The 72089-nt window shown below is 40.3% G+C and overlaps 1 protein-coding gene across 1 annotated transcript; it reads left to right on the forward strand.

Annotated features, from left to right (window-relative positions):
* The first annotated feature begins 29879 nt into the window (after nt 1–29879).
* Nucleotides 29880–50535, forward strand: CLCN5 (chloride voltage-gated channel 5). Its single transcript, XM_082681234.1, is given in 12 exon segments — nt 29880–29999; nt 32613–32712; nt 36111–36298; nt 39023–39145; nt 40346–40552; nt 43384–43402; nt 43405–43463; nt 43694–44236; nt 46593–46779; nt 47994–48392; nt 48838–49054; nt 50401–50535. Coding segments are annotated over 12 exon segments (2241 nt in total). The 5' UTR covers nt 29880–29891; the 3' UTR covers nt 50492–50535.
* The last annotated feature ends 21554 nt before the right edge of the window (nt 50536–72089 follow it).

The raw sequence follows: 72089 nt of genomic DNA on the forward strand, positions 1-72089 counted from the left end.
CAATACTTCATATTTTTCACTCTTCTCTCTTCTTGATTGCATGGTTTCTGAAGAGAAGTCTGGTGTATTTCTTATCTTTGCTCTTCTATAGGTAAGGTGTTTATTCCTCCGGCTACTTTCAAGACTTTGATTTTCTGCAGTTTGGGTATTATATGCCTAGTTGTAGTATGTATGTATGTATATATTTATCCTCCTTCATGTTCTCTGAGCTTTCTGGACCTGTGGTTTTTATTGCTTCATTATTGCTTCATTATTATTGCTTCAAATATTTCTTTTGCAGCATTTCTTCTTGTTATTGCCGTTATGTGTATGTTACACCTTTTGTAATTGTCCCACAGCTCTTGATATTCTTTTCATTCTTCTTTTCTCTTGGCATTTCAGTTTTAGAAGTTTCTATTGACATTTCTTCAAACTTGCTGATCCTTTTCCTCTGCTGTGTTCAGTCTGTTGATGCATCTATCAAAGACATTCTTCACCTTTTTTTTTACAGCATTTTTCATTTCTAGTATTTCCTTTTGATTTTTTCTTTTAGTTTCCATCTCTCTGTTTACATTACCCATCTGTTCTTGCATGTTGTCCACCTTTTCCAAGGCCCTTAGAATATTAATCATAGTTACTTTAAATTGCTGTTCTGAAAATTCCAACATTCCTTCCACATCTGACTCTGGTTCTGATGCTTGCTCTGTCTCTACATGCTGTTTTTGTTTTTTTTTCCTGGTCTTTTAGTATGCCTTGGAATTTTTTTTGAAAGCTGGACAATGATATACTGGGTAAAAATAACTAAAGTAAATAGGCCTTTAGTGTGAGATTTTATGTTTATCTGGATGGGGGTTAGGATATGTTTACTGTTTGCTGTATCTGTATGTGTCAGAGGCTAAAATTTTCTCTAATGTCTTTGTTTTTGTCCCTCATATGTATTTGGGTTTTGCAGTTCTTATAGTTATATTCTCCTATTGTTATTCATGAGCCCTGTTGATGTGTTAGTAAGGCATGGAGGAAGGGATGTGTTCTATAGTCCTATGATTAGGTTTCAGTCTTTTAGCAAGCCTGTGCCCCCTTGACTGTGAACTTCACAGGTGCTTCTCAGTTTTATTTTCTTTTGTTTTTTCTCCTTTATGTGAGACAGGAAGGCTGGAGGGAGCTAGACTTCAGTTTTCCTTTCCGCTAAGTTGGTTAGGCGTTGGTAAAATAGTTTCTCCTGAGGACCAGCCTTGTAAAAAGAAGAGAATGCCCTGTTCATTTTCCTGCCCCTACTGGAAGCACGAGGGGATTTTTCTCTGGTCTTCACTGGGCCTTTTCGAGTTCTTAACTCTCAAATTTGTCCACACTAAGCCTCTAGCTATTCTTCAATTACAGTTTAGGTTCTCCTACCCTGGCACTGGTTCTCAAAGAGGGTTCCGCTAGTGTAAGCTATGATTCTCTGTATCCGCCTGTCTGTCTCCCTAAGTTTGGAGACAGTAGTTTGTCCTGTAATCTGAGTTCTCTGATGGATCTAAGGAGAGTTGTTGATTTTCAGTTTGTTCAGTTTTTTCTCATTGTGAGGATGAGAATGAGAACTTCCAAGCTCCTTATTACATTCTTGACCAGAAATCCTCCTTTAATCTTTACTTAAATATGTGCATCCACCTTTTTTATTACCTTTATCAATGATGACACAGATTTGTTCCTCTGTTATTTTCACTTCATTTTATTACATACATTCCCTGATGCAAAATGTTATTTATTTTACTACATATTAATTAATCCATTTTGTATGTGTCCATGGTCAGAAATAACTTTGCCTGTCCACCACATCTGGAATGAATATACTATTCTGTGTTATTTTAAAAATCAACCCTAAAAAAACCCATTTGGAATTTATCACAATGTGGTATATGTTGTAATTGTACATTGTTTTCCATTTTGATATCTAGCAATCCCTCAACTATTTACTAAAAAGTGGTTGATCCTTTCCTTATAGTTGTGTTGCTTCTGGTTTATCAGCTATTAAGTTCGTAAAATAGTGCGTGTCCACTGCTAGAATCTCTATTCTTAATCCAGTGCCATAAGGTTTTGATGATTGTTTCTTTGTAGAAGATTAAAATCTGACAGGTTATGTTTGCCATATTTACTTAAGAAAATATATACACTAGTATCCTTGCCTACTTATTCTTCCAGGTAAAGTTCACTATCAATCTTTCAAGTTATCTAAAGGATGCCATAGGGACTCTAGATTAATATATAGTTGTAATACAATTCAGATTGGTGTCTGTTTTGTTCTTACTATATTTAGACTTTCTATCCATGAGCATGATACTTCTTTGTTGATTTATGTCATTCTTTTTTTCCTCCTACTTGGATTTTATAAATTTTACAGTAATATTGTGTTTCAAGTGTATGTCTCTATCATAAATAAATTATTGTATTTTCTAGTTCTGTGATAGTACATGGGAATGCAGTTGTTTTTTTGTCTATTTGCCTTATAATTTCTGAATTCATTTATTACCTTTAGTTATTTTTAGTTAATATTTTTAGAGCTGTATAGATATGTATTCATGCAATCCAAACATCAAAATATATTTCTTCCTTTCCTATATGCATTCCTCACTTTTTTCCTCTTAAAGTTTTCTTTTACCATGTTAAATATAATAGGCAACAGGAGGCATCATTATCTTCCTGTATTAAGGGGAATGAGATTTTGCTTCTTGGTTTTAATTTAAATTTTCTGTATCATGTCAAGAAACAAATTTTCCACCTGGAATATTTTTAAAATATTTTAATCTGGAATAAATATAAACTTTTAAAATCTGTTCTTGACATCTGTTGAGATAATTATGGCTTTTAAAATTTTATCTGTTAGTCTGATAAATGATGTCGACAATTTCCCTTGTGATATCAGTCTTGTGTTCTTGGAATAAACTCTCCTTATTTATAGTAGGCAAATCTTTCAATGTAATGCTATATTTCAGTTTCTTAAAGTTTATTTTGGTGTTTTACTCATATATTCCAAAGTGAAAGTGATCTATAAAATATGAGTGGTGTCTTTGTCAGGCCTGGCAGGCTCTTGTCCTTGAACTTCAGGGTGCTTCTCTAGCCATCTTATTTGTCACTCTTGAAAGCCTTTCTATCAGAGTGTTACCATATTTGAAGAATCTCTGAGGGAATTCCCTGGTGGTCTAGTGGTTAGGACTTGGCACTTTCACTGCAGGGGCCTGGGTTCGATCCCTGGTTGGGGAACTAAGATCCCACAATCTATGTGGCACAGCCAAAAAAAAAAAAAGAAAGAAAGAAAGAAAGAATTTCTGAGATAAAACCAAAGAAATGCTAAGGGACAATAGCATATTATTGTTTCAATTTTAATTTCTCTGAATTTTTAAAACCCCTTTCCCCGTTTTCTTTAATAAATTATCTACTTACCAATATCTTTTGCCCTTTCATCTGTTGGGATTCAGTTTTAATGATTTGAACAATCTCTTTATATATCAAGGCTATTTCTCCTTTGGAAAAATATTTATAGGAAATATTAGTTTGCTTCACTTCCACTTCCTTCATCTGTCAACACGGTCTCATCTGACTGGTTTGTCCTCTTCCTCCTTCTTACCAGTCATGAGTGTTGCCCAAGTATGGTTTCTCCATTCTGTGTTCTTTCTCTCCTTTAACAATTCTCAAAGAGTGGTCTGTGCTTCCTGAGACCCTGTCATGGGGTCTGCAAAATCAAAACTATTTTCATATTAATATTAAGATTTTCTTTGCCTTTTTCATTCTCATTTTCTCATGAATATGCAGTGGAGTTTTCTAGAGGCTGTATGACAGGTGCTGATGTCATTGCTCTGATGGCTAATGGAATATGTGTCCTCTTAAGGCAGACATTAAAAAGATTTGTGGGAATTCTCTGGTGGTCCAGTGGTTAGGACTCTGAGCTTCCACTGCAGGGGGCCCAGGTTCGAACCCTGGTCAGGTAACTAAGATCTTGCAAGCAGCGTGGTGAGGCCAATAAATAAATAAAAGTAAGAATAAAAAATTTAAGAATCTAAAAAATTAAAAAATAAAAAGATTTGCAAAATGCCTCTCACTAATTTTTTTTGGAAAATATAGATTTTTTTTCCAAAAGTTAACATAAACATATAATGGGATGAGTATTATTATATTTAAATACATTAATAAATATTTATTTTGAACATTTCTGGGGTTTGATTTCTAATTCAGTAAATATCTATAGATAGAACCCCTATAAATACAAGCTCTTTAGGTCCCTCAATAATTTTGAGGACTAAAGGGATCCTGAGACCAAAAAATTTGAGAACTGCTGTTCTCGTACTGCCTGCTCTGAGTTCTGTTTTTTCTCATAACCCCTACTTGTCTGTGAGGATGACTCCCAGATGAAGACCACACTGTGAGAAGAAGCATTGTTATTTCCTCCTGGAACTTTTTACTTGAAATTTTGACAGGTAGAGAAGGTGACTTGGGTTAAGATTGGCCCAAACCTCTGAAATAAGGCACCTCAGAGACTACTGTCCAAGATTTGCATTTCATTTCTGCCTCTCAAAATAAAGTACCTAAAACTGGAATCGGAGTATAATCTAGATTATTTACTGAGCTCTCTTTGTGTCAGGCACTTAGGAATACAGATTTAAGGTACCCTGTCCTCAAGTAGCTCAAAGTATAGTGGGTAGAAAAAGGGTGATTTTATGTATGTGCCAGTTCTTGTCACCTTCAATGTTATACTTAGGATTGACTTAATGTTCTTTCTTTTAAATGATAAGACAATACTTGTATCTTGGTAGGTTGTATAATGCCTCTCTTACCCTTTTTTCCTTTTGCATCCTCCCTTTTCCACATTTGTGGTATCTGGCATATTACGTACATGGAATGCCATGTGCAGGTCAACAGTTATCGTTCTTGAACCAAAATAAGAAATAGAAAAGTTTATTGCTTCTTTGTGTTTGTTAGCATTGGAATATGTGACATACTTTATATTTTTATTTGAAGGGTTGTGTGTATCAGCCTGCCCATTGGTTTATACATTTGCTTTTGCCAAATGGGCTAGTTGAGATGGAGGTATTAATTTGTTTGTACCAACATGTGTTGCTGTCACTAGTTAAACAAGATGCTAGTATGCCATACCACAAATTAGCACCATCCCACCCCATCCCCACCTGGCTCTTTCAGTACAGCTGTTGGGAATATGCACTCCTCCTCCCCTTTTCCCCCTTCTTCCTCCATCCTAAATGACCTACGTTGAAACTGGAAGTGGTGAACTGCCTTCCTAGCCTTTTCATCCTCTCTCTTCCAGTCCACTGCTGCCACACTTACCTCCTAAAGTTATGTTTTTATCATGTTGCTCCTCAAAAACTACAGCGACTCCATTGGCTTCCCAACCATTTGCTCACATACAGCTACCCTGTCCTCTAGTCAAGCACAGATGCCAGCCTCATTCTCATCTCAAGCCTTTGGCCATTTTGTTTCCTGGTCCTCGAATACCTTCTTTCCTCCATGAAGGCTTCTCTAGCTTACAATCTCCCTTCCATTTTCTAAATGCCAGTTTCACTTTTATTCTAGCAGTTTAACACTTAGCTGTTGTATAATTACATTATGTGGAAGTTTCCTCCCCAACTAGATAATAAATTCTTGAGAGCAGTGACAGGGTAACAGATGTTTTTTGTATCCTTAATCCTCTACCCTCATAGTGCAAGGCATAGATTTATTGAGTATTGGCTATGTAAATATGTTGACTGGCTATTAACCATTCCTCCCCAACTAGAATCCTCCTCAATAAGCATTTATTGAATACCTTCTCTGGAACAACACTAGAGTTGTTAAGACCACAAAAATGAGAAGGATACGGTGTAGTCACAAGACTCAAGTGGAAGAGATTATGCAATCAGCATAGTTGTCTGAACAAAGGGGGTGTTGAGGAAAAGCTTGTGTGAGCTGGCCCGAGATGGATTGAAGGGGATTTCACCAGGCTAAAAAGAGGATGGGGGCTGGGTGGGATTTCAGATAGAATATATGGCCTGAGCAAAGGTATGGAGGTGTTAAAGTACATGGCCTATGTGGAGTATAACAAATCTATGGCAGGAGATAAGTCTGTCTGGGTAGATGGGATCTAGATTTGATAGGGCTCTGAATACCATACAAAGAAATGTAAACTTGACCCAAAAGGCTATGGGGAACCAGCTTATGATTTTAAGCAAGAAGGTGACAAAAGGCACTGAAAGTGTCAGCTATGTAATGCAGATATCAACCAAACATTTTTCCCTGTTTGCCCTCCCCCCATAACCCTTCCTTGTATGACGAGCCCTATAGTAATCCACTAGTTGGGATAATAAATCCTGTTACTTTGTTCCTGGTCTACCCTAAATTCCGGCTGACCTCAGGCTTGTGACCATCTAGAGGTTTGATTTATTCCAGATGTGCCATTCTGTGGACTGACATGTCATAGGGAAGCCCCAGAGTGTTATGGAAAGAGGAATAGCCTTGGAGTTCAACTAAATGCAGGATCAAATCTCAACTTGGAGGAACTTTAAATTATTTCCTCATTATTCTGCTGCTTTAACTTTTTGTCTGGAACTTTTTTATATCTGCAAAATAAAACCAACTACTACCAGAATGGATTATCGACGGGCAAAATATCACTTTGAGTTTTACTGATTATGTTCTTTTTCTTTGTTGAACTCCAGTTTGTTGCATCTGTTTTGCTTGATCTGCTTGCTGCTTCTAATTTTCTTTTGTTGACCCTTTATTTCTATGTACTTATTAAGGAAGCACTTTATAACCCAAACACTGAACCAGATAACTGTTCCATGAAATGTTTGAAATGAGGCAGCTCAATTTAGCTGGGTTGTTCTGTGTCAGTGGGTTACAGGAAGGAGTTTGTAAGGTCCTAATGGGGAAACGGAAGAGTTTTCCAGCTTCTCCTTTGTTGAGTCTTCATCTTGTAGCGTCATTATTTTGTTTTAATGAATTCCCAGAACAATAGGTACACCTTCTGAAAATATGACTACAGGACATATTCCAAAGCCAAATATAAATTATTTTTGGACTCCCCATACTTTTTCTTCCTATGACTTGTGTGGCTAATGTAGAGTTGCTGAAACTGTGTATTTTAAATCATTTCCTGAATGAAGCACATAACCAGTGAAGAGAGAGGGAAAGGATTCTGCATCATTTTGCAAATTTTCTTGCCTACTTTCAGTGCTAGTCACTGGAATTCACAGGCGTTGGATGAATTTAAACAGAAAGAAAATCTCTCAAGTTCTTCTCATCAGCTAAAATGGTGCTCGTTTTCCGTTAAGATTTCTAGAAACCTGGAATACCTACTTTTGAGATTGCTTTTATAGGTTCGTTGAACGTAGTAAATCCCAGAGTTAGACAAATATTAAGTGCAACTATTGACTCTGATGCCACCTACATTTAAAAGGGAAAGTTGATGTGAGGGGTGAGGGCAGGAAACATGCTTTGTTTGGATTTTGTTATTTGTGTTTAGGCTAATGTTATTTCTGCTTGTTTTTCATTTTCATCCTGTTGAGTTTGAAGCAGCAACGGAAGTGTCAAATGGAATTCTTGGGAATTAAGGACTGGAGCTTGAGATAGAGATGAGGGCTAGAGATAGTAGGTTTCCTTAAAGGATAAGATAAAGTAACTCAGAGTAAGGCAGGTAAGGATCTGCTATCTCAGTCAGATCAAGAACAAAATAGAGAGACTAATTTTTTTCTTAAATAAAGATTAAAGACACTTCTTCCTGGATGACAGGAGGGAAGACTGAGAGATTCAGAATTTCCTGTGTGTCGTTGGTAATAGGAAAAACCTGCTAAGGATCCGTGGTAGTCAGGTTAGACTTGGAAGCAGCGGCAGAGTCCGCTTTTTCACCCTCTTGCTTAGAATCATAATTCAGAGGAATTCGTGTAAGTGCATTTTTGCAGGTGTGCTCAGAGAAGGGGCGTGAAGGAAGCAGGATAGAGCAGGAGGAAGAGTCTAGCGAGGATGAAGGATTGGCTGGCAGCGAGGGAGCTGGGCTGAAGATGCAAAGCATGGATTCTTAGTATCCTAGGAAACATTTGATCCACATAGGAAGGTTAGAGGTTTTGTAGCTGAGGGAATGGTTTTATGATAGATAATTTTCTAAATTATTAGTACCTCTGGGTAAATGACCCTACCGTCTCCACCTGACCATATGTCACCATGGAAGCATGGTAATGTTCCTGGAGAACCTGTTGTTTAGATTCATGTCTGCACAGAGTTCAAGCTATTGGTGTATACTAAAGAATGTTGTTGAGAATGTGTTTCTTTTATTTATATTCATCCTTATCCATAAGTGAATGGCAGATTTCCCTTAGAATATCTGTTCTCTTGATTTCAGTCATCACCTTGATGTTGATAACTCCCAAGTCTTTGCCTCTCAATCTTCATCTCATCTGGCCTACCCAGCATCATTTCTGTATCTGTCCCACTATCCCACAATGCTTCATACATAATAGGTGGTTCATAAATGTCACTCATGCTGACCTCCTCCTTCAGGCTGACCTCTTTATCATAAGTGAGATGTTGTGAAATTGAACACATGATTTGGAGCTTACCGTCTTTTAAAAACACTAACTGGGCAAGTTACTTAGTCTCTCTGAGCTTTGGTTTCCTCATCTGCACTAGGAGTGCTAATGCCACAGCTTAGGAACGCTGGAAAAATTAAGTGAAAGCGTTCACTTTAAGCGCATGGCCCAGGGCCTGAAAATTAATTGAAGTCCTGGTAAATGTTGCTTATTTCTCCTTTATGCTCAATGTTTAAAATATTTAATTTAACTGCTGTGATTCCAATTTTTTTAGGCCTAACATTTAATTAATTAATTTTAAATTAATTAATTAATTAACTATGGCTGCTCAGGGTCATCATTGCAGTGCACGGGCTTCTCTAGTTGTGGCGTACGGGCTCTCCAGTTGCAGTATGTGGGATCTTAGTTCCCTGACCAGGGATCAAACCCGGGCTCCCTGCATTGGGAGCACAGAGTCTTAACCACTGGACCACCAGGGAAGTCCCCCTAAAGTTTAATTTAACGTATTTGGTATTTACCACATTCTTGCACATAATTCTGATAACCCAGAGTAAGAAGTTTCTTAAAAGAGTATTATTTAGGGCTTCCCTGGTGGTGCAGTGGTTAAGAATCCGCCTGCCAATGCAGGGGACACGGGTTCGAGCCCTGGTCCGGGAAGATCCCACGTGCCATAGAGCAGCTAAGCCTGTGCACCACAACTACTGAGCCTGTGTCTGGAGCCCGTGAGCCACAACTACCGAGCCCGCTTGCCACAACTTCTGAAGCCCGCGCGCCTGAAGCCCGTGCTCCAGAACAAGAGAAGCCACCACAATGAGAAGCCCACACACCACGACGAAGAGGCACCCCCGCTCACTGCAACTAGAGAAAGCCTGCACACAGCAACAAAGACCCAATGCAGCCAAAAATAAAATGAATGAATGAATGAATGAAATTTTAAAAAATAGTATTATTTGCCTAATCGAATAGAACTTTGCTGGCTATGAAACTTGATCAAGATTTCATCAAAAACTGGGGTGATGGTGGTGCAGGGCTAGATAAAGTTGGCTGTAATGCTGTTTTGTTTTTTTTTTAAATGATCAATATACTAAGATTTTTTTGAATAAAATTTTATGATCTGAAGATTCCCACTTGGGATGTGGAAAGTGTTTCATCTTTAATATTAAATTCTTGAGCAGAGAACAACATTGAACAGCACAGTATGCCTCTTTTTCCCAGTATTTCTGTGCATCTATATTGTGTTAAGAACTCTGGGAGAGCCGGAGGCATAAAATAATATTTTTCCACTCCCAGATGGCTAGCACATTTCTGAATACTGCTGTCTAGTTTTTATTTCAGATTTTTATTGTGAACTCCCATGAGTTTTGTATGCATGTCCTCATTTGATTTGCTTATTTGCAGTGGTTCTCAAAAAACCAATATCAACTACATTGTAAGGGTAGTGGTATGTTATATCTGGAGGGTAACTGACTATGCTAAGTAGTTTGTGTGTCTATACTGTCAAAATAAGAGCACGAAAGAGGACATACGAATAAGTGGTAACCCAAAAGGTGAAAACTACCCAAATGTCCATCAACTGATAAATGAATAAATAAAATGTGGTATATCCATACAATGGGTGTTATTCAGTTCTAAAAAGGAATGTCATACTGATACATGCTACAGCATGGATGAGCCTTGAGAAAATTATGAGAAGTGAAAGAAGCCAGACACAAAAGCCCACATCTTATATGATTACATTTATATGAAATATCCAGAATCAGCAAATCACAGACACAGAAAGAGAATAGAGGTTATAAGGGGCTGGGGTGGGAGGGAGATGGGGAGGTATGTTTACTGGGTAGCAAGTTTCTGTTTGAGATAATGAAAAATTTCTGGAAATGGATAGTGATGATTGCACATCATTGTAAATGTGCTAAATGCTACTGAATTGCCAGTTTAAAATGGTTTAAATGGTAAATTTTATGTTATGTGTATTTACCACAATAAAAAAAGAATAAGTGGTAAGGGGCTTGGAAATCATTGTAATAAGCCTCCTGTTTTTTTTTTCTGTACAGGAGCCATGGATAACAGAGGCTTTCAGCAGGGGAGTTTCAATAGCTTCCAGAGCAGCTCCAGCGATGAGGACTTGATGGACATACCAGGGACAGCTATGGATTTCTCCATGAGAGATGATGTTCCTCCCTTAGATGGAGAAATAGAAGGTATCATTACTGCTGATGACAATTTATCTTTTTAAAAATTATTTCCAATGTACATACAATAACATTTATTTATCTCCTGGCACACAGTCCTATGAATTTTAACACATGTGTAGATACTTGTAATCACCACCACTGACAGGATAAGAACAGTTCAACACCCCCAAAGCATTCCTTCTTATTACCCTTTGCAGTCAGTCCTCCCTGACCCCCAAGCCCTGGTAACCACTGATTTGTTCTCTGTCCCATAGTTTTTCCTTTCTGAGAATGTCATATACATGGAGTCACATAGTTTCAACTTTTGAGACTGACTTCATTCACTCAGCTTAATGCCTTGGAGATTCATTTAAGTTGTTCATTCCTTTCTCTTGCTGAGTAGTATACCCCAGAGTGGGATCACTGGATTGTGTGATAAATGTATGCTGAACTTTGTAAGTAACTGCCAAACCATTTTTCAGAGTGGCTGTACCATTTTGCATCTGAACTAGCCATGTATGGTAGTTCTTCCACTTGTTCTGCTCTTAGTATTTTCAATAATTTTAATTTTAACCGTTCTAACAGCTATGTAGTGTTATCTCATCATGGTTTTAATTTCATTTCCCTAACGGTTTATGATGTTGAACATCATTTCATGTGCTCATCTGCCAACCTTATATCCTCTTTGATGAAGTGTCTGTTCAAATCCTTTCCCCTTTTTATAATTGTTTTCTTATTATCTGGAATATATTTATAAAATGAGAATTCCCCTTATCTATTATTTGGTTATGCAGTAACATCATTCTCTTCATTGGCTGCATACAATTTCATGGTATAGCTGTACCATAGTTTACTTAACCAAGCTTCTATTGTTGCACATTTCAGTTGCTTCCAATCTCTTGCTATTACAAACAATGCCACAATGGACAACCATGTGCGTGTGTGTGTGTGTGTGTGTGTGTGTATCTTTTAAGTGTATGAGAGCATTTCTGTAGCATGAGTGTGTAAGAGTGCTTATTTTCCCTTTCACCAGCCTTGCTGGTGCTAAATATTATAATTCTTTTTTCATCTTTACAATATGATAAATAAATAAATACATCCCTATTATTGTTTTAATTTTCAATTTTTAAAATTAATGAGCTTGAGCATATTTTCATGTTTATTAACCATTTAAATTTCTTTTTCTGGGGAATTCCCTGGTGGTCCAGTGGTTAGGACTTTGCACTGTCACTGCCGAGGGCTTGAGTTCAATCCCTGGTCAGGGAACTAAAACCCCACAAGCTGTGCGGTCTGGCCAAAAAAAATTCTTTTTCTGGAAGTTTCCTGTTCATATGATGTTCCTATTTTTCTAATGGGCTGATTATCTTTTCTTATTTTCTCTCACACTTTTTTTTTGTTGTTGCGGTATGCAGGCGTCTCACTGTTGTGGCCTCTACCATTGCAGAGCACAGGCTCCGGACGTGCAGGCTCAGCGGCCATGGCTCACGGGCCCAGCCGCTCCACGGCATGTGGGATCTTCCCGGACCGGGGCACGAACCCGTGTCCCCTGCATCGGCAGGCGGACGCTCAACCACTGTGCCACCAGGGAAGCCCTTTTCTTATTTTTTTATAAGAGCCCTTTATATTATTATTATTAATCTTTTGTCTAATGTAGGTTGAATATGTATATTTTCTATTTCTGGTTTGCTTTTGTTAACTTTGTTTTTTTTAATCTACAAATATTTTAAAATTTTTGTATAGCTAGGTATATAACCCTTTTATGACTTCTGAGTTTCTTGTTGTAATTAGAAAGGACTGTATCACTTTAAGATTAAATTTATATACTTTATTGTCTGGTTCTTTAAGTGATTGGGATTGCCATTCTCAAAGTGAAATCAGGGGACAAGAAACTACTGTCAGAATTCATTATTTAGCAAATTTGTATTAAGGGCCTATGACATTACAGATATTTTGCTAGGTTCTGGGAATTAGCAAGGCTTTAAGGCACCATCCCTGCCTTCATGAAGTTGATTCTAGCTAGCCTAACAGACACATAAGTACTTATGATAGTACCTACCTACCTACCTACCTCTTAAGAGTTGTTTTCAGGATTAAATGAGATAATAACATATAAAGTGCTTATGTACCCAGCATAGAGTTAATGCTCAATAAAATGTTAGCTATCATAATCATCAGCATTATTATGTCTATTATAACCCTATATTACAAGGACTTAGCAGAGGACGCATTCTCTCTCTCTCTCTCTCTCTCTCTCTCTCTCTCTGTGTGTGTGTGTGTGTGTGTGTGTGTGTGTGTGTGTGTGTGTGTGTGTAGGATTGGAAAAAATTTCACAGAAAAGGTGTGTTTGAGAAGGGCCTTGAAAGGTAAATTATTTGGTAGGAGGAAGAGCATTTGAGGCAGAAAGCAAGCTTTTACAGAGATAGCAACAGGCATAATATACAGAGGTATAAAAAGACAGAATATAAGCCCAAATAAGTAAATTGGGGCCTGAATGTCATGCTGAGAAGTTTGAATTAACCTTATTGTCACTGTGAGGACAAAACTCCTTCACATACTCATTCAACAAATACTTTTCGAGCACCTGGTATGAACCAGGTACTGCTATAGGCACTGGGAATACAGTGGCAGGATTAACATAGATAAGATGCAAGCTGATCTGGAATTTAGATCTAGTTGGGTAAATAAACAGATTCTCTAGTTAATTACACATTGTGATAAGTTTGAGGATGGAAATAAACTGAATGATAATAGATGATAACTGGGGAATACCACAATAGTTGGAAAGGTCAGGGAAGGCTCCTCTGAGGGGAGGTGCCCAACTTGGGATGAATATACAGGTAAGAAAACCACAGGTTCAAAAGGATAACAAGAAATTTGCCTGGTAAAGGTACCTCAGGGCAGTGACAGTAGAAGAGAGCCCCTGAATTTAAAGTTCATAAAAGAAAGGTACTCATGGTTTGGTATTTAGTGGGTTTTCCTATTTGCCTACTAATATAAAAGGGACATGTGTGTGTCATGTCCATTTATGAGTACTTACAACCACAGTGAGTCAGTCATACCAATTACTGGCTCTAGTGAAGTGGTCAGTTAGGGTATCCATTAGCTTAAACTGGCTACCTCTACTTAAGCCTTCTGGCTAAACCAGAGTGGTTTAGCATAGTTACCATCATTGCTTCTAATGAAAAATGATTTCATATGGCATCTGTATGACCAAAGTAGTTTTTCTGTGTTCACGTTGCTCTGGGTAGGTGATTGGGGCAAGTATCCATTATTCCTATTTAATAAACTAGAAAACTGAGGCAGACAAGATTTTGACATTGCTTATGATTGTGGAATATAGTTTTAGGTGAGTAGTCCTTCATCACTTATCACTAGCCTTTACAGGAGAATTACTACTTGTGGCTTCCAACGTCTGACCGTATAATAATGAGGCTGTTTTCCATGAGCCACACACAAAAATCAGTCCACTTACAATACTCCGTAGTGTTATAATTTTCTTGCTTTGCTTTTTAATTGTTCTTATTTTATTTAATGTTTTCACATGGGATTTCCTAGTGAACACAACAACAGAAAAAAAAGGTCATAAAGTCCTTGGTATTTGGTGGTGAAACTGTGCATAAAATATTACACTTTGTACCAGGCACAATGGCACGTACTAAAAAGATTAGTTAAAAGGAGCTTGAAAGGCAGTAGAAGTGGTCCTTTTTTTCCAGATGGCTGGAGGGATTGATTTATGAGTAATGAATAAATAAATTATGCATGTCATGGTTAAATGCATCTGAGGTAGTGTTATAGTAGTCTGTAAATTAGAAGAAACATAAACACAGAGATCTGAAAGAAGGGGAGGAGGAGGCAAATAGAAAAAGGGTTTGAGTAACAGGAAGAAATTCAGAGCTATTCTCATAGTCCATCTGTTCTCACTTGCCTGCCTCTGCAGCCTGGAACTCCTGGTCAGCAATTCAGCGATTCATTCATTTATGGAACACCCAGATACGAACTGTGTTGTTTTGGTAACGTTCTTCGATTCTCTTTTCCCCCTCGCTTCCTTGTCTTTCTACCTAGCATGCCTTGCTGCTACTCCCTAACTGTAGAATGAGGAGACATTCCTGGCAGAAAGAGCAGCACAGGTAAAGGCACATAGCAGCATGAGAGAGCGTCCTCTGCTCAAGAAACAGAGTCTGTATGTCTGAGGCCTGAGACTCCAAGGGTGGGGATGGTGAGAGTTGGAGCAGGATATAGGCTGGGTGATCTAGTTAGAAATCTAGGTGGGGTCCAGATTGTCTGTGCTTTTGGACCTCATCTTGTAACCAAGGAGTCACCAAATGATTTAAAAGCAGAGGAATGATGTGATCAGATTGGTGTTTTAGAGAATTATGGCAGTGTGGAAGATAGGTTCAGGGGAAGAGTATGCTGGAGACTGGAAGACCAGTTAAACTGTTAGTTTTGAACAATCTAGGCAAAAGAGCAAAGGCCTGAATTAGGACAGCAGGAAATGGAGAGGGGGAAAGAATAAGTTCTGGAGAAATTTCAGAGTGGGGATCAATAGGACCAATTAGACATGGAGAATAAACCAGAAGAGACACAGATGACTTCAAAGCCCAGGTGGAGTATGAGCAGGCCATTTCCCTCTCACGTGTGAGAACATGCCCAGACCACCCCTGCCAGCCTCAGCATAACCTCCCGATGTCCCAGGGAAGGGAAAAATCTTTTAAAATGAAAAACATGACGGTGCATGAAATCCACCATGGAAGCTGTGAAACAGTTCTGTTTGTTCTGCCCCGCTGTAAAGAAAGATCATAGTATTCCTTCAGAGAGAAACAGAAAACATCTTAGGCTTCAGCTCATGGAGAATCCTCCCTTCATCATCTCAGTTAGGCTCTCCCAAACTGACTCATTTGTGTGGATGGTGCCAGGAGGAGAAGGAAAGGGAATTTGGGAACCGTCACCCTCATAATATTCAAACTTCCCTAAACGCTTAGCCTAGGAGAATGGCAATTGTTATCGCTGCTTTTTGAGCTTGAAAAAAAGAAAAAGTAGCCCTTATCAAAAGCTCCGTGGGGCCATAAACCTCACCTGTTTTAATATGCTGACCCCATAAAATGAGGCCTATGGTTATGGTCCATTGGCTTTAAAGGCTTCCTTTAGGTTCTTTAATGGGAAAATACCCGGTCAGATTTCAGAATGTATGCCCTCTAATCTCTCCCCCATTTATATATTTATATTTTTGTCTTAAGTATATGTTTTATTCAGGTCTACTGAGTTTTTACCGAATGTCCCATCCAGGACACCGCATTACATTTAGTTGTCTAGTCTCCTCGGGCTCCTCTTGGCTGTGTTGGTTTCTTAGACTTTCTTTGTATTTGGTGACCTTTGACAGTTTTGAGGATTACTGGCCAGGTATTTGTAGAATGTTGCTAAGTTGGGATTTGTTTGATGTTTTTCTCATAATTGGACTGGGGCTTGGGGGAAGACTAGAGGTAAAGTGTCATTCTTACCACATCATATCAAAGGTATATACCATCAATATGACTCATCACTGCTGATGTTCACCTTGATCACGTGGCTGAGGTAGTGTTTGTCAGTTTTCTCCCCTGTGAAGTTACTCTTTTTTCATCCTTTCCATAATGTGTTCTTTGATTAAGGAAGTCACTGCGTAGCTGACACTTAAGAATAAGGAAGTTATTCTCTACCTCCTTGAGGGTGAAGTATCTACAAACACTATTTGGAATTGTTCTTCATCGGAGATTTCTCTATTCTCAGTTATTTATTCATTCACTTATTTATATCAGTAGGGACTCATCTGTTTAATACTTTGGGCTATAATCCATTATTACTTTATTTTATTCAAATTTTTCTAACTTTGCATTTGGAGCTCTTTCAATTGGCTCTGTCTCCCTTTGATGTATCCCTGTCACTGTGCAGGTTTCTTAAGCACTTATTTACTTTCTGGTACTACAATATGCTCCAGGCCCATGTTATATACTTCCTGCCTCAGTCCTAGAATCAGCCATTTCTCCAAGGAACCCTAGTTCCTTTCAGCGGAGATTGGTATTAGAAAGCAAGATCTGGGCAGGAGGTGTGCTTTTTTCTGTTGGGGCGTTGTTGCTTCTAGGTCCTCTCAGTAAGGAAATATAAATATATGTGTATTCTGACCCATGTATTTACACATACCTGTAAATAGATTATCTGTATGTAACTATCTGCATCTATATTAAGCTAAACATGAGATCATACTGGTGTCTCTAACTGTAATCCGTTACCACATGGATCATTCTTGCCTCCTCCCCTTGCTTGTCTGTAACCTTCCCCTCCAGGTAGTGAGAAACGTGGCTCCCACCATCCACCATCCAATATTTAACTGTTCATTTCCAGTGTATGTGCATGGTTTCAAATTGTTAACCCATACCCTCTGTGGGAAACTACTTTATCAACTACAGTAAAGTGCTTATACAAAATTCTTTTACCTTTAGTCTTACAAACTCCACTCATTTCCAGTTACTTGGGTCAGCATCTTTTTCCTTTAGTGAGGCTGTTTCACAAATTTGTGATATAATTGGATTCTTTTGCCACATTCTGCATTCCATCCTGAGATTTTCTTTTTAATTGCATACATTAAGGTTCACTCTTTGTGCTGTAAAACTCTATAGATTTTGGCAAATGCATAGTGACATGTATCCACTATTACAGTATCATGCAGAATAGTTTCACTGCCCTAAAAAATCTCCTGTGTCTTACCTATTCAGCATCCTTTCTTCTGAGTCCCTGGCAACCATTGATCCGTTTTCATCTTTATAAATTTGTCTTTTCCAGAATGTCTTTATAAATGGAATCGTACAGTACATAGACTTTTCAGATTGGCTTCCTTCACTTAGCAGTATGCATTTAAGGTTCTTTCATGTCTTTGTGTGGATTGATAGCTCGTTCCTTTTCATCCCTAAATAATATTCCATTGTCTGGATATACCACAGTTTGTCTATTCATTCACCTACCTACTATAGGACATCTTGGTTTCTTCCAACTTTTGGCAATTATGACTAAAGATGCTACAAACATCTGTGTGTAGTTTTTCCTGTGGGCGTTAAGTTTTCAAGTCAGTTGGGTAAATATATAAATGCAATTTCTGGATTATATGGTAAGACTATGTTTGGTTTTATAAGAAATTGCCTAACTGTCTTCTAAAGTGGCTGTACCATCTTGTATTCCCAGCAGCAATGAATGAGAGTTCCTGTAATTCCACATCCTTGTGAGCAATTGGTATTGTCAGTGTTTTAGGTTTTAGCCATTCTAATAGGTGTGTAGTGGGAACTTGTTGTTAATTTGCATTACCCTAATGACAAATGATGTTGAGCATCTTTTCATTTGCTATTTGCCATCTGTATGTTTTCTCTGGTGATGTTCAGATCTTTTGATTTTAGCTCTTCTTTTCTAATATACACATTTAATATTATAAATTTCTAAGTACTGCTTTTTGCTGTATCCCACAAATTTTGTTATGTTGTATTTTCATTTTCATTTACTTCAAAATGTTTTAAAATTTGTCTTCAGACTTCTTTGACCCATGGGTTATTTGGAAGTATGTTGCTTAATTTCCAGGTATTTAGTCATTTTCCAGCTATTTTTCTGTTACTGGTTTCTAGTTTAATTCCCTTGTGTTAAGATTTATGTTAAACTGGCTAGGAGTTGGGCTTTGTTTAATGTTTGGTGTAATTATTAGTGCCAGGGGTTAAATTCCTGTAGTGTCCTTGTTTTTGTCTTCTCTCTTGATTTTGAGTTTCCTTAAGTACAATTCCTTGAAAGAGATTCTGTGTCTTGCAGCTGTAATCCACTGTTATTAAGATATGGGAGCCCCATTGGTGTGGTTGTATGGTATGGGGGAGCAGGTTATTTTATAATCTTCTGATTAAATTGCATTGTCTGTTGGACCTGTGTCTTGTGTCTTTAACCTTCACAAAGTGTAATCCGGTGTTATAGCTTTTTGTTCTCCCTGCCCCCTACTCCTGTCTCTGACCTCAGCATTCCCAGCCCATTTCCAGGAAGCCCAGACCCCTACTGACTTTGCTTTTTTTCCCTTAAGTGAGACGGGTTAGGGCTGGAGAGGGAAGAATGCCCTTCCCCCAACTGGGATAAGGCTCAGGCAAAGTATTTTCCCCTGGAGCATAGGCCTTTGTTACAGAGACAGGTCTGGCCTATTTCACAATGATATCTCTTCACTTCTCCTCTGAGCTAGGAGGACATGTTTCTTAGCTCTTCATTTTGAGAACTTGGTAGGGTTCCTGGAGATAAAAGCCACCGAAGTATAGGCTCAGGAGATCCTTACTCTCACACAAGTCCACACACAGCCTTCAGCAATTCATCAAAGTTGCCTTTAAGTAGCCCTACCAGTTATGGTTCTAGCAGTTTCTACTCCAGGTAAGCAGATCTCTCTGTGTCTTTTTGGATAAGCCTGTCTCTTCAGATTTGGGGGTAAGAGTTTCCCTTGCAGCAATTCTCCGGTGGGTCTAAGAAAAGTTATTGATTTTTTAGTTTGTCTAGCTTTTTCTTGCTGTACGAATGGGAGCAACAACTTTTTTGTTTTTTTAATTGAAGTATAGTTAATTTATAATGTTGTATTAGTTTCAAGTATACAGCAAGACAATTTCTGAGCTTTTTACTTGCCAGAGCTGAATCTGGAAGCTCCCCGTTTATTTTCTAATTAGTGAGACCACTTTGGTCCCCTCTCAAAGGGAGAAAAAAATTAGAGAGCGTTTGGCCTCTAATAAATCCTGAGTGGATTATTATGAACCTCACCTTGTTCCAATTTATGGCATTATGTGGTAGATGAGAGGGTTGCTGTGATGTTTCAGGAGTGTGTGCTGGGTGTTTCCGGGGTCTGTGGCTAGCAGGTACTCCAGAGGTACCGTGGCCATGTTGGTATAGTTCTAGTTAGGCACAGACTGGAAGTGTTGGGTCCCAGGTTGTGCTCTACTTCATCTCTCAGCTGAATCTTACTTTCCTAAGGATTGGTAGTACCATTTATTGATCTTGCCAGAAGGGTATTCTGTGATAACTCTGCAATCAAAATACCATTTGGAATTCCTCAAAGCTAATGTCTTCTCAGAAGTCATTCAACACAATGTACGAATAACCCACAAATAATCATTGCTAAAATTATAGAGTACGAGAGTTGGAAAGGACCGTAAAAATCATACATGCTGATATGCCCTCATTTTTACGATGGGGAACCTGAAACCCACAGAGATCAAGACAGTTGCCCAGGGTGACACAGTTAGTGAGTTATGGAGCTAGGGTTGGAATCTGTATCTTCTCACTGCTGGACAATGAATCTGATCACAAAGACTTCCTTCCTTCCTTCCTTCCCTTCCCTTCCCTCCCCTCCCCTCCCCTCTTTCTTTCCTTTCTGCATTGGGTCTTCATTGCTGTGCGTGGGCTTTCTCTAGTTACGGCAAGTGGGGGCTACTCTTCGTTGCAGTGTGCGGGCTTCTCATTGCGGTGGCTTCTCTTGTTGCGGAGCACAGGCTCTAGGTGTGTGGGCTTAAGCAGTTGTGGCACGTGGGCTCAGGAGTGGTGGCTCACAGGCTCTAGAGCACAGGCTCAGTAGTTGCGGCGCACGGGCTTAGTTGCTCCATGGCATGTGGGATTTTCCCAGACCAGGGATGGAACCTGTGTCCCTTGCATTGGCAGGAGGATTCTTAACCGCACTGTGTCACCAGGGAAGTCCTCCCATTGACTTCCATGTAAAAATTTAGTTAAGTCATCTTCCTCTTGGTGCTTTCCTCCTAGTGTTCTACAGAAACTGTCACCTGCTTTGTTTCTAAATACCCCAGTGGTCTGCCTCTCAGAATGGAAGTCTTCCCTTTGCAATGTCTTGTCTCTACTCTTCTAGCTGCATTATCATTATTTTTATTTTTAGAAACACTTATATAACACATAAATACACGTCACTGTTAAAGATTCAAACAATGCACATGTATATAAAATGTGAAAGTTCCCTCACTACTTCCCACTCCAGAGATAACCCTTCAAAATAACTCAGTTGTGACCCTTTCAATTCTTTTTCTATCAAGTTAACACAGAGACACACACTTTAATTTTTTTAAAAAATCTACTTATTATTTTATAACTTGCTTTTATCACATAGTAAGTTTGGGAGATTTTTCTATTTCAGTACACATCAGTCTACTTCTATCCTTATGCTATTCCCCCATTACTGGACTCTTTCATTGTTTCCAGTGCTGCAGTGAATAGCATACATACATTGGTGTGCACAGGTACAAGTGTTTCCTTAAGAGCAATTCCTAGGTTGTGTGTGTGTGTGTGTGTGTGTGTGTGTGTGTGTGTTTAACTGTTTTGTTTTTTTTTTTTTTGTCCATGACATCACACTATTCCCATGAATCCAAGAAGAATCTCCTACTTGGTATTTCCTCTCTTGAAGTTTTTTCTCCTGCTAAAGAATAGTTGCTAATCTTTTTTCCCCAACTTCCTTTTGGAGATTAATAGAGAGAAACCAATGCAGACTCAATATAGAAGAACTGGAGAAATGCTGCTTCTAAAATAATAAGCACAAGTAGTCACACAGGATCGTGCTAGCCAAAAGCTTTCTCAATACTCTGGTATGGAATGTGCATTTTAGAGCAGGGTTTCCCTACCCATTACATTTACCAGTCTTCTTGTCAGTCCCTTTTATGTATAAATTTGAGAAGGAAGGAATGAAAAACAAGTAATGGAGCAGAGGGCTATTTTCTTTATGTGGACAACCCTCTCAGCAACATTGTCAAACCTATCCCCTCTACTTCTATTTCTACATTGATTTTGTACAGTGGGGGTCTGCAGATATCAAGCCATACTCCTCAAGCTATTTTTCCTAACACTGGTAACTCTGGCAATTAGCACCCTGGCTCCACTGGTAATGAAAGTGATTTGGGTGGGGAACTTCCGCGTTAGAGTAGATGCTGGGAATAGAAGGCACAAAAGGTACACTGTCAAGCAAATGTCTACAACCCAGTGGGGGCAGAGCTGTATCCAATGGGAACCAAGGAGTCTGAAGGTGCTATAAGAATCTAGATTCACGCATATCTCGAAAGCCTTTTCCCTATCCCTTTCTCCCATGCCCCACCTTCCTATATACTTCTCACGGCCCTCACACTTCATTTTAATAGTACATATCATAGATTCATTATTGTTTTTGCAGTCCCGTTCCCCACCTCTCTCACCACCTCTCTGATTGTCTAGCTCAGCAGAGCTGGGATAGAGAGTTTCCTCTTTGTTGTCCTTCCTGCCTCTTAGCTTCACATTTTAACGTGCTGTGAGCAGGAACCAAGCAGTCAGTCCTTAAATGAAATGGGTGCAGGGTGACAGTCAAAACAACACAGGCACTGACCCGTCAGATTGGATGTCAGATATAGCTGCGGGTAGTGTTCTGGAGCCTCCTAGTGTTCCAGCTGCTGCATCATGGGAAAGTTCAGGAGCCTTGGGGGGGATGGTTGTGGGGGAGGAGAGTCCTTGGGAAAGAGTAGTTATTTATCTACAGCCACAGGTATTTCACTGTTTAACAACCAGTATGGCTGTACAGATGTGTATCAATGGAATAGTCACCCTGAATAAGTGTCCTGGGGCCGAACTAAGGTAGTATATTAAAACATAACATGGTCCTGTGACATTCTCCAGGACTTACATAGGAAGACATTTGCTTTTCAGGGCAATCCCCTGGCGGTCCAGTGGTCAGGACTCTGTTATTTCATTGCTGTGGTCCTGGGTTCAATACCGTAAGCCGCAGGGCGGTGTGGCCGGGGCGGGGGGAGGAGGGGGAAAGCATTTGCTTTTCAGCCACTGGGTTTCGGTAAGTGGGGAAGCAAAATGGAGGCACAAGTTGATATATAGAAAGGTCCTAAAAATGTTGACTAATTATTGGGGCTTCAACTGTAATGTATTCTCAAACGTAGAGATGAATGGAATGTGAAAGGGTTCATGGCTTATTGGGAGATCTGGAATGGATGAACCAGTACAAGAAGGGAAAAGGGTGCAGGTATGGAAGTGAGAAGTGGCTCATAATAGACCCTTAGTACTTGCTGTTGAATGAAGTTACAGTTTAAAAGATTGCAGGATGAATATCTGCTGATGTGTGCTAGGTCGAGTGTTGACTTTTTTGTACACGTGCTTTTAGCCTTGCAAAAATACAATATATCCCTGTAAAAACTGAAATACATTCTAAAAATGGAACTATTTTCAAGTCCTGTGATACGTACCAATAGCCCTGCTCCATTTCTTTGAGTGCTTATTTCTTTCTTTAGGCTGCTGCCAATAAGTGAGCCCTCATGCAGCTGTGGTTATCGCTAAAGCAGTACTTCAGGGTGCACGAGGTTTCCTTCTATCCTCTTTCCCCTTGTGTCTTTGTTAGTGTTTAACTAATTCACTTAATCAGTTACTGTTCAGCTCCCCAGGGAAATGTCTAATGGCATATTGGTTAGGGATTGAAATAAACATTATTCTCAAATTGGAGTTTCTTTTCTTGTATTTTAAGGGGTTTTCCAGTTTTAAGCATCATGTGATTTTTAGAAAAAAATTAGAAAGTGGTTTCCATAAAGGAAAATGAGCTAAATACATTCATTTATATGCCTCCTCATTCAAGCAGTGTGCTTTTAAACACCCATTAATTAAGTTTTTAGACCTAAGTGTAACTTACCGGGAAAGCTGTTTCAAGGTTGACTTATTTTTCTGACTTGTTTTTTGTACGTTTTTTCCCAGACTCAAGCAATCCAGGTTAGCTCTTGGGTGACTTTTATCATTTAAGAGCTAGATGTACTTTAACCTGAATCATTTTCCTGCTAGAGCATTAAATCATTTTAAATATAACTTACTTTGAAGGGCACACTATGCCTTCAAAAACCTAAGTTTTACTTTTTTTTTTTTTTTTGTATAGAGGCAAGAATCTAGAGTTGCCTAATAAGCACCCCAATCTGATATTTAGGGTCGTTGTTTAATTTTACTCTTCTTCCCTTGGTAGAGTATTTACACACCAGAAGCTTAAATCTTTTAATTCCTTTTTTTTTTTTTTTTTGGTACGCGGGCCTCTCACTGTTGTGGCCTCTCCCGTTGCGGAGCGCAGGCTCAGCGGCCATGGCCCACGGGTCCAGCCGCTCCGTGGCATGTGGGATCTTCCCGGACAGGGGCACAAACCCGTGTCCCCTGCATCGGCAGGCGGACTCTCAACCACTGCGCCACCAGGGAAGCCCGCCTTTTGTGTTTTACTACTCTCTTTGTACCTCAGTAGTTGGTCCTGAATGGAATAATCTCTACTGCCATTCTTGACAACTTAGTTTTATGACATTAATATTTCTTTCTGCTAAGTAATAAAAATGCTAAGAAAAGAAACCAATTGGATGTGGAATAAGACCCACAGCTTAAGCTGTTTGTCATCAAGTCAGATATAGATACCTCTGTGAAAGAGTGCAAACAGTTTCATCCCTCTCATTGGTAAAACCTTAAAAAATTAGCAGTGTCATTGTCATCATCCTTATTATACATTTAAAAATATTTTTTTCCAAAGTGGTTGGAAAAATATTTCAAAATCTTTTTTTTAAACAACACTGCTCTCTTTTGTAAAAATGTACTTATTTAAAAAAATAAAATAATTTTTTCCTATTCTAAAAATTATAATGAATATCTTACAATTCCTAGTCCACACTTGTGCCAAATGCTCATTAAGTGGTCTTCCTATGTTGAAAGTTTTAAAAACATTGTTGTACGAGCCACTAACGTGTTAGAAACAGAAAATGATCTGATCAGATCTGTGTTCCACAAAGATAACTCTGTTTGTCCCCAAATATTAACTTTATCATTGTGGTTTTATCATAGGATGCATTAAAAATTGGTAAGCATTTCTTTCTCTTATTTCCATAATAATATGTTGACCTGGCAGTCTGTATAAAGAAACATGTGCTAGAGATTACAAATTTGGCAGAGAAGGGAATAGAGGGGTAGAAAAGAGTAAAAGAAATATGTCAAATTCTGAATACCAGTGCCTCATTTCTTTTTTTTTAAATTGAAGTATAGTTGATTTACGATGTTGTGTTAGTTTCTAGTGTACAGCAAAGTGATTCATATATATTTTGGGGGGGATGGGAGAGAATTTTACTACATTCACCAAGTTAAAGGACAAGAACATACTGTAAACACAACTTAAAACAATTTAGAATCATAAGCAAAAAGTGAGGTAGACTGACTACTAAAATTCACCAAATTTTGGTTAAGAAAATTTTACAATAATGAAGTAACACAGGTGCCTCCTTTTCTAAAAAATCACAAAAAGCAATTGCATAAATTACAGCCAAAAAAATACAACAATTCTCATTGTAATTTTAGTGTGTGTGTGTGTATTCCTTTTCAGATTCTTTTCCCTTATAGGTTATTACAAAATATTGAGTATAGTTCCCTGTGCTACACAGTAAGTCCGTGTTGGTTATCAATTTTATATATAGTAATGTGTATCTGCTAATCCCAAACTCCTAATTTATCCCCCTCTCCTTCCCCTTTAGTAACCATAAGTTTGTTTTCTATGTCTGTGAGTCTGTTTTAATTTTGTAAATAAATTCATTTGTATCATTTTTTAGATTCCACATATAAGTGATATCATATGCTATTTGTCTTTCTCTGAGTTACTTCACTTAGTCTGATAATCTCTAGGTCCACCCACGTTGCTACAAATCCAGTGCCTCATTTCTTAATCTGAATTGTAATTAAATCTCATTTTAGTATGAGGACTGTGTCATGGCTATCAGCCCTCTAATTTTCAAAAGAGGTAAATTTACATGGAATAAAAAAGTTCCTCCCCTAGAAGCGCTGATGGAGTATTTGAAAAACACATGAACTTTCATCAGAAGTTATTGACATGGTACTGGTTATGCAATCCAATCACTGTACATTGAAGAACTACACACTTTTTAAGTACCAAAAAGATAGTATCTTAAAGTATAAAATAATCTAAAAAGATAATGTAAATCTTATTAAAGTAAGTTAATTCTGTAGTGGTCTTCAGATACTATAGGCAGAATCCTATTGAGTAAAGAATAACTTTGAAGGAGGCTTGTGAGGTTGGCCCTGTCATCCTCTCTAAGTAAGATATACATACTTTTCTAAAAGTGTAATTGTATAAGACAGTCACACTTGGGCCATAGGTTTTGCTTTTTAAGCGTTTTAGTTCTTTGCCACAATACTTTCCATTGCCACTTCATTTTACTTCTCATTAGTGCTAGGTTAGTTCATCAAGAGACTGAGATATCATCATATATGGTGATATATGATGGACGGACCAAAAGCATACAGGTTCCATGAAGCGCCTCACATTTCCTAAGGTTTTGTTGTACTGACATTTCAGGATGCATTGGGCCTTAAGAACTGATGAGAGTAATCACAACATTTGAAAGCCCTACATTCAGGTCTGATTATTGGAGCACACTGACTAGATTAATGTTCAACAGTGGCTGTTCTGTGGATTCACGTAAGGAGTTCGGAGATGGCAGGTTTTTTCTTTTCTTTTTTCCAGTTCTATTGAGAAATAATTGACATACATCACTGTATAAGTTTAAGGCATACAGCAGGATGCTTTGATTTACATATATTGTGAAATGATTACCACAGTAGGTTCGGCTAACATCCATCTTCTCATATAGATACAATAAAAGGAAAAGAAAGAAAAGAAAAAAGGAAAAAGTTTTCTCCTTGTGATGAGAACTCTTAGGATTTACTCTCTTAACAACTTTCCTATATATCATACAGCAGTGGTAGGTATAGTGAGAGATGGCAATTTCATTCTTCTTTACTGGACTAGCCTTACTGCACAGTTTATTAAAACCTGCTTAAAAATAGCCTTTGGAATAAGACAAGAGAAGGGAAAGCCTTTGAAACAATGCAACTGTAGTAGTGAATTAATTTTCATGGCTGAAATAGCTACTTTTACTCAGGTTGGATTAATGAGATCAGACTTGATGTTGCTTTCTAGGTAGAGCACTACCACTAACACGCCTCATTTTCTCGACTGCTTTCTGAGTTTTCAAAGTTACTAGGTGGTATTAAAGAACTGACTTTGTATAGTAAGTTCATATGTGGTTCAGTTTTTCATAATTTTCTCTATGATGTGTGCAGAGAAAGACATAAAACATGTGTGTACAGTTTAAAGAATAATTATAATGTGAATACTCAGGTAACCCCTGCCCAGATTAAGAAAAATTGCCAGCCTTCCAGAAGCCCCACCCTCATCATGTGCTCCATCCAGATGGCGACCCCCTCTCTCCTCTGGTTTTACTTCTGGCTTTATTGTCTTTACTTCTGTCATTTTCTTGCTTCTCTTTGGAATGTAGTCACTTACATTTGTGTCCTAAAATGATATAATTTAGGTTTGGCTGACTTTGAACTTACATGAATAGAATCATATTATGTGCTCTCTTGTGTCCAGCATCTGTCACTCATTTCACTTATTTAGCTTGTTACATTTGTGAGATTTTATCTGTTATTGGTATCCAGTGCCCTTTTTTAAAAAGCCTTTCTATATTTGCCTGTCTCCCCTGCCTCGTTTTTTTTTTTTTTAAACTTAGGGTCTCTGTAACTCTAAATGCTTTCCGATATTTCTACTTTGCCTTCATAGATTTCCTGCTAAATGAGGTCTGAAAACTAAAACTTCTGGATCCCAGTTTTCTGAACTGACCTGACTGCCCCAAGTTTGATGACATTTGTTTAGATGAGACTACATCTTTAAGGCTTCTGTGCTCGGTTAAAAATCTTCCTTTCTCCAAGGCTGGTCCAAGGGTCTGGTCACGTGATTCCAACGGTGACATCACATTCTGACCGCCAGGGAACACTGGTGGTTCTTTAGGTGGCGTTTGTTCCTGTGAAAGGCAGAGAATGCAGCAAGTGCCCTTCTAAAGCAGTTCAGACAGGGGCTCCTTCTGTAAAAGCTCCTCAACCTAAATGAGCAAATGCGGGCTGCCAAGGTTATTTCTTCCTTGAGGCAGAAAAAAAGAAAGCTGTGATTGAAGGTAAGCAGACTTGAGCCTGGCCAAGGACCGAAGCGTGACCCCAGGGAGAAGGGGATCTGGAGAATCACAAGCAGTCTGTTGTCGGATTCTAATCACTGCCTGCTCTTTTAGAGCTGCCTGACAATTTGCATTTATAATAGGAGACTATCTACAAAGAAGGATGATGCAGTGCTCATGTTACCTAGTGATGTAATAGGATTTTTTCTTTCCTGTTAGGAAGCTTGTTGCAGATCTTCATTTTGTCTTAATATTCTTCCAGCTGGGGGCCTCATTTGATATACAGCGTAACGTTAGGTAACTATTGGGTGCTTTTAAAAATCAGTTTCACAAAATCCTTTGAAAATTTCTCCTGAAAGGAGCACACTTAAACCAGACCAAATTCAATTGAAGCATTAACCTGCTTTAAAAAGTCAGTTTCTGGTTGGTTGGTGTCCTGTGTTCATGTCAGCGTTTGTCTTGAGAATTGAAACAGCTTGGTTCCCCCCTGCCCCACATACTTTAGTCTCTTTCTGCCCTCATTTCCCGGTTGGCTGTTTCCCTCCAAGCTCTCAAACAACGCACCAGCATTAATCTTTATCAGTATGCCACTGACATGATAGGAAATGCTGGGCTGGTGATTAAGCAGCCAACCATTTTATGGCCAGGTATGCTTGAAGATATGGAAAGGACTTTGGTTAGGGGTTTTAAGATTAACTTGTTCATCTCCTCCACTCCACCCTCACCCCACCCCCACCCTTATTATGATTTGGATTCTGCAGAGCTTTTCCTTTCATGTGTGTGTGTTGCTTGGGAAAGGTATGCTGAACTAGGTATTCAGGAGACTTAGACTTTGTAAACCAGGTGCAACTTGGGTGTTAATTCAAACTTACCCTTTGAGGGTGCTCAAGTTGTCTATTAGGAGTTTAGAGTGAAGGTGGGGGTATGGATGGGGGAAGAGGGGGTCAGCTCAGGCCCACTTTGGCCTTCTTCACAGAGGGATTCATCACCAAACAGTCTCGATAGAACTTTGTCCCTGCCAAGGTTGATGCTGCAAATGTGAGCTGTGGCTGGTTGAGTTCATTGATGGCATTACTCTGCATTTTTCCTCATTGTGCATTTGCATGCATTCCTGAATACGGTTTTACATTTTGTGTTTAATAGTGAAATCTTGTTTCACCAGAGGATTGTGGAAATATTTCGAAGAAGTTTGTTAAGCAATACTAAGGAACCTTGTGTAAGTGCAACTTCTGAGTTTGAACACTCCTCCCTCATCCCAACTGTTCATCAAACAAACATGGGTTCAGCTGATATTTATTGGGTCGTAGCCATGTGCTAGACACTGGAGAAGGCAATGGTAAATCAGATAATAGGGCTACCCTCAAAGAGCTTATAGTCTAGAAAAGAAGATAAAGCATTTGCTTAAGTAATTGTAGTAGAAGTGCTAAAAACGAAGCAGGTGAAGGACTGTGATTGTTGGCCAAAAGGATATGTTTCTTCCAGTTGAAGGATCAGGGAGGGACGTGTCATCTCTGAGCCATGCACTTTTTTTCTTAGACTGTCCTGGTATACTCAGTAAAAGTTTCCACAAACCCATGGCATCAGGAATCAAAGTCTTATATCTATGGAAGGGAAATATGTACATTCCAGCCAGCTTAACTCTAGAAGAGACCTACGTGCTTTCTTTGGAGTCCCCACTCAGGCAAAAGCCACCTCTGAGGATGGAATTACTGCCTTATAAATGTAAAATGGTTTCTGACTTGATTTGTCTGCAAAGACCTTTGACCCTTTTGTCTTCATCCTAGAACAGAAACTGAAATACCTAAGCTGCTGCAAGCTCCTGTTTTTTGTTTCACAAATCCTTTCCCACTGAACTTCAACCCCTGTCAATTCTCCCTTTGTACTGTGGCTCTCATACGTCCCTTTCCATTCACACTGCCTCGAGATGCTCATCGTTTTGTGCCTAAGCCACAGAAACTTCTGAATGTGATGGATGTTCCGACCAGGTGATTATTCTGCTTTATCAGCACACCCTAACAGTAGTCATCTGATAGTTTAAGGGCTCACCTCTTGGTGCTCAGAAAAGAGGTATTAAAAATGTCCAGAGTGTCTGAAGTACTAATGTCTGTTTTCTGTTCAATCCAGAGGACAAGTCATACAATGGTGGAGGAATAGGTTCTTCAAATAGGATGATGGACTTCTTGGAGGAGCCAATCCCTGGTGTGGGGACCTATGATGATTTCAATACAATTGATTGGGTGAGAGAGAAGTCTCGAGACCGGGATAGGCACCGAGAGGTAAGACGAAAGATGCTTTGTGAGTGAGTGTTAGGAAACTTCAGGAGAAGAAGTTGAAGATACAGATTCTTTATATGTATTCTTTCCCTCAACACTGGATGTGGCTGAATCTGTTGGACATGTAGGGTTTTATTTTTAATATATTTTTATTTTTAAGGTATCTTGTATATGATTTTGAAAAGAATTTATATTTAATGATGATTTATCTCCCGATAGTAAGTGGTTGAAAAGGATCCTTGGGTATAAATGCCTGTGCAGAGAGGTGAAAACAAAGTTGGTGGGAGGAACCAAATTAAATTTCAAAGATCTTCCTTCCCCATCTCATCTCTCTTTTATGGTTTTCCCTTGAAGCAGGATTTTTACACCTAAGAAAAGTAAATGGGCTCTTTTTAAAGGAATAAAAGAAAAAAAAATCTCAGAGCTGTAGTGTTTACTGAAGCTTACAGGGTAAACCCGTGATTATAGCTCTTGTACAACCATAAAACCAAAGCAAATTTACGCATTCAACTCACACAAAACCACAAGACCAATCAAATTCAAATCAATGATATTAATATGATAGGTGATAGATGGTACTTATAGCTATGGCCCAGTTTTGTTTTGAATATGACGAGAGAGTCTCCCTACTTTTCTCTTTTCAAAGTACTGTGAAAACTTTTCAGAGCAGTCCGCCAAGGTCATTTGCCTTTAACTTATTGCTGTGTATCATTTAAATCAGGGAATCACAATTTCTAGTTTGTGTCAGGAGCACATAGAGAGCTTATTCAAAAGGTAGGGCCCCAGCCCCAGTCATCCTGATTCAGTAGGGAACATTTCTTCAGCCAACAGTAAGTATGATTATTTTTTCTTCCTTACTATTTCTGCTTTGATTCCAAATTTAAAATTCGATTTTTAAGTTGACTCCATTCTCTCCTAAATTCATGATTTCCTCCTCTTAGACCTGAGTGAATCTCCTGAGCAGTCAGGTTCAGATCACTTTTCATTCCTTTCCGAGCTCCTGACTGGCTTTCTCAAGACCACCTAAACCCAGGAGTCAGGTTGTCCCAGGTACAGGTTTTGAGAAATTTCTTTGTAGTCCTTGGATTTGTCATAATCCCATAGAGTTTTCTTCTCCTAACTCAAAAAGGTGATCTCTGTAAAACATTCGTTTTTTTTATAAGATTCCTGCTATTTGGGAACATACACACATATGCTTTCTGTTATATCAATTCATCAGGCAGCCTTTAAAATATAGAATCTTACGGCTTTAGAATTTTTGCTATCTGTATTCAGAGTTCAGTTTGTCACCATTTGCTTATTCAACATGTTACTTAGATTGTGAAAGCCACCTGTGATATGACAAGGGCACATTTCCCGTTATATCAAAATGGTTGCATCTGAGGCACATTATATCAGCTAATAATAATTTAAAATCAATTAAAATGTGTTTATCAAATGTTCAAAGGTGACCTTTTTTAGCATTAACTGTTCATCATCTGAATGGAAACAGTGTCATAGGGAAAAGTATCACCTCATCTACTTTCAGCACTTAAATTGGAAACTTAAAGTCATAAGTCAAAATGAAATTTTAAACTGCTTTTAAAATTTTATAGTAATTTATTACTTGTGATGTTACTGCAGATCAAGATGAGGTAGCTAACTTACACTTTCAAAGATAAGAAATAGAGGTACAGGGCTTCCCTGGTGGCGCAGTGGTTGAGAGTCCACCTGCCAATGCAGGGGACATGGGTTCGAGCCCCAGTCCAGGAAGATCCCACATGCCGCGGAGCAGCTGGGCCCATGAGCCTGTGCGTCCGGAGCCCATGGCTGCTGATCCTGCGCGTCCGGAGCCTGTGCTCCGCAAGGGGAGAGGCCACAACAGTGAGAGGCCCACGTACCGCCAAAAAAAAAAAAAAAAAGAAAAGAAAAAAAAGAAACAGGTACAGAGAAGGGGGAAGCACTAATGACAAAGCTGTTAGAATGCTTGGTTTTGAAGTGTGGGCACTGAAGGGTTAAATTAACAAGGCTAGGACCTAAAAGGTAAAAGTTTCTGCACCTCTTGAAAGCTGCAGATATTCCCAGCAGGTTTTTGAAAATGAAAGAGATCATCCCTGATATCATTTAACATCTGTGATCACTGTACAGTAAGAGGTTTGTGGTATCAAGTCTTGGAATTTGCCTGACCTGAAGCACAGCCCCAGGTAGAAAACCACAAATTGTACTTTTAACCCCTCAAATAAGCCCGTGTTTGTTTATTCTTTGAAAAACAATCAAACTATTTGCTGTGAGTCAAGAGACCATCTTTGGACTATCTGATGTCCAGGCTAGAAAGAGACCGCTGCAATAAGCAAAACAGATTGATGTTATAAGAATTTAGCAGCTAATAGGGAAGTCCTGAATAAGGTACTTGCAGACATTGCAATACTGGAGATGAAGGTGGGTTCAGTAAGACAGGGTTCAATAAAGCTCAAAGTTCGCGGTGGCGTTGGTTCAGCCAAAGATTTGAGAAGTAACTCTAAATTGGAATCTATTTCCAATGAATAGGTTTGTCTTTGTGTTTCTTTATCGCACATTTTGAGGTAAAAAAGCAAGAGTGTGTGTAGAATGTATCAATGTTTTCTCATCTCTCCCTAGATTACCAATAAAAGCAAGGAGTCAACATGGGCCTTAATTCACAGTGTGAGCGATGCTTTTTCTGGCTGGTTGTTGATGCTACTTATTGGGCTTTTATCAGGTATGGTAAACCATGTGAGCTTTCTAAACAAATCTCCTAAAATTGTGGTGTGCCCCTCTCCCAAGTCATGAACTGAATTGAATACTGTGCTTTACTGTTTTCCTACATGAACGGAATTGTTTGTGGACCTTTGGGAAGCTTGATGTCCCCGTCTATAAAGAGGTAGTAATACCTCATCTCCTTCCTTAAATAAATGAGGTTAAATGAGGAAATGCATTTAAGTGCATTTGTATGCTATAAAATATTGTATCCATTTAAAGGTGCGGTTAGTACTGCCTTTTGGTGCTTGTCTTGAGGAAGAACCTTTCTATTAGAGACAGGGTTTTCTTTTTTTGTTTTTTGTTTTTGTTTTTTTGCCGTGCTGCGTGGCTTGCAGAATCTTGATCCCCGACCAGGGATTGAACCCGTGCCCTAGCAGTGAAAGCACTGAGTCCTAACCACTGGACAGCCAGAGAATTCCCCCCCCCCTTTTTTTTTAACATGTTAGTAAGCATGGGGTTTAGGAAAGAACATGTAGAAGAGGACTTCCTGAGAGATTTTTGTAGCTATTTCTTAAATATCTGCTCTCTCATTTGGGAGTAAAGAAAAGCATGTAAGATATGGCTCATACCCTTAGGGGGCCTAAATTCTTACTCTTTCATGGTGACCGAGGACTGGGATGGTACCACCTTTTCCTATCTTCTCCATCAACCTTCTAAGCCACTCCAAATAATATATAATCTTAAACACGAATAGCACACTTGCTATGCAATACAGCTTTAAAGCAGGTTCCCAAGCAGGCTTCCCCTCCCATGGGGAAAGCAGAAAGCCAAGAATACCAGGCAGAGATGCTGAGACTTATATCCTTGTGGCATTAGAAGATGGGCCTAGGAAGATTTAGAATATTGAGCTAAAATAAAAGGTGGGAAATTGGATGGCGGTTGGGATGGAATGGTAGTTAATAGCACAGGCTCTAGTTTATGGCTACCTGGATTTGAATCCCAGCCCCACCGCTTGCTAGTTTTGTGACTTCAGGCAAGTTTCTTAACCCTTGGAAGTTTTAGTTTACTGACTTGTAAAATGGGGATAAGAGTACCTATATTACAAGTTTGTTGCGAGAATTGAATGAAATACAGCGATACAGCACTCAACACAGTGCCCAGTTGTTCACAATGCTGCTGTTACCTAGAGATAATTCATGAGCCATGGAGTATAAAATGATCGCAGCAAATGAGAAATGGTTCATCCATAGCAGAGTTTTCAAAGATTATCTGGGCCAGGGGTCAGCAAGCCTTTTCTGTAAAGGGCCAGATAGTAAATATTTTAGGATTTGTGGGCCAAATTGTCTGTATAGCAAGAATGTAGCCATAGAAAGTAGGAAAATAAACTCGCTGGACTGTGACCAAGAAAAACTCTATTTAAAAACACAGAGGCAGATTTGACCCTCGGGCCATAGTTTGCCAACCCATGGTCTAGGGTGTGAATGCTGTCCCTTTTCTGGCTCGCACAGAAGAGAGACGTGGTCTGGACAATTTAGAGCTGGCTCATAATAGACTGAGTGGTCTGTAATGTCCAGTATTGCACAGAAGCTGACAAGAAGGAAGGGGACTGAGAAAAGGTTATGTAGTTTAGCAGTTAGGAGGATACCAGTGACCTTGAAAAAGCATCTCAGATAAATATTAGGAGCCAGATTTCTTTTTTTTTTTTTCTTGGCTGCGCTACGCGGCTTACAGAATCTTAGTTCCCCTACCAGGGATCGAACCCAGGCCCCTGCAGTGAAAGCACTGAGTCCTAACCACTGGATCACCAGGGAGTACCCAGGAACCAGATTGCAAGGGAAGGCAACCATTGTAGAAGTTTTGGGGATACTGGGTAGTCACTGGAAGGAGAGAAGGGACAGAAGCTTGAAATGGTAACATAGACAAGGGGAAGCATTTCATTCTTTAGGGTAGGGGAAACCTGCTAATATTTGTAACCAGGGAGGAAAGAGCCAATTGGGAAAAGAAGGAGAAGGAGATGTAGACGGGAAGATAGGATGAAGGGTACCAGTGTTAGGTAGAATAAGACATGCACACGTGAAACAACCAGAGAATTAGCCAAACTCTTTAACATCGTGTTAGTTTTCTGAATCCAGGCAATAAGTGCAATAGGAGTTAGAAGGAAGAGACAGCGGGAACTGGAGTGGCCAAGAGTAGGTGTCAAACAATTTGTTAGATTTGACTAGGTTATTCAAATATGTAAATAACTAAGAGAGTGTGTTAACACTCTTAGCACCTACCAAAACATACACATGACATGGCCTCCAGCCTGTTGGAACGTAGGCGTAATATCCTCAACTTTTTAATGTATATCTTGTCACTAGGTGGTCAGTGAATATTTTTCTTTCCCTCATACACACAGGGTATTTTGTTTTTAAGCATTGGAGAGCAACAATAGAAGCAGTGTGTCAGAATGCAGGAACAGTCTGGGAATTCAGGGGCTGTGAATTTTATGATGTCTTTGCTATTTCCCTAAAGCACGATTCTAGACCATTTAATTTCTTTATGCCAGCGTTTCTTCATCTGGACAGCAGAAATGATGAGAAGGGCAGAATTGAAAGTACTATAACTATCTTAACCCTATCAGTCTATTAGCCGCAGTGCATTAGTCCCCATTCATTTTCTCATAATTTTCTTTGAGGAACGTTCTGTATAAAATATTATTTGTTCCTTGTCACTAAGAAAACTTCAGAATGTTCACATCCTAGGCTCAGGAGGCTTCAACCTACCTACAGCTTCATCTAATCTTCCATGTACATCACAGTTTGTGCTTTTATAACTTCAGTTCCCTTAGCCTAGAATGCCTTCCTGCCACCACTCAAATTCCCTCGCTGCTGGAGCCAAATCGGTGTGGAGACTGAGCCCTTTTCCTCATAGTGTTCATCAACTGCCCTTGGCAAGCCATCTCAAATAAATATCATATAATATTCTTCAACGTGGGCAATTCACATTTTCTCAGTTTTATGTATAAAGTGAGAATAAAATAAACTTTAAGAAACTTGACCGTCTTTATGGATCAGTATTCATCAACTCTAAGTCAAAGCAGAGTCTTTGCCGGGGAAGCAGCTAAAAGTCAAATCCACTCGCCCCCTGCTCCCACCCCACCACTTTGCTCTCCTCTAAGTTTCCCATATACAATAAAGATCCTGCACACACAGTGTTTAATGCAGACAATGTTGTTGTTGTTATTTTTTCCCCTCTTGAACAGGCATTTAATAACAGGTAAAATCCATTAGAGATAAAAGGTGAAAAGCAAGCAGACAGACAATCAGAAGGAGGTTGCAGATGGAATGAGAAAGTATATACTTGTCCATTATTTTGATTCCTTTTCCCTTATTTTCTCTGACAACTGTGGCCTTTCCTTCCCTCCCCTCAAATCAGGTTCCCTAGCTGGCTTGATAGACATCTCTGCTCATTGGATGACAGACTTAAAAGAAGGTATATGCACAGGGGGAATCTGGTTTAACCATGAACACTGTTGCTGGAACTCCCAGCACGTCACCTTTGAAGACAGAGACAAATGCCCAGAGTGGAATAGCTGGTCCCAGCTTATCATCAGCACGAATGAGGTAACACGTAGTGAAGATTTCTGAACCACTGATTTAATTATTCTTACATTTACTTCATTTCTTATACTGTCCCTGTGGCAAATGTGGAAGCTTCCTTTATTTTCCTTTTCATGAAAAGGGGAACCAGTGCCAGCTGCCTTTCTCTGTGGTATAAGTGCAGTCCTATTTCTATCTCTTCTGACATGTGGAGTTTTTTGATGCTTACACAACAACTTAAAATGTTTTGCTTGTTTTAAACAAGGCTGATGTTTCTTCTTAGTTGTTAGTACACCGTGTGACTGAATCTTTCTCTAGCTATTTCCGTAGAAATGTCAGAGTCAGCCAACAGGTAAGCTATAATTTCTAACAAAGGATGGAATGGGTTAAAAATGTGTTTAAGCGATTTTTCCCTGAGCATTGCATTAGAACATTAAAAAAATTATGATACATTCCATAGCAAAATAACAGAAACCCAGGGATAAAATTGCCCATACATTTTGAGATTAAAATGTTCATTTGTCATTGTCTTTTAGCGTATCTTTTTGGATGTAAAAGTAATTTTGTTTTTTGGTTCCTTACCTTTCTCTTACCATTTGGTTTGTATGTTAGATCTCTCCTACTAAACACGAAAGCACACAAAACAACTCTCAACTCCCAATTCCACTCTGGCTTCCACCAACTAAAACAGCTGTCTCAGCTCACTCCTCATCTACTCTGTTGGTAAAGTGAGGGGGACAAGACTAGGATGTTTGTTTGTACTTTTAAAATTTATTTTCGTACCTATCTTGGTCCACAAACAATTTGAAATGGCACACACCCCCACAGATTCAGTGAAGGTAAGAGAAGGATAAGAAAATAATAAAGTCAGAAATAAGAGTGTTTATGTACATATATCTGACTGTGCATATTGGCTTGGGTTAGCTACATACTATATGTGTGAGAGGGTTTAAGTCTGTGCTTCTCAGACTGGGGTTAGGTCAGCGTACCAGAGGGTATGTGAAACCTCAGGATACATGCTATGTGCTTTCCCAGAATATCAGTTTTTCCTGATCAGTATTTGGAAGAAAATTTTTTTCAAAAATTAAATGTAAACAATCATTAAAAAGGAATGCAAAAGTCCTATGTTTAAGATAAAACAGAATATCTATTTCAGCTCTGCTCTGGGTACCCCACCCCCTATCCTCTCTCCTAGATTAGGAGTATGTACTTGGGTTGAAAAGTTTGAGAAGCTCCGGATTTAGGGTGAGTCTGTGTGTGTGTGTGTGTGTGTGTGTGTGTGTGTGTGTGTGTGTGTGTGTGTGTGTGTGTGTGTGTGTGTAGTTCTCCACAGTTTTAGCACATGTGTAGATTTGTGTAGCCACCACCACAATCAAGATGTAGAACTACTGTTCCATCACAACAAGGCTCCCCCATGCTACTCCTTGAGAGCTGTGTGCATGCGTTTAAGTGTTCCAACCATAACTTTCAAACTGGAGCCAGAGATTTGCACAAGTGACAGCTTTCTCTGGCCCTCCTTTTAATGAATGAAATTCTTGCCTGGGGAAAGAGTCTTCTAGGTTTTAAGAAGAGTTCTCCTGCCAAGAACTTGACCTCCTGGTCTCTGCCTCTAGTCAGTTTCAGCTACTTCCTCTTTCCCTCCCTTTTCCTCTTTGTCTCCTACTTCTAGAGTATTCTTCCTCCCTAGCTACATTCTAAAGGCCAAGAGAGCAATTATTTGTTCCTCTGAGGGACTAAAATAATGGGAAACCTGTGTCAAAATTATAACTCAGAAAAAACCTGAGCATTTTGGTTCTCCTTGTCTAGGTCAATGAATTATTTTGATAGTGTTTTAGGTTTTAAAAAGTCGAAAGTCCCTTGAGTTTTGTGTTTCATGTAATTTGAGTGAGTTTCAACTTCAAATGTTTCTATGAGCAAGCATCATCTGGTAGTGTTCAAAATATCTTTTTTTGTAAGGCATAGCTATTTTGCGAGCCCTTTAATGTTGGTGAATGCTTGCTAGTGGTCAAAATTAGATTTCTGGCAGATTTCATTATAATAGGGGGATAGTCTCATAAGTATATTCTCTCCATTTTTAAAAATAGCTGTTGCTGTTTTATTCTTTGGGATATCTGGCATCTCACTGATTTTGTTTGATGGTCAGAGCCCAAAACTTTCTACTGCATTTTCTTGTTGCCAGTCAGCAACTACACCTTTGCTACGACAGTGGCAAAATTCTCTCAAAGATGTGGTGGTCTCTACAGAATGTCATTGCTTATTTTAAGAAAAATACCAAAGAATTTTAGATACTCTAACCTATGAGAATTTGACACCAAGGTAGGTAGTAGGCAAGGATGAATTTAATGGAACTCTGGAGCCAGTCTTCACTTCAAATGTGTAGTCAAGGTTCAGCCATTCCAATAAAAGGGCTGTTAAGACTCTTAATGAAATTGACATAGTATCATATATATTTGACTACAAAATCTATCAAAGCACTCATTTAGAAAGTGAATTTGCTTCTTCGTTCTTGTCCATCCTTAGAAGGCATTGTCAGTGTCCTCTGGGTGTAACAAAGCCTCTCATTTTCAGTAGCAAGTGGGCTGACAGTTGCTTTGCTGACAGTCTGGGAAGGAACATCTTGAGCAATTTAATGTTGTTTTTTTTTTCTTTCTGACCTCCTCTCCTGAAAACCCATTCCTCAGAAGAGATGCATGCCTCACTGAGGCTGTCTGGGCTAAAACAAGCGTCTTTCTTTTTCCCCTGTTCCAGGGAGCCTTTGCTTACATAGTCAATTACTTCATGTATGTCCTCTGGGCTCTCCTATTTGCCTTCCTTGCCGTATCTCTTGTCAAGGTGTTCGCACCGTATGCCTGTGGCTCCGGAATCCCTGAGGTGAGTCTCTAAAATGGTTTATAAATGGTAACAATAATGAATCCTTTTTAGTTAAAACGATTTAATATGTATTCCAGCATATACCACAGTTGAATATCAAGCAGGATCAGATCACGAGGCAATCTAGGGCCTCTCTAGATCTTCCCTTCAGTCTCCTCCCAGGCTGGGCTACCTGGACATTAAAGGGAGTTGAGGGACTTCCTGGTGGGGCAGTGGTTAAAAATCCGCCTGCCAATGCAGGGGACACGGGTTTGATCCCTGGTCCGGGAAGATCCCACATGCCACGGAGTAACTAAGCCCGTGTGCCACAACTACTGGGCCTGCACTCTAGAGCCTGAGAGCCACAACTACTGAAGCCTGCGCGCCTAGAGCCCGTGCTCCGCAGCAAGAGAAGCCACTACAATGCGAAGCCTGTGCACCGCAACAAAGAGTAGCCCCTGCTCGCTGCAACTAGAGAAAGCCTGAGCACAGCAACAAAGACCCTACACAGCCATAAATAAATAAATATTTTAAAAATAAATAAAGGAGTTGATTCCTAGCCTCCTCCGGGTTCCTGGTGAACCAGGCCCCTGAAGACCTCCCCGACTCCCTAACCAAGAAGCTCCTAGGGTAGATCCCAGGCTTCTGGTCTGAAAAAATAGTGGTATTGTTAACTTTGTTAGAGCAGAAGAAATAAAACTGTTTTGCTACATTTCCTGCAATATGATTTGGGCTAGAAGGAGGGTGACTAAAACCCTATTTCTAAGTACTTTTGGTTTAGATTGCTTGACAGTGACTGAAACCACAGAGATTTTAGGTTACCTGGATGACCTTGCCCCCTCTCTGTTTCCTGACCAAGTCATAGTTACAGATTCCTTGGTAGAGAATCAGGGCTATACTAGCCTGTAAGGATTAAGTAAGGGAAACACCCTCCCTCTCTGCCGCCCCTTCTCCATACAATGCACTCTCATACTTAACAATACTACCTTGCCCAGCTATCACATGGCCAAAAAGAAAAAAAGGAACATGAAAGTTTAAAGAACATTTCTCACTTTCTTGGGCTGCTGGGCTCCCTCCCAAACTGGGATCACTGTGGGTCAAGCATTTATATATCAGTTGTTTTCAAAAGGTGCAGTTTCTATAACGAGGACCAGATTTATAGCTTCTTAGCCTTGTTTCCTTACTTAGTCTGTATTCAATCTCTCTGTGTTTGACCTGCAGATAAAAACTATCTTGAGTGGTTTCATTATTAGGGGCTATCTGGGTAAGTGGACCCTGATTATCAAAACCATAACACTGGTGCTGGCAGTGTCATCTGGCCTGAGCTTGGGCAAAGAGGGCCCCCTAGTGCACGTGGCTTGCTGCTGTGGGAACATCCTGTGCCACTGCTTCAACAAATACAGGAAGAATGAAGCCAAACGCAGAGAGGTAATAACAAACGGCCTTAATAGTCTCTTTTTTGGTGAGAGCATAAATGGTACAACCTTAGGGATGAGAGTTGGGAGATTCTACCAGTGTTAATGCAAATTCCCTTTGACCCAGAAGTTCCACTTCTAGAAATGTATCCTACAGACATCCTACCATGTGTGCACAAAGATGTATAGGGATGGACAGTGAAGCATCTGTCAACATCGTGAAAAACTGAAGCAATCAAAATGTCCATCAATGGGGGACTGATTAAACAATATTCTGTCCATACTCTAGAATACTGTGCAACTGTTAAAAAGAATGAGATAATGCTATGTATACTCACATGGAATGATGGCTATAAAATACCATTAAACTTTTAGAAGCCAATCTCAGAATAATGTGTATAGTAAAAATCAGTTAATGTTTTTGAAAAGTATGTATATATGCACCTAGAAAGAAAATGACTGGAAAGTGGTTTCACCCCAAACTGTTAAAAAATGTCTACCTCTGGTGAGGGGGAAAGTGAGGGAGAAGTAAGGACGTCAACTTTTTATTATGAATAATTCTATACAAGCATGTGCTATTTCTATTACAAAATAAGTACAAAACTAATGGAAGATTATTTTAAAAGAAAGTTGTTTATCCCTGTGAAAGAATATAAAATTCAGCATGTGTTTAAGATGCCAGCTTTTCCATCTTTTATTTCTACCTAACAGGACGCTGCATTGGTTTCTCTCTGTATTGGATCTCTCTCTCCCTTGTCTTCTGGCTCAACCCCGCTAAATTAACCCCGCTGCAGCATCTCTATAGTTGTTCTCGTGTTTATACAGTTGTTAATGTATGTCATTTTGAGGAGGAAGAACATTTTTTTAAAAGTTCCAAGTCATTGGTTACTTTTGTCCTGCTATAATTAAGGATTTAAGAAAATGGTTCTTGCTCTATTTTCCTTGAATTACAAAGAAATCACATATGGAATGGGTCAAGACCAAGGTCATTTCATTGGAAAGGATTTTTCACAAAATTGGAACCTAATGATTTGTTCTGAAAACAAAACAAAACAAAACAAAATTCACCATAACACTCGGAAGGAAACTCAAACATGTTGAAATTTCAAATATGGAATACATTTTGATAGTTCAAGGGGGAAAGTTCCTGGCAGGAGAGGTAGGCTAGCAGGAGAGAGAGGGGGAAATCTGAGTAGGTTGTTTAGCTATCTGTCAAATGTAGAGGGACATAAAGGCAGTATTAAATTAGTGAGGTTGTTAGACAGGAATAATGTATAACAGAAGCTAAAGACGTGAAAAAAAAACATTTTAACTGTCAAGAGTAAAGTGTTGATTGTTGCTGGTTTTGCATAGGTAGAGGTAACTTTGAAACTGTAGATTGCTGGTTACTTTCATTCCATAAAAATTGGCATTTTTGTTCAAATAGTTCTTTATAAAATAAGAGAGGAGTTTCATTTGGCTGGTTCTCTGTACAGATGTCATATATATTTCTAACTAAACTCATGAATATTTGAATGTCATTCACTTCCTGTTGCTTATTCAGACTTTGCAGTTATTTTTTCCTGTTGTTCTCACCATCAGCAGTAACCCTTTTATGTCCCAGGGCCTTGTCAAAGTGGCCAGATGGTTGAGAGTAAAATAGAGATTTGAGAAGGTAGGGTGTAGATAGACCCTACTCTACAACATAATATTAAGGCAAATAGGCCACTTCGATTCTTTCTTCTCCCTCATAATTCAACCTAAACAAAGTCACTGAAATCCCCTTTCTCAAGTTCCATGTTAAATGTCCTCATCCTTCTCAGATGAAAGTCATTCTAGCCTTGAATTTCAAAGTCCTCCCCAGCTAGCACCAGAGATCACTCTTCCCCCCCACCCCCTTCATTTTCTTTGGCCATCCTGCACTCCCAGAGAAACCTGCCTATTTATTTTTGCCAAGAACCATTTTTTCTTCAAAAACTCTTAATTTTATTCAACTTCCTTTTAAAAATAGTTCCTCACTACCACAAATTATATACCACCCCACAGCAACCAGAATCCAATGAAAGGACTTTATCCTTCTATTAATTCTGGTGTGTTTGTCATGCACCTTTTACATACACACGCCAATGCCTATGACATACAAAGATGGTGCTCTCGAAATATCACTTGCTCTCTTTCCCCATCTCCTTGTCCCTTTTAATTTCTCTCTCACAGCTTCTTCCTCTTCCCCTCCCTCCTCACCCTTTTCCTTGCCACACCTAAACACATTTAGGTCTTCTCTTCCTTTCAAAATCTATCCCCAATTTTGCCTCTAGTCGCCCCCCTACTTCTGTTTCCATAGGTCACTAGGCATGGAGTAGGGCACATAGTACAGGAAACTCTAAATACTTATTGTCTGAATATTTTCAACTTCTGACTAGCTGTGAGCCAATCATTACTTCAGTTTTGTATCATTAGAACCTTTAAAATCTCATTTTAAAAGCTTTCCTTTATAAAGAAAGTGCTATGTAAATACATCACTGGAAGTATCTCATTTAGGTGATAAATAGGTCTGCAGACTCAAAATCAGTTACGGAATTGGGAGTGTTGGGGATGGGGGCATAATTTGGGATCAAGTACATGCCTAAATTAATTACGAAGGAAGGCCCTCTACATGTACCAGCATGTGAACCATGTGTTCAAAATTCAGCATACAGTGTTTGCTCTCAAAGTAAATATACATTGAACTTCATTTTTGATAAACTGGATATGGAGCATATAAAATTGTTTTTTTATTTAGTAACCACTAACATTCCTTTTTAAAATGTGATTGAAGGTAGGAAAGTGGCCTTGATCTATTCACTAATTTTGGGTTTTGCATCATAGGTCTTGTCAGCTGCAGCTGCAGCGGTGTATCTGTAGCCTTTGGGGCACCTATTGGCGGAGTATTATTCAGCCTAGAAGAGGTAATACCTTTATCTGTCTGTAGAGCCACGCACATGATTTTGTGCCAGGAATTCTGGCCATTGTCTGTGTACATTGCAGTCCCAAAGTGCTCTGCCCAACTCCAGTGCTTTGCCACGGGGCCAGAGATCTCCAGGCCATTTTCATCCTCAACTCTAATTCCTGCAGCACCAGTTTTCACCCCAGTTTATGCACGTTGACTGAGCTTACTTTCTCATTTTCTCTCTTATAGGTCAGCTACTACTTTCCCCTCAAAACACTGTGGCGTTCGTTTTTTGCTGCTTTAGTGGCAGCATTCACTCTACGCTCCATCAATCCGTTTGGGAACAGCCGCCTGGTTCTATTTTATGTGGAGTTTCACACCCCATGGCATCTCTTTGAGCTCGTGCCCTTCATTCTGTTGGGCATATTTGGTGGTCTGTGGGGAGCTTTGTTTATCCGCACCAATATTGCCTGGTGTCGGAAGCGTAAGACCACCCAGTTGGGCAAGTATCCTGTCATAGAGGTACTCGTCATGACGGCCATCACTGCCATCCTGGCTTTCCCCAATGAGTACACCCGTATGAGCACAAGTGAGCTCATTTCTGAGCTGTTCAATGACTGTGGCCTTCTGGACTCCTCTAAGCTCTGTGATTATGAGAACCGTTTCAACACAAGCAAGGCGGGTGAGCTGCCCGACAGACCAGCTGGTGTGGGAGTCTACAGCGCAATGTGGCAGCTGGCCTTGACACTCATACTGAAAATTGTCATCACTATATTCACTTTTGGCATGAAGGTGAGGAGATTCTTTTGGTCCTTGGTGGATATTTGTGTGGCTGTAAGTTTGGAGGGCAAAGCCAAGATATTGTACGATTCTCATAGTTCGTGTGGCGCATCCAACTTCAAAGACCCAAATCCCTTTTTACCCCCACGTGTTCTCATAACTTCTTAGATGATTGTACCTCTATCTAAAACTGTGCAAGCCCAGTTTTAGGCCAAATGCAAACCTCAGTGATGAGATTTCAAGTAGAAAGATTTTCTCCTTTTCTGTGGAAAACATATTTTGCCTCTCAAAAAGGATGCTGAGGTATTTATTCCAGTGCATTTTATATCAAAACAATATCTGACCAACACATTTTTGGTCCTTATAAAGTGGCTTTAGAGTTACGAATAAAGCAAGATAGTAGGTTGAACCAAAAGAAGTTGCCGACCATTTTGACCACTAAAATAGCAATTTCATATGGCTCAACCCAATAGGTAGCTAAATGTATTTTTTACAGTTATCAGTGTCCAATTAGCAAGAACTTCACAGGTGATCCTAAATTAGTATTTAGATTATCAACAGCTGGTATTAGGCCAGCATCTTTTATTTTCAGTACCCATTATCATTTCCGTGTGTCAGAAGAAACCAGGAAGGAAAATTTGTAAAGTATTTTCCTTCTCTTCCTTGGTTTTCATTTGTTTGTTTCTTTTTTTAGCACTCAGCTACCAAGGTATTTCCTCTTCTCTAGGGAAATGGAGATTCAAACCAGAAAATAAGAGCCAGCAAGTCGGTTTAGGCAGTACTGTAATCTCTGAATTGATATGCATCCTCCTCAACACCCTGGACAGATTTTCAGTGCTTCTTGAGTTACTTTTTACCTCGTGGCTTCATTCTTTCATCTAAAGTGAATTTGCAGACCATCAGACCCACCCTGATTCAAATATATTCCAGAATTGAATACAAGCTATTTTAAAATAATCTGCTGTTTGGATTATCTCTGTCATCATTTTCCCTCTCTTAGCACAGAAAATTGAGAATGCACTATTGTATCCTAGGAGTCAAAAAAAGAGTGGGGACAGCTTACCCTTCCCCCTCCCCATATCCTCAAGTCCATTCTCTAGTAGGTCTGTGTCTTTATTCCCATCTTACCCCTAGGTTCTTCATGACCTTTTTTTTTTTCTTAGATTCCATATATATGTGTTAGCATATGGTATTTGTTTTTCTCTTTCTGACTTACTTCACTCTGTATGACAGACTCTAGGTCCATCCACCTCACTACAAATAACTCAATTTCATTTCTTTTTATGGCTGAGTAATATTCCATTGTATATATGTGCCACATCTTCTTTATCCATTCATCCGATGATGGACACTTAGGTTGCTTCCAGTGGCATGGACATATATACACTACCAAACGTAAAATAGATAGCTAGTGGGAAGCAGCCGCATAGCACTGAGAGATCAGCTCAGTGCTTTGTGACCACCTAGAGGGGTGGGATAGGGAGGGTGGGAGGGAGGGAGACGCAAGAGGGAAGAGATATGGGAACATATGTATATGTATAACTGATTCACTTTGTTATCAAGCAGAAACTAACACACCATTGTAAAGCAATTATACTCCAATAAAGGTGTTAAAAAAAAAAGAATGGGGAGACAGATGGGGGTTCCTTTTTGGGACAGTCATGCAACCATAGTCACTATCTCATTAAGAAAACTTAATCATTTATTCTTTCTTTATACTGTTAAAATAAACTGAAACCTCATGTGCCATCCTTTTTGTGTGAGTAATGGGTCAAGATTCAATACATGAGAGTGGTTACAAGCATTGCATTTAAACCGCAGTACCAGCGTTTACTAAATCTTGGCCTTGGGTGAGTTCCTTAACCTCTCTGCACCTTAGTTAGGTCCTTTGCGAGTTGGGAATTATAACACCTGCCTCCTGGGGTAGTTGTAAAGAACCCATGAAATCTGGTCCATAGAGCATCCAGCATTGAACATTGTAGATAGTCAATAAAGGGTAATTGTTGTTGATTAGAATTCAAAATTGGGGAAAATGTCTGCATATATGAGAAACTCCATCTATTTTCCTTTTTCTTTGGGAAAGGCTTAATTTCTGCCTCCAGTTCTGTGTTGGTCTGGAGAGTTCAGGCTCTTGCCTGATGGACCCCGAATCAGGGTAAGCGTCTTTGCAGTCGTCCTTGCCTGCACGTTCCAGAGAACCTCTAGTCCCTGTAGTGTTACACAAATCTTTGCGGCCACTTGCTAGCGTAGTGCATAGTTAAATTGTCATTGGCCTGTTCGCTTCGCAGAGGGTCAGTCCTCTAGCCCTTACCATGTGCCGGACGATCACATCACTTCTCACTGACCATCTTTTGCTTTCTCTTTGCAGATCCCTTCTGGCCTCTTTATCCCTAGCATGGCTGTTGGTGCTATAGCGGGTCGGCTTTTGGGAGTAGGGATGGAACAGCTGGCTTATTACCACCATGACTGGGCCATCTTCAATAGCTGGTGCAGTCAAGGAGCGGATTGTATCACCCCTGGCCTTTATGCGATGGTTGGGGCTGCAGCCTGCTTGGGTGAGTACTGTTTGCATTGATTCCAAAGAGATTGCTACCCAGGTGGCATTATAAAGACGAGTGATATTAAACACAATTGACTGTAGATTTTTTTTTTTTTTGCGGTACGTGGGCCTCTCACTGTTGTGGCCTCTCCCGTTGCGGAGCACAGGCTCCGGACGTGCAGGCTCAGCGGCCATGGCTCACGGGTACTAGCCGCTCCGCGGCACGTGGGATCTTCCCGGACCGGGGCACGAACCCGTGTCCCCTGCATCGGCAGGCGGACTCTCAACCACTGCGCCACCAGGGAAGCCCGACTGTAGATTTTTTTAAAGATGACTCTCCATTTCTTGTTGGGCTTGCCATTTTCAAGTGCTTTAAGAAAGCATTCTTTACCATATATCTCCATTCCTCCCCTTTGAGAGTAATTCTTCTCTCAAATTCCGTCATATTGAGGAAATAATCAGAAATTTGGGCAAAGATGATCTGCACAAGAATGTGCATCATGGTATTATGTGTAATAGCAAATAACTGGAATCAACCTAAAAGCACAATAAGGGACTGGTTAAATAAATTATGGTATAGTACATCCATATAATGCCATACCATACAGCCACTGAATGTGATGCTAATAGGTTTAATATCTTTAAATACAATGTTAAATACATTTGTACTAATATACAAAGTATTCCTAATATAAAGTTAGGAGAAAAAGCATGGTGGGGAATTTAAACGTATAATATGAGTTCATCTGTATAAAAACATACGTTTTTGAAAAAAGTCATTTGAAATTTCTACTCAGCATATTTCTAGACAGTGAGCTTATGGATAATGGCTTTCTTTTATATACTTTAAAAATATATGTATTTTCTTATCTTTCCACCGTGGGCCTGCACATCCCAGAGAACCTCTCGTATCTGTAGTGTTACACAAATCATAGAGATCTTATGCAATTACTTATATAATTGGGGGGTGGGGAGCAACAGACAAATGAAAAAAAGACGAAGAATGAAGGAGGTATCTTGTACTTTTGTAGAGATTATTTTTAGAAGTCTGACTCATGTTCACTGTAAACTTGCTTGAATGCAGTTGCAGGGGTCTATAGGTGAGGCCTCCTTTTAGTGATGTTTCTGGTAAGTAGCTTTTTCTGGATGGGGCCTGTGACAGGCCCATAACTGTAATGAATCCTATACTTTTGCTCCCTTCAGTAAGTAGCCTGTGTCTGTTTTTTGCAGGCGGGGTGACTCGGATGACTGTTTCTCTTGTTGTCATAATGTTTGAACTAACTGGTGGCTTGGAATACATTGTGCCTCTGATGGCCGCAGCCATGACAAGCAAGTGGGTGGCAGATGCTCTTGGGCGGGAGGGCATCTATGATGCCCACATCCGTCTCAATGGATACCCCTTTCTTGAAGCCAAAGAAGAGTTTGCTCACAAGACCCTGGCAATGGATGTGATGAAACCCCGGAGAAATGATCCTTTGTTGACTGTCCTTACTCAGGACAGTATGACCGTGGAAGACGTAGAGACCATAATCAGTGAAACCACTTACAGTGGCTTCCCAGTTGTGGTGTCCCGGGAGTCCCAAAGACTTGTGGGTTTTGTCCTCCGAAGAGACCTCATTATTTCAATTGGTAAGGATTTCAGAAATGGGATAAGGGAATCCACTATGGAAATAAATAAATATGCATGAGGGGAAGGGAGGGATAAATTAGGAGTTTGGGGTTAACAGGTACACACTACTATATATAAAATAGATAAGCAACAAGGCTACTGTATGGCACAGGGAAGTATATTCAGTATCTTGTAATAACCTGTAATGGGAAAGAATCTGAAAAAGAATGTTTATATATATCAATATATATATAATTATATGTATATATACATATATAAAACTGAATCACTTTGCTGTATACCTGAAACTAACACAACATTGTAAATCAACTATACAATCAATCACTAAGCATGCATGCATGCGTGAAAAGGGGAAGGACAGAGTGGAGAGGGGACTGGTTAGGGGCCAGAAGTTTAGAAGTAGTCATTCCTTTTTCAACCTTTTGTTTTCTACTTTTCAAATAGAAAATGCTCGAAAAAAACAGGATGGAGTTGTGAGCACTTCTGTCATTTATTTCACCGAGCATTCTCCTCCAGTGCCACCATACACCCCACCTACCCTCAAGCTTCGGAACATCCTGGATCTCAGCCCCTTCACTGTGACTGACCTTACACCCATGGAGATCGTGGTAGATATCTTCCGCAAGCTGGGACTGCGGCAGTGCCTGGTTACACACAATGGGTGAGAGCTCTTTGGTGAAGGCAAATTGGATTTGGGAGGAAAAGAGAATATAGAGAGATAAAGAAAGAAGAACCCAACTCACATGAATATTTGTAGCATTTATAGACCTTTTTGAAGCTCTGAGATGAAGATGAATGTGTTTCTTTTTTTGTCATAATTAATAGAAAAGGAGTTTGGGGAAGATAGTGGGTTTGAGAGATGCGAACTGCTGGTTGTACATTATAAATAACTCAGTTCCTCCCCCACAAAGGAAACAACTATGTTCTCATGAACAGGCAGCACTGAAATTATAATGGTATTAGGTAGTATATGTATAGTATTTGGTGCTTACGATACCTTTGTTGTTATTATTTGAGGGTGAGAAAACCAAGTTCCAGTGAGGTTTAAAGATTTGCACAAGGACCCTCAGTTACTGTCTAGTAGTGGTAGCCTTTATTTATTTATTTATTTTGGTCTCGCCACACAGTTTGTGGGATCTCAGTTCCCAGACCAGGGATTGAACCCAGGACATGCAATGGAAGCCCGGAATCCTAACCATTAGGCCACCAGGGAACTCCCTAAACACAAGTCTTCTGACTTCCAAGGCTAAGGCTCTTTCTTTCTGGGATATTTCTTATCCAGTAAAGGAAGCCATGCTATTTTTATTGGAAAAGAAAGGAGGTTGAGGAGAAGGGTGCGTGTTTTTGTTTTTGTTGTTGTTGTTTTTGACCCTGGTATGTTAAATCTAATGATTATATAAGAATTTCGCCCTCTACAGTTTCTGAATAGCGTAGCAGATGTCTTGCAGGATTGAGATCAGTTAGGGGACTTTTCCTAACTGATCCATTCAACCTTTACTGAATCTGTACTTCATGTAAGAAGGCATTCCACTAGATTCTGGGGAGAGGCAAAAAGCAATGAGACCCTTCTCTGCCCTCAAGGAGCATACAGTGTTTATAGGGAAGCTGAGAACACAGCAAATTGGACAAATACTACGGAAGAGGTGTGCACAGAACATGCTGTTCCCAGGAGGAGGGCACAGTTATTACTGGCTCGTAGGATCAGGGAAGGTGTTCTGGAAGAGGGACATTTGAACTGGGTTGCAAAAGGTAAGATTTGTATATAGAGAGAAGAATATTTAAACCACAGGAAATAGCAGGATTTAAGACCTAGAGGAAGAAGTGCTTAGAGCATGCTTCGGGACCCACGCATTGTCCCATTTACCTGGTACATGTAATCTAGTCCTGTCCTCGTTCTGTAAGTACAGATAGTATTCAAAGACAAAGATGAAAAGGACCACAAAAAGTGTCACCTTTGAGAATGTTATTTTAACTACAGATTAATTTTTGTCTTGTTTTATCTTTTAGGCGATTGCTTGGAATCATTACCAAAAAGGATGTGCTAAAGCATATAGCACAGATGGCGAACCAAGATCCTGATTCCATTCTCTTCAACTAGAATCACAGGGTTGTGCTGGATATAAAACAGGAAGGACATTGCAGACCATGGATATATTTTATTAACTGGGTACCCAAAAAACATTTCCCACATTTGGATGGTGAAGTTATATTTGTGTGTTGTCTCTTTCCTACAAGTTAACCAGTTGCACTACATAATCTCTGGAAATTAATCTTCTCTTTAGGAGAAAATTCAGTTAGGCTTCTGTGATATTGCATTAGGAAGATTTCATGAAAGAGTAAACAAGATTGCTATGGTTTAATTCTTTTTCTAAAGATTTTTTTAATTTAAAACATAAGTATTAGCCAATATGCAATCACTGAAAACTATGCAAGAAAAATTCCAACCGTCCTGACCTATAGCCTGCAGGAAGCTCATGAAAAAGTCACTTTTTTGGACTCTGTCATTGGTGGAAGATGAAGTGTAAACCAGGGACTTTGCTTTTCCAACCACAGAAAGGAAAACCAGAAGGAAAATAGGAATGGTATTTTCCAGACTGTGAATTCAGTTCAAATGTTATCTTGTTCTTGTTACAATATTTAGCATTATTAGTTTATGTGTGTGTATGTGTATGTTAATTTTAATACCTGATTATAAGACAATGCTGCTTTGGTTAATCTCCTCTAAATGAATGTAGAGAGGTTGACTTTTATAGCTTGCTTGTTCCTGGTACTCTTTTGAAGTGCACAAAAGATAAGTTATAGAATTTTCTCCTTGTCTGCAAAAAGGGTAATTTTCCAGATGGCCTTTGTTAGCTAGTAGACAAGGACTTTGCCACGAATTTGTTAGTAGCAAGGAATGATTTCTCCATCTTCCTTGAAACGAATGATTAGTAAAGTTCTAAGCAAAGTCAATGACCAGGACTTTCACATTTTTGTGAGGTCCCAACTCTTACCCAGATGCCACCTCCATGAGTGATGGTGCTTTTAGCTTCTGGAATATGTAAGAATAGTAAAGGGAACCAAGTCTAGACTGCATACTGGTAAACCAGGGAAGATCCCGAACTGTATCTGCGTTCTCATGCATTCCTTCATAACAACCACCAGTACTAAAATGACTGGGCACTCATGCCTCCTCCCAGTGTTAAGTACATATATATAACAGGCCAGTGTTGTCCCCGTGATCGTGAATTTAGACTTGGGGTACTTTCAGGTATATTCAAGGCATTGGAACAGGATAGGCAGCTGTGACTCTCTTGAGGCTCCTTAGAATTCTAAATAAAATGCAGAACCTTCCTGAGACCCAGGGGTGTGGACAAGGCCTGGTGACACCAAAGGTGCTTGTATACAATTGAAAAGGTGCCTGTCTCAATTTCCTACCACCTTTACTGCAGTAGAAAATATCACACTCTAGGGACACCTGGTGGAGTTACAGAGCCACCATCATCATTCCGACTACTGTTTCGTTTTCTACAGTTTTACCCACGTGCTGTTGTTCCCCCTCCATTCTCCCTTTCCCACGCCTCAGTCCTGAGTCCTGTCTTTGGGATTGAGTAGTGTGCCCGGTTAATCATTCCTGTTACAAAAAAGTAACTCCCAGGGCTAGTTAAATTGTAAACCCAGCCTCTACAATCTTACAGCCCATGGACGAGAGGTGACGCACAACCATTTGCTTTGCTTTATAGCCCAGTAGCTCCATTTCCATGCTGACGCCCACAGCAGTGAGACTCAAATGCTAGGGGTGGGAGTTGAGCCTTTCCCATTTTACAAGTCTGTTCCCAGCGCTTCCCACCATGCTTCTAGCCTAGAATCAGCAGTCACTCGGCACAGCCTCTCCTCCCACTCCAAGCACCTCAGCGTACCTCATTTTAAAAGTTGTCTATCTCTGATTCTAGGATTTTTTACCCCTAGTTTCTTATCTTTCCAAAATCTGAAATTCTTTTATTGCCTAGAACTGGGGAGCCAAGGCTTATTTTGATTTTTATCTTTAAAATATCAAGGCAGTCACCAGAGTTTCTCCTCTTAAGTATATCACTCTAGCATTTTAATGAAAAAGACAAAAACCTCCCTAGGTTATATTATATTATAGTCACGACTCAGTAACTTCACGTCTTTTGTCCCTTCTGTACCACTGATTCCCTCACACGAGATGAGGCTATTTGCCTGCCCACCGCGTCTGTTGTGCGCAAATCAAAGTTCTTATGTGTGTACTTCTGGTTCACTACCTGTCTTTTCTTATCAGCCGTCCAACTAAAGTTTGCAAAACAGGAAATGTTAGTATCTCTGGTATTTGGTGATGGTGAAAGGTTTGGTCGCATTTCATAGTACAGCAGTGATATGGAGAGTGTCTAAGTTTGCCTTTGTGTTTCTTCTAGGCTCTGTTTTTGATTTGAGACAGATGAGCCAGTGTTCAGGTGCTACTTCAGAGAATAAATTCAAGAAATCAGATAACACTGTGCCAAGGTATACTTTCTAGATACTAAGCACCGATTGGCCCTCCAGAGAATAATATCCCTTTGATACCTCACTCCTGATAAATCTCATTCATTAACCTCAGCTTCTCAGGAATCCTTGTAACTCATATGCTAGAAGTAGCTGTAGTGTATGGTATCCATTATATGTCCAGTCCGATGGTTTGGCTCCAAGTTTGGCTAATTGTGGTAGAGCTCTCTGCTAGACTGCTAGCTCAGCACCTTAACACTCAGAGTTTCTTGTCTTGAGGCAAAGGAAAATGTTCTTTCTGCCATTGCCAATTCAGCAGTTGGACATACTTAAACCAACAAAGCTGATATAGGGGGGTCTGTCAGTAGTCTCAAATGGCCACATACCTCAATGGCAAAAGACTGGATAATCTGTGATTTAAAAATTAGTATGAGCCGAGACCAGTCGATTCTGGTAATAAGAAAGAAGGTTTCCCGACACACGGAAAGGATTTACAAAAGAATGCCAATAAGTGCTTCGAGAGAGTTAGGGCTTTCCAAGCCAAAATATCTGGTAGGCATCCAGGCCACGAAAGGAATGAGAGTCTATGGATTTGTAAAAGTCTAACTGCTATATTTTGTATCTTCAGATCTGTGATGTAAAGAATTAAAGAAGCCGAAATAGTTAAGGCATGATTAGTTACGCCACTGCCAGAAGCAGGGGACTGAACAAGCAAAATAATGGCCACTTTTAAGATCACTTCTATTTGGATGTACGTTCAGACACTCCCCCTCTTTTCTGGCTTTTCTGGCTCCTTCAGGCTCAGCCCAGCTGTGGAGTAGAGGTGGTATAATCCACAGAGCAGATATCCTCTGGTGGATAATCTGACATTGATGGTACTTTGGATTTGCCAGCTGGCAGAGCAGTCGATTAATTTGCTGATGGAACTGCAAAGCAGTTCCGTTGTTTTGGCACCAGAGGCTGAATCTGAACCCTTTACAGGAAGAGCAGAGAAGAAGCATAAATGTCTCTAGCAAGTCTTCAGTTGTGCTTGAACACAAGAATGATAAAGTAATGGGGACTTTGTGTGGTCTAAGGCTGTGAAGTAATTCTTAACTATGAATTTATGAACCCATTCAGGTGTCGGGGGGAGCAAATGTGTTTTTTAAAACAGCGTGCAAGAGAGTCGATCAGGGAATGTAATCACTGCTGTATGTTTTAAGTATTTGGATCACCTGTCCCGGTTGGATCCTGACCTTGATTTGTTTAGTTAGGTGATGAGTAGGAAGGTGTACTTGTTACCCCACAGTATCTTTTGGTTTTATTTTTTAATAAATCACAAGGAGTGCAGTTTTTGAAGTTGAGTTTTTAATAAATGATAGTGAAGACAGTTGAAAATTTGACATGACCAGTGTGTTTTATATTGCCAGAGTACTTACTGATGACGGACCACATTGTATTGTGAGGAATCGGTTTACTTTCACTGGATCAGAGCCAAACGCAGGCCACTCATCTGTTCAGAGAAAGCAGGAGAGCATCTTTCATGGTGGTGCATAGAGTATTGAGCTCTTAAAAACTCTGAGAAAAAATGAGGAGTTCAGAAAGTAAAGGGGAGGTGAAATATTGAGTCCTTAAAAAAAAGGTGTCTAAATATGTGGTCTGAACTTCAGTGTCCGACGACCTTGATTTTTTTTTTTAACCACCTCTGGGATAACCTGGATTCCCTTTGGAGAGAGAATGGAAAGTTATGGCAGTGGAAAAAGCCTAGTAAGCAAGTATACGAGTTCTTGTAAGATGGTGGGAGGAAGGCCATTCCATGCCCCAAGCCAAACACCCCGACATTTATAAACTGCTTGATCATGTGCCTCAAGGAGAGAAAAAATTAGTAGTCTACCAAAGACCAGGCTTTCCAAGCAACCAAGAGGCTCAAAGCAGCATTTGGTGGAGGCAGTCTACTTTTGTGGAGAGGGCTGACCCAAGACCAGACCCTCTTGCGGAGGAGGGCAGCGTCTACTGCCATTGCCTAAGTGATAAGCTTTAGGTAGCTTATCTTGAATTTTGATAGCAAAATATTTTTAAAATCTATATTGTTAGCCTCCCTGGTATGTACTTATTGTAGATTAAAAAGAAAAAGGTGAGGCTTTCTCAGAGCTCAGGGAGCTGTGTAAATTTGACCTGTGGTAACCACTGAGCTGTGCTCAGCCTCAATTTTGGTTGCTTGCCCCAAGGGGAAGAGTTCCTGGACTAGTAGGTGTTAGCAACTTCAAGTTACTCCCTAAATGTTTGCTGGTCACAGTCTCATTTCTAAACATCTGCATCTCGGCAAAGTTTTGAAGTGACGTAGGGAGCAAAATCGGTTTTTCCACCTTGTAGTCTGATTTTGCCAAATCACCCAAGAAAGAAAGAAGGTCTATGATGTGCGGAGTTTGCGTTTCTTGGATGGGACCTATCAGGTCATCCAGCCCAATCCCGCAGTCTTAAATTCCTACCTCTAAGTTCCTGCCAAAGGGTCTTCAGCCTCTGGGTGCACACTCGTTGAATGAATGCCTTGCTTAAAGTTTGGCCTTTTAAGGGGAAGAAAGTGTGTGATGGTATAAAAATATGAGGGTTTAAATAAATGATCTCTGCCTCTCCTCCTCTTTCCTCCCCACCCCTGTCTCTCTGTCTCTCCTCACCCCAATACCCTGAATTCAAAAAATTTTCTCAGTTACTCTAAGTGTATTATTTTGAATGTGGACCTTGGGGAGGGAGAGGATCATTCTGAGAGTAGAGAATGGAAGATACTTCTGAGTTGATGGAACCAGTGGGGCTTTGCTCCACTGTAGGGGCTAAAGCCAATGGTATCTGTTGGCAGTGTCCAGGGCTTTAGCATCTTAATGCAGACATGTGAAGTATTCATTGCTAAACCTTGTTATCATCTACTAGTCCAAATCTGTTGAAAGTCAGAGGCGGTCTAGGGTTTGATGAGTGAAATGCCACCTGGCAGAATGGAGATAAGGGAATGGCCCGAGATGGTTTTGTCAGGGTAGGAATGTTTAGCCTCATTATCTTATTGAGTGTACCTCAAATATATGGTCCTTCAAGAGTGTTCCTTTTCCCTCCTCCATTTCACTTTATTCCTTCTCTCTCTTTCCCATTGTCCCGCCTTTTTAGCACTCAGATTTTAATAAATATTTACTTTTTATTATATATTTGGTCCCTTGGGACTATGTAATGATTAAGAATTAATTTCATTCTAGGTAAAAAAAAATGATGTGTTTAATATTTTGTTCTTTTAAACTGTCTTTTGAAGCTATGCTGCTAACCAGGTACAGGCCAGAAAGGAGTTGGGCTTGACGGACAGCACCCTGGTCATGTCACCTAAGGATGCCATTGATGTAATGATGGTGACTCTTCTTCATTTGACCAAGGCCAGCCTCCTGCTCTTACCTCTGTCCATTCATTTCTGGCTGTGGGAAAAATACCACCTGTCAGGTGAGCCAGTGAGGCCAGGAGGATCAGAGGGGCCGCCGGTTCCAGCCCATGGACCACTATATGAATGTCTCTGTAATAAGCTCATTTGTAGGGCCGGCTCCAACTGCAGTAGCCAAAGAAAACCTGTCTGACTCAACATTTTAGTTCCTGAGAGTTGGTAAAAGTTCAACCGAAGCTAAGGTATAGACATTAGCAGTAGCTAGGCGTCCAGAAACTAGAGTCAACTAAAGCTAATAGAGTTTCCACAGGAAACTTGGTGCTGAGCTGTTCAGAGCAATTATTTATCTGAGTGTTGCCAACCCTTTAGTCACGCTTTCTTAGCTTTATTCTAACTTTTAGAGACATTGGTCCCTGTTCATAGGCACAGCCTGTACCAAAGCTGTGGCTCACTGCACAGTTCATTCTGCTCCCTGGTCAAGCATAGGAACATAGTCCAAAAAGGAAGATGTGGGCTGGGGAGTTAGGAGACCTGGTTTCTATTCCCTATGCTTCTACTAACTAGCCTCGAGATCTTAACCGCTCTGTGCCTCAGTGTTCCCATCTGCAAAATGGGGATAGTGTTAATTGCCCTACCTACCTCACAGGGTTGTTGTGAGGATAAACTGAGACAATGAAAGGAAAGTACTTTGACAAGTAAGTGCTATGCAAATTGTAAGAAAAGGAAACAATCACGTTAAAGGCAATGGAATGGACTTTGGCAGAAAGGTTAATGGGATTGTCCAGCCCTTTCTCTGTGTGGCTTAAACCCAGGTCACCATTGCTTTATACATTTTTCACTTAGCACAGATTTGTAATTATGCATGTAATAAAGCACAGCCTTATCCAACTTGGTGTCTGGTGTGTTTCTGAAGACTCTCAATTTTGTAGCTATTGATTTCTGATCATAAAAGCTTGGTGTGGAGATTGGGGGAGGGTAGTGTAAAAGGTACCTGCAAATTCCTGCTAGTAGGCTCACTTCTTAAAATGATTTATTAAAGACTTAATTAGTTTTACAGATCGAGTAATACTTTTTACCATAAGGAGACAAATGAGGAGCACCTTGTATTTTCTGAGAGATTCCAGATACCTCATTCATTATGGCTACTTAAATGTTTCTGTCTCATACATTGGTGATCCTTTCCTGATGAAATGAGGATTAGCTGGAGCTGTGTTTTTTCCCTCTCTTTTTAAGCTTTTGATGATGTAAGATTATGGGCTTTGACAGGCCTCTTGCCTATAGTCAGTTCTTACAAGGAGTAGGATGGGTGATGGAAATGTTCCTCCAATGAATAGTAGGGCTAGTAGTATCCTCGCTATGGTGGGTTGGGATTAAAATGTTTTCTGTGGGAAACCCTTTGAAGTAACTGAGGAGTGGGGCTTTTCGGGGAAGTGGTTGAATATGCAAACATTTCCATTTCACACCTCTCTGGAAACCAGAAAACAAAGGAAAGCTATACTATGAAGTATGGTTTTCCTACTTTCTCACTCTATTTTTCCTGTATCTGATTCCTCCTCCCCTCTCCCTCCCTCTCTCTGTTAGCCAGACCACCAGGAAGGCAGTTTACTGTGTGTCCAAGTTTTCATTTAAGAGTTTCTCCCGTTGACATTTGATTACATCTGCACTGGTGTTGACTTGATACCTTGTTGCTACCAAGAACTTTAATGACTTTGGCCTACTTGGTATCATTTCAGGAAGGACACCTCTATGTATAAATAACTCCCTCATAAGCCTGAAATTCCACAAGGAAACTTCAGTTTTTGATGTTATTTATCATTTTACTGGACCCCTTCCACACTTATCATCATCCCTGCCTCTAATCTAAATACCTTCAAAGAAAAAAAACACTGCATCTAGCTGTTACCAGCTCTCAACAACTTGCGAAGAATTAGAGTATCATGTCTAGTTGCTGTAGGGCTCAGATAAAAATGGCTTTGATGGAGTACGAGGTACAGATTAATCCATCATCTAGTATAGGAGCTGCCCAGAGAAGAACCTGGAAATGACCACCAGATGTCAGTGCAATCATTAAAATACTGGTATAGCTCTGGTTTGGTCAGAAAAAAACTGTGTCTGAGGGTAGTAGGCAGGGCAAAAAGCGTTAATTCATACATACAGCTAGATGCTGGGAATACAAAATTCAATCACAAGGTATCCCTTAGTTGATCAGATATTCTCTTTTTAACGTATATAATAAACTGTGTTTTTCTTATTGTTAAAACAAGTCAATCACATGGCAGTCCCTGCCTTTAAGGAGCCTATCATCCTGGTGTCTGAAAGTTGTAGTTTCTTTTTAGAAGCAGTGCCTCAGATAAAAACAATGAGGAAAGGACTCCAGTTCTTCCTTCATTAGGATCGCCATATAATTTATTGTGTGACTAAGACACTTCTGACAGTGGGATGGTGGTGTTAATAATTACCCAGGGACAACAGGCACAAACTGGGACTATCCCAGGTGTGTTAGTCAGCTCAGGCTGCTATAACAAATGACCATAGACAGAGTGGCTTATAAACAAAAGAAATTGATTTCTCACAGTTCTGGAGGCTGCAAGTCTGAGATCAGGGTGCCAGCATGGTGGGGTTCTGGTGAGAGCCCCTCTCCCAGGTTGCAGACTACAGAATTGTTGTATCCTCACATGGCAGAAAGAGAGCTAGAGCGCTCTCTGGGGTCCTTTTTATCAGGGCACTAATCCTGTTCATGTTCAGGCTCCACCTTCCTGGCTTCATCAGCTCCCAAAGGCCCTACCTCCAAATACATTGAGAGTTAGGATTTCAATGTATGAATTTGGGAGTGACACAAACATCCAGTCGATAACACTGGCAAACCAAGAAGTGTGGTCAACCGCTCTTCCTGAGGGATCTCCAGCTCCTGTCCTTTGGACTCTAGCTCCAGGGCTCCTAAGTTCCTTCCCTAGGATCAAAGGTTCTGCCCTTCCCTTGAGCTCCCAAAGCCCCTCTCCTGGCCTCTCTTCCCTCCTTCATAATAAGCAATCTCATCTTAACTGCTACTGGGACATGGGGTAGAGAGGTGTTCAGACAACCACAAAAAAATTTTATTCTCAAAAATAATAATAGGACTCTGAGCAGAGAGCAACATTCAGGGTAAGAGAAAGACACTTATGGCTTTTGGGTTCCCTTAGGCCTCCTCAAGCTGTTGGGTTGAGGAAGTTCTGTGTCTATACATTGCCCACTGCTAGTGTCTCTAAGTAGACATTTTAGGATCTTGATTCAGGAGGCTGCAGATAGAATAGAAGACGGAGAGAATGGAAAAAGCATAGAATTTGGAGCCAGGGGACCTGGACTTGAGGCTTCCTATAAAGGAATTGCTACCTTTCTCCATCAAACAAAACTCAGGATCTCTGAGATTGGCCTTGGAGGAAGAGTCTTCTCTTGAAAAGGGGCTCCTGGACCACACAGTGCAGCTGTGTGTTCCATAAGATTCTCCTTCCTGTTGAGACAATCTTTCTGGTTACCTCACTGGCCTTGGGGTGTAGTGGAGATCACTCCTTTTTAATATTCTAGTCTGAAAGTGCCTCTATAGCACAGCTGAGATGGAGGTAGAACTTTTAATTTAAAAGTTTGGGGAAAATGAAGCCATCGTGATGTGCAATGAGCTCATCGGGCTGACCCTGACTGTGCAGCAGAATCATCTGAAATGGGTATTAAAATATAGATTCTTGGTGGTTTGGTGCCAGGTCTTGCACTAGTATTTGAAAAACCATATGGGGGATATTACAGGCTTCACCCTGCCCTGAAGCTTTATCAGACTTCTACGTGGTGGGCATCAACTTAGTACCACCTGGGAGAATTCATTGTCCCTCCTCTTGTTCACTCTTGTATCCCAAGTGCCAGATAGAGCGCCCAGCACAGAGCAAGACCTCTGAAAATGCAGTACTGGTAGAATAGCAGCCTGTGTAAAACTTGCCTTCTTAGTTCCTGTTGCCTGCCTGAAGATGTGTCTCTTCCCTAGATGTATACCACCTTCCAGGGACACCAGGCTTACCCACCCCCAAGCAATTCTTATAATTTATACTACAAGTCACAACCTGATAAGCACCATCTCATACAACCTTTGTAAGTGAGGAAGAGCATGTTTATTTCAGGCTCTGCTACTTATTCACCATGTGATTCAACCTCTGTGACCTCAGTAACCTCATCTGTAAAGTAGTAATGATGATAAAACCTGCTAATTGGACTGTTGAAATGAATGAAACTAGGTAAGAAAACAGGGTTTTACAAGTTGGCTATGCAAACATCATTGTTATTCATTTGGTCCTGAGGGCTAAAGGAGGTAATGTATGAGAATAGTCAGTTCGCTCAACCAGTATTTATTGAGCACCACTAGGCAATGGAGATTCAATGAAAGGAAAAAAATAGACCCATTTCCGAGATGACAATCCAAAACACAGTCAGTTAAGAGTGGCATCAACCAGCAGTCTGTTCTAATGACAAAGAGATTTTTTTCCAAGTCCAATATCTGTGGGCTTAGCAGCCTCTGCTGAGTATTAGCAGAATCTTGGCACCTCCTCTCCCACCAAAATGTTTTCCAATTATTTCTGCCTCTGAGACTCTGGAATCAGGGCATCCCAGCTACACTCAAACCAATCTGTCAGCTATGGTTGTCAAGAGGGATGCACCTATATTTTTTCCCTCTAGCTCCAGCCCCCACTTGACCACAGCTGAAGCCTGCAAAGCCACTCAGAGAACCCTTCCCTACCCCAGGTATCACCCAGCCTGAGAAAATCGATTGTACCCTTTCCTTTCTTGCCTGTCCTCCAGCATAACTTCTCTTTCTAGTTCTAGTTACTCCCTCGTATGTGGGTGAATACCAACAGATGCGGCTGTGTGAATATGGGGAGTGGAGAGGAGGGTTGTCTACACTAGCAGCAATATACTTAGAAATATTTTGTTACACAAATACCCTTGAACTTCACATCAACCCCGTGAGATAGGCAAAATATGAGGATACTAAGACTAAGACTTGTTTGTGATTTGCTCAGTATCTCAGAGGCAGGAAGTGTTGTAACAGAAGCTGGAACTCAGTGTTTTTGACCCCAGATCCAGACTAATCTTATGGCTATGTGCTCCTGTTGATCCTGACTGTTTCTAGGCCAGTTTATGGGAAGAGAGTAACAGGAGCCTGCCTGGTTGGGCAGTTGGCCTAGTGTTAAAAATTTACTGTGGGTAAGAATCTGTATAGAGGCGTGTAGAGGTGATCAGAAGCAATCCTAGGAAGGGGATCGCCAAGGAGATTTTTTTTAAAATGTGCTTGTGTAGAAAAGTGAGAAGTGGGGATGGATTGGGGTTGGGGAGCAGTGTCTGGGGGGCCTGTATTTACTAATTGACTTCCCTTCGTATTATTTGAAGTTTTTACCGGGAGCATATGTCACTTTTATATTTTTTTAAAAGTAAACATCCAGGAAAGAAAACAATATTTTTATATGTGGCTATAAATATGTGTTTATCTCATCAGTTGGAAGCTAAATTTGTTTTTCTTGCAAACTAATGATAAATAAAGAAAATTAAAGCCTCAGGTCCAGTAGATGGTTGTTATGATGAGAATTCCCATCCCCAGTAGGGGAGCCATATGACTCATGCAGGCACAGGGGCTGTTTTCTTTCATATTCTAACACAGCAGACAGAATGATCCTTTTCAAAGATAGATCATGTCAGTTGCCTGATTTGAAACCCTTTGGTAGCTTCCCATTACATCCAGAGCAAACCCAAACCCCCTACCCTGGCCTCTGAGGCCTTCCATGACCGTCATCTGGCCTATCTTGCTAACCTCATGTTATGCGTTGAATTGTGTCCACCTAAAATTCATGTGTTAAAGTCCTAACCCCCAGAATGTGACCTTATTTGGAAATAGGGCCCTTGCAGATGTGATTAAATTAGGATGAGGTCATACTGGAATAGGTCGGGCCTTAATCCAATATGACTGATGTCCTTATAAGAAGGAGAAATTTAGAAGCAAGTGTGCGCGCACGTGCACACACACACACACACAGAATGCCAGGTAAAGATGAAGGTGGAGATTGAGGTGATGTGTCTACAAGCCAAGGAAGACCAAAGTTTGCCAGCAAACCACCAGAATCTAGGAGAGAGGCACAAACAGATTCTCCCTCACACCCATAGAAGGAACCAACCCTGCCAACACCTTAATCTTGGACTTCTAGCCTCCAGAACTGAGGCAATAAACATTTCTCTTGTTTAAACCACCTGGTTTGTGGCACTTTGTTATGGCAGCCCCAACAACCTAATACACCTCATCTCTTAGTGTTCAGCCTCTCTCTCACTTGCTACCAGCACACTCCCTTTTTTTTTCTTCAGTTCCTCACACACCCAGTTTATTCTTGCCTCAGGATATTTGCACTAGCTGTTTAATTTTCCTCAGATGTACCTCCCTCAGACTTTTGCATGATTAGTACCTTCTTATTATCAGTTTAAATGACCTCTCTTATAGAAGCCTTCCCTCACCTCCCAGTCATTCTTAATTACTTCATGCTCTTTTTTCTTCAGAGTAGTCATCGTCATCTGAGGTTTTCTTAGTTATGTGTTTATAGTATATTTCCCCCAATTAGAATGTAAGTTCCATAGGGATTTTTGTCCACCACTATATGCCCAGCTTCTACCTAGACGTACCTGGCACACTATAGGCACTCAATAAATATTTATTGAATGAATGATCGAATGAATGAGAAGAGTTCTTCACTGATAGATTTGTTTATTAAGCATTTATTGAATCTCTACTACTTGACAGCCACTCTGACAGAACTCGAGGCACAAAGGCAAATAAGATAGGGTCCCTGCCCGCTGTCTTTCTAAAAGTCTGTGGCTACTGCCAGATCCCAATACTGCTGTAGTAGAAAGAGCATAGGCTTTGGAGTCTGACAGGCCTAAGTTCATGTCCTAACTCTCAGTTACTAGCTGTGTGATCCTGGGCAAGGCACCTAACCTCTCTGTACCTCGGTAATCTTTTCTGCCAAAGGGGGATAATGTTAATACCTAACCTAGAGACTTGTGGTAAGAAATAAATGAGACAGATAATGTGTGTAAAAACCTCAGCAGTGCCTGGTAAATGCTTTAAAAAATGGCATTCTAGGGGCTTCCCTGGTGGCGCAGTGGTTGAGAGTCCGCCTGCCGATGCAGGGGACACGGGTTTGTGTCCTGGTCCGGGAAGATCCCACATGCTGCGGAGCGGCTGGGCCCGTGAGCCATGGCCGCTGAGCCTGCGCGTCCGGATCCTGTGCTCTGCAACAGGAGAGGCCACAACAGTGAGAGGCCCGCGTACCGCAAAAAAAAAAAAAAGGCATTCTACTTCTATTTCGCTCTAATTAAATAACCAGGGCCCTTCTGCTCACAGTTATTTGCCTCCCTTTGGGGGAAATTAACTATTCCCCAAGACAGTAGTAGAAATAATTTGGTCTAAAGGGAGTCCCTGGATGGCCCCAGTACTTGTATCAGGGATCTCCGGGGAGCCATTCAAGTGGAGAAGACACATGTTGGAAATAAACACCCAACCTACTTCCCTTCATGCCCCATTATGAGGTAGTCATTCATTCATTCATTCGTTCATTCATTCAGCAACTATTTATTGAACATCAATTCTGTCCCAAGCACTGTGTTGAGTGCTGGATGTACAGCGGCCAACAACACAGACATGGTCCTTGTCTTCACAGGGCTTACAGGCTAGTAGAGGCTTTTTGTTTCTTTTCCTTGTACTCTTTCAGCAAATATTTATTGGGCCTGGTACTTCCAGGCTTTTGCTATCTAGAGAGAATGGTGACATCATGCCACTACCAGTTGTTACCCGAGATGACCAAGTAGCCCTGGATCTGGGGCAGCCATAGGCAATGGTGTTCATCCTTGGGGTTTTGCAGGCTTAGGAACCCTCCACAAATTAGCATTTACAAAATTTCCACGTATTGAGTGCTTGCTTTGTTTGAAGTGGTAGATTCCATGCTTTACATCTATTATTTTGTTTAATCCCCACAACAACCTTGAGAAACAGATACTGTTATTATACCCTATGTCAGCTGAGGAAAGGGATGCTCATGCTGGTGGGAGGGTGAAGTGACTTGTCCTAGGTTATACAGTTAGGAAGTGGTGGAGGTGGAATTCAAGTCCAGGTCTGTATGACTCCCGAGCCTCTTTCTATAATACCACGACGCTTCAATATTTCCATAGGCTATTGGCTATTTTTGCTAAGGAAGCATTACACAGGACTGACTTACTGAAAGCTAGGAGAGCTCTTTTTTTTTTTTTCTGTACATGCGCCTCTCACCGTTGTGGCCTCTCCCGTTGCGGAGCACAGGCTCCGGACACTCAGGCTCAGCGGCCATGGCTCACGGGCCCAGCTGCTCCGCGGCATGTGGGATCTTCCTGGACCGGGGCACGAACCCGTGTCCCCTGCATTGGCAGGCAGACTCTCAACTACTGCACCACCAGGGAAGCCCCTAGGAGAACTCTTGAAAGAAAAAATAGGACATTAAATAGAAAGGAATCTCCAAGTTTCCATACCTTCTTTTATTAGTTGTCTATTGCTGTGTAACACTATTACCACAGACTTAGTGGCTTCAAACAATACACATTTATTATCTCACAGTTTCTGTGGATCAGGAGTCTTGGCAAAGCTTAGCTGGGTTGTTTGCAAGGCTGAAATCAAGGTATTGGCCAGGGCTGTGCTCTCATCTGAGGCTCACCTGGGGAAGAATCCACATCCAAGCTCACATGATTATTGGTAACATTCAATTCCTTGTGGGCTGCCCCACTGAAGGCATCAGTTCCTAGCTTAGTGTCAGCCAGAGGTCACTCTTGCTTCTTTGCTGTATTAGTTAGGGTTTGCCACAGAAACAAAACCAATTGTGTGTGTGTGTGTGTACAGATATGGAGAGTGAGAGGGAGGCGGGGGAGAGAGAGAGAGGAGGTTATGAGGAATTTGCTCATGTGATAAGGGAGGTGGCAAATTCAAAGTCCACAGGGTGGGCCAGCAGGCTGAAGACCCAGGGAAGAGCCAATGTTGTAGTTTAAGTCCAGGAATTCCCTATTGCTCTGGGGAGGTCAGTCGTTTGTTCTACTCAGGCCTTCAGCTGATTGGATGGAGCCCACCCACAGTATGGAGGGCAATCTGCCTTGCTCAAAGGCATCAATTTAAATATTAATCTCATACAAAACCACCAGAAACATCCAGAATAATGTTTGACTAAATATCTGGGCACCATGGTCCAGCCAAGTTGACACTTAAAACTAACCATTACACTTGCCATTGTGGGCCTCCCCAACATGACCACTTGCTTCATCAAAGCCAGTAAGGAAGAGAGTGTCCTAGCAGGAAGGTCCTTACAAGATTATGCAACATAACCACAGAAGTGCTAACCTGCTACTAGTGCCATATTCTGTTAGAAGAAAGTCACAAGCCCTGCCCGCATTCAAAGGGATGGTGATGATGGGGGTTCTGGGGGCCATGTTAGAGCCTTTCTGCCACAGTCCACCTCTTGACTTCCAATGATTCACATCCCTCACACATTCAAAATACATTCACTCCCTCCCAAAATTCCCCGAGGTCTCGTCCCATTATAGTATCTGCTTAAAGTCCAGAGTATCATCACTTAAATCAGGCCCAGGTGTGGATGTGGTCCTTTAAGTATAATTCCTCTCAATATGATGATCTATAAAACTAAAGAGACAAATAATCTACCCCTATACAACCAACAGAAAATGGTGGGGAGGCATAGAATACCCACTATAGACATTTCCATTTGAAAAGGGTGCAGGGGGTCTTGGGAGGCATCGAAGAGTCCATGGCAATTTTGAAATCCAGCTGGGCAAATGTTAAATATTCCCTGATTAGTTCTGAATCACTTGGTTCTGCCCTCTGACTTATCCTTCCTTTTTCATGAAAGGTGGCACAAGTTTGCAGCTGAGTAGTTTTATCAGCCTGCTTCCTGCCAATAGAATTTTGGGGGGTCCAAAATTTCTTTAATTTTTTACTCTCTGTCTCAGTCCAAGCTAACAGTGTCTCTGCTGAAATAACTTTCTCAAAAACTTTAGGAGTCTTCAGTGGATTTAATTGAGGTTCACGCCATTAGAAAAAATACATACACACAGATCTGTTCAAGATAAGCTCTTCTCTACCTTGGACTCCTGAGATGGCTAGGTACATAGCTCTTAAGCTTCCTAGAGGCCCTATTGTTTGAAAGGTTCCGGGAGGCATACCCTTAATCTCTTGAAAGGGCCCATTGTATGAGTGAATACCACTCTGACCCTTTGATCTTTCTGAGGTTTTAACAGAAGGTTGTACAGCCACTCTCTCAGGCTTTTCTCAATGCCATGCTTTCTTAAGAGTGCTTGAAAGCCATTTCCTTCTTTCTTTCTTTCTTTCTTTTTTTTTCGCCACACCGCGTGGCTTGTGGATCTTCCCCGACCAGGGACTGAACCTGGGGCCACAGCAGTGAAAGTGCTGAGTCCTAACCACTGGACCACTAGGGAAGTCTGCCATTTCTTAATTTTTGCATCTTCTGCCATCTGGAGCGGCTGAGAATCAATCATGTACTGGTTTCTTCTAGTTTTAACAGTTTTTTTTCTTAATTTATTTCTCCCCTCACATTTTATTATGGGTAGCAAGAAAATACCAGGCCACACCTTCAACACTTTGCTTGGAAGTCTTGTTGAATAAATATGCAAATTTATCACTTTCGTGTTCTACTTTCCACATTAACTTCAGGCAACAATTTCAATAAGCTTTTTTTCCACTACTTAACAGGGATTCCCCCATAACCCTGTGCCTGTCACACGGTAAATGCTTAATAAATTTTACTGTTGTTATTATTACATATACAAGAGGAAAAACAACACTTGTCTTCCAACATTGTTGTGAGAATTTCGTAAGATTATTTGTTAAACTGCCTGGTCTTTAGTAGTTATGTAGACCCCTTCCCTTTACTTCTGTTATGGACTGACTATTGGCGTCCCTCTAAAATTCATATGCTGAAGCCCTAGACCCCCCAGTATGGCTGTAATTGGAATAAGGACGTAATGAGTTAAATAAGGTTGCAAGGGTGGGGCCCGGACCCAACCCAATAGGATTAGTGTCCCTTTAAGAAGAGACACCAGAGAGCTCACCCTCTCTTGCTCCCTCTGTGTGTACTTACTGAGGAAAGGCCATCCATGTGAGGACACAATGAGAAGGTGGTTGTCTACAAACCAGGAAGGGAGCTTTCATCAGAAACTGACCATGTTGGCACCCTGATCTCATACTTCAGCCTCTAGAACAATGAGAAAATAAATTTCTCTTGTTTAGGCCACCCATTCTATGGTATTTTTTTGTTATGGCTGCCTGAGCTGACTAATACACCTTCCTTGGGTAAAGTTCTTAGAATCTAGCGATCAGAACCCACCTCCCTCAGTTCCCAACTGCTCAACAGATGACACTGGGACATGTGAAAAGCAACAGTCTGCTTTTTAAAGCTGTAATGTTCCATTTTCTCTGATTATAAAATGTAGGATCATTGTCAAAAAATACAGAAAATCATAGTGAAGAAAGTAAAATTACCTATAATTCCTTCTCTCTGAGATACCACTGTTAAGGTTTTAGTGAATTTATTTTTAGTATTTGTTCTATATATTACAGTTTGTACATACACACACAGAATTAGAGTGATGCTGATTCATAGTGCCTTATATTTCTTTCTCCCATTTAATATTTATTAGAGCAGATTGCTTTTCACAGATGTCTTTTCCTCCAGAATGATCTCTCTCCTGGGCTTTTGACTTCCTGTTCTCCAGCCTATTCTGAGCCAGCTTCAGCCTGTTTCAGGCTCTGGCTCCAAGCCCAAAGGAAGTTTGCCCCCTGTGGACTTGCCTCAGGTCATATGACTGTTCAATAACTATGTTTTCACCTGCAACCTCACTGGGGAAAATGAGAAATGGCAGCTCTGGGAACAGGTAGAAGGAGTGAACCAGAATCTGTGACTCCCTTAAGTCACAGATTCAAGCCCTTTTTTACTAAAGCACAGCAATAGCACGAGAGCCATAGGCTATGATTTGTGGCATGGGAGCAAGAGAATGCAAATGGGCACTGGGTGATAAGTAAGACCCAAGGTTAATAATGAGCCAATGATCAATACCAAAAGTGAAGAACGGAGCTTTCAGTAAAGTCTGCTACATACACAGATGTCTTTTGTGAGTGATTTTGGAGGAAATTAAGGAAAAGGGACTGAGTCTCATGGAGTGGTTGCTTCAGAGAAAGAAGAGATCAGCCACAGGAGGTAAGATACAAGTGAGATGCAGAGTACTTCAGTAACAGTGGGTTCTTCGAGCCAAAAGTGATCAAGTGACATTGAGAATATAGACATCTTGGAGAGACAGTCGAACTCCCAGGTCTGGGATAGGGGAAAATTTGTCAACTGACATATGGAATTTAAGCCTGTGGCCCCTGGAGTCAGACATACTGGTTTGAAAATGTGGCTCCAATACTAATTAGCTATGTGAACTCGGGCAAGTCAATTAAATACCCTGTACTTCAGTTTCCTCATCTGTTAAATGGGGATGATAACAGTACCTGTCTCATAGGTTTGTTGTGAGGCATAAAATTATTTTGAAGGTTAAATGAGAAGCTATCTGGAAATTACTTAGAATAGTACCTAAAACAAGGTAAGTGCTCAATGAAAGTTAATGTTAACTGCTAATATCATCATCTAGCTGGGTTACAGAAGTAATAATATATTTATTGAATATATAACTACCACATTTCCTCAATTCTATGAATTGGTATCTTTTTCAAATTTCTGAAATTGGGACTCATCACACCATTATTTTACATTTGCATTCAAAGTCATTTTCTCCCCATCCTGCCCCAAAAGAATCCAAAACCTGTCAGACTCCCAAAACCATGCTCTAGGTCAGTGTTTCTCAGACTTTCATGTGGGGACCTTGTTAAAATGCAGATTCTGATTCAGCAGGTCTGGGGTGGAGCCTGAGATTCTACAGTTCTAATGAGCTCCCAGGTAATACCATTGCTGCTGGTCCTTGGATCACACTCGAAATAGCAAGGGTCTAGATCTCTGGACCATAACCAGTCTGAGGCCAGAGAAACCATAGGTTGGAATGGGCACCATTTTGGAGTCAGGCCTCAAAGCAGCCTTCTTGATGTAGCAAACCCCTGGTCCACCAGGCCTGGGACTGAGGTTTTGGAATAGTGCTGAAATCTGCAGGTGAAAAACAATGTCTGAGGAGGATAGTGAGTGTTTCTAAATTAGCAACCTTGGTTACATGTAATAGTAGTGTCAGCCATTCTGAATTGGAACTGTTTAGAGGCCAGAAATTTCGGAAAGGAGATCTGAAGACCTTGGCCTTGTTGATTTTACCTCTAGGTAAACCTTACTAATTGGAGTCTTCTGCAGTCACTGCACACATACCCAATATGAAGGAAACAGACTGCTGGCCTCAGTTCTCCACCTAGAGTAAAACCAGCCCTCTAGCCATTCAGCAAACAAGTATAGTTTTCTCTTCTCCCTTCTTTCCTAATACCTTAAATAGTTAGGCATCAGGGTCTGGGGATTCTTTCTTTTCTTAAATTTTATTTTTAAAAACTTATTGTGATAGCATGTAACATGATAGCTACTCATAAATTTTCAAGTGTATGATATTGTTGTAATGTATGTATGTATTGTTGACTATAGGTACAATGTTGTACAGCAGATCTCTACAGCCTATTCATCTTACTTAACTGAAATTTTATGCCTGATTAATAGCTCCCCATTTCCTCATCCCCCCAGCCCCTGACAACCACCATTCCGCTCTTTATCAATTTGACTATTTTAGATACCTCATATAAGTGGAATCATGCACTTATTTTTGTCTTTCTGTGAGTGGCTAATTTCATTTAGCATAATGTCCTCAAGTTTCATCCATGTTGTTGCAAGTGACAGGATTCCCTTCTTTTTTAAGGCTGAATAGTATTCTGTTGTATGTATATACCACATTTTCTTTGTCCATTCATCTTAATTCACAACATTTCTGCCATCTGGTTCCTCCTGTGTTAGTATATCCCTGACCTGTCTCCTGTACTGCCACAGCCTCCTACTGCACCCCCGCTCCACTGACTTCCCCATCCCAAACTGTTCTGCCCACTTCTCACAGTGATTTTTGCCTAAAATGTCTCCATTTTCCCCACTGCTTTAATACTTTTCCTCCCCAATCATTCCTTTCCTGCACAAATTTTCCACTTCTGGTCAGGTCTCATCATTGTCCTAAGAACATTATCCCCATTACTGAATCCAAGCTTTGATTCATTCCGTGCTTCCTATCCACAATACCTTCCCCCTTCCAGGAAAGGTTTTAGGAATAGCTAAGTGTCGCTACAATTTATTGAGTACTTACTCTATGCCTAACTCTGTGCTAGGCACTTTACATAGATTATTATTTACTATAATAGCCCTATGAGCTAGATATTTTCTAATTATTCCCATCGGATGTGAGGAAATTAAGGGTCAAATAATTTACCCCAGTCTGTCTCTATACATGTAGACTATGCCTTTGTCTTTTCTTACTAATTCCCCCCCCCCCCTCTGTTTAAATAACCATCTCACTACTTTCAAAGCATATAGGAAATAAATTAACTAAGCTTTGGTTCCTTGAAGTGCTTCTGGATTCTGCTTTCATGAACACATTATTTATGGTTTGCTGTAGGGAAATGGTGCCTCTAAAGCTTTTGAAGGACTTTTAAGCCATTTTGTTCACATACATTGTTTAGCCATTCTCTGCAGTCTTTATTAGTATTGAAGTGCTCAGCACCCCCCCTTCTTTCTGGATATTATAAAGCTGAACCTCAGCCATGCCCCGGCACAAGCATTCCAGTCCCAAATGAGAGGACTCAGAATGAGTGCTGGTGCATTGGCATCTAGCAGAGTGAAACTCATGGGCACACAGCAGTGTCTCTGCAGCTCTGAGGACAGAGTGGGACTGATGGGGTTGGGGAGGAGAAAAGGGATTTTCCCTTTTACTCTCTATACTTCTTTATTGTTTGATTTGTCTTTATACAATGAATGTTATTTAGTACTTGTCTAACAAAAAGAGATACAATTATTTAATTAAAAATAAAGGACAACAGACAAAGAGGGAAGTTCGGAGAAAGACTGAAGAAGAATCATAATCATCCAAAGCTAGTTATCTCCAGGAATAAACAAGTGATGCCATTTGTGGTCTATCAGAATGACAACAAATATTTTAAAGTTTGATAATGCTCATGGTCGGCAAGCATAAGGGGAAATAGGTGCTACCCTCCACTGTTGATGGATGATTGGTACAGGTTCTCTGGAGGCAATTTTGCAGCGTGCATCAGCATTTACCATTTATGTATCTTTGACCCAGCAAGACTAGTGCTAAGAATTTACCATATGTATATATACTCAAAAGCATGTCATGGTGTAAGTATATAAAGATACTGCAGAATTTTTCATAATGGCAAAACACAAAGTGTCCATCATTGAAGTTTGGTTAAATAAACTGTGGTTCATCTATTAATTCTGAGAACATTAAGCAGCTATGTAAAACCAGGAGGTAGAGCTGTAGTGCTGATGTGGAATGATCTTTTATAAAAATTTATTTTTTTGAAGTATAGTTTATTTACAATGTGTTAATTCCTACTGTACAGCAAAGTGATTCAGTTATACAGATATATTAATTCCTTTTCATATTCTTTTCCATTATGGTTTATCACAGGATATCGAATATAGCTCCCTGTGCTATACAGTAGGACCTGTTTTCTCTTTCTCTATATAATAGTTTG

This window comes from Grampus griseus (genome assembly GCF_964374135.1).
Source record: "Grampus griseus genome assembly, chromosome: X".
NCBI lineage: Eukaryota > Metazoa > Chordata > Mammalia > Artiodactyla > Delphinidae > Grampus > Grampus griseus.